Raw genomic sequence first — 72,089 nt, 5'->3', positions numbered from 1 at the left:
TTGAGCTGCACAACTCATAGTGAAGATGTCGGTGTTGTTCTCAGATCAGGGAAGCCAGGAGTACAAAAAATCCACAAGAAGACAGTGGAGGTGGCCAAAAGAAGACAGGGGCATTACTGCAACAACAGTGATACTAAAAACCTGCCACCACTGAGAACTGGAGATATAATGAGGATAAATTCCACATTTGACTGACACTAGATGTGGTAGATGCCGTGGGGACTCAACACATACCATGCCTGTTCCTGTGAGGCTCATCTAATTCTCTCTAAGGAATTTCAATGTTCATTTCATATTGGGTCAAGGTGGAAGAGGGCTGGAGACCTGCCTGCATTCCATCCAAACCTGACACAAACTTAACACATTTGGTCAGGTGTTTGATCCGGGTGAGCTGCCTCAGTAACTATCGCCTGGTAGCACTCACATCTGCTGTGATGAAGTGCTTTGAAACGTTGGTCATGGCTAGAATTAACTCCTGCCTGAGCAAGGACCTGAACCAGCTGCAATTTGCCTACCACCATAACAGGTCTATAATGGATGCAATCTGAACTCTCCACTCAGTTTTGGAGCACCTAGACAACAGCAAAACATACGTCAGGCTGCTGTTTATCAATTACAGCTCGGCATTCAACACCATCATCCCCTCAGTACCAATCAACGAGCTTCAAAACCTGGGCCTTTGTACCTCCCTCTACAACTGGATCCTCGACTTCCATGTTGGGAGACCACAGTCAATGCCCATCGGTCGTAACATCACCTCCTCAAAGAAGGCGGCATCCATCATTAAGAACTCTCACCTCCCGGTACTTGCCCTCTTAACGTTACTACCATCAGGGAGGAGGTGCAGGAGCCTGAAGACCCACACTCAACCTTTCAGGAATAGCTTCTTCCCCTCCACCATCAGATTTCGGAATAGTCCATGAACCCATGATGTTATTCCTCTTTTGCACTATTTATTCATTTTTGTAACTTATAGTAATTTTTATGTCTTTATGACCTGCACTGTACTGCTGCCACAAAACAATAAATTTCATGACATATGTCAGTGATAATAAACCTGATTCTGATTCTGATTCTGGTGCTGTCAGGTTCTAAGGAGGTTGTCCTATGTTGGAGGAACAGACGTAGGATCAGACCTGGTGTAGGAGAGCTGCTGCCTGACAGATTCAGTAACCCAGGTTCAATTCTGACCACTGGTGCGGTTTGTGTGGAGTTTGTACATTGAAGGTTGGGTTTCCTCCAGAAGCTTCATTTTCCTCCTACATACTGAAAATGTGAGACTTGGTAGGGTAACTGGCCACTGTACGTTGCTCCTAATGTATGTAGATAAATGGTATAATCTGGGGAGATGATGGGAATGTGGGGGAGAATAAGATGGTGTTAGTGTCGGATTGGTGTGAAAATGAGTGCTTGATAATCGGCGTGGACTTAGTGAGCTGAAGAGCCTATTTCTGTGGTGTATCTCCATTACCATGATGATGGCACTCCATCAACCCAAGTATGTGGCGAACTTTGTTCAAAAGTAAAACACTCAGAGATAGGATAGTTATTCTGAATGTACTTTTTTTCTTATTAAAGGAGGGATGTATCATATATGATATTGATTTGTAAAATCTAGGAATTGTAGCTTATGTTGCTATAAATGTTTTGGTGTTGGAATGGGCAGAACCAGCCTGTATGTGTGGAAGTAGGCCACAGCAAGGATGTTGTCCCTCACTCTTAGTTTTCTTTTGTTTAATAACATACCCTTGTTGTTTGTGTAAATCACTAACTACTTTTCATGATCTTACTGAGAGATTCTGAGATACTGGTTGTTTGGGGTGTATGTTTGGGGCCAGGCTTTACACTCTAATCACTCTCCAGGCAACAGCGTTGACGATTACCCCAATCAGTTGGGGCAAGATTTGGTCAGTGTAAAGTATTCTTGCCCCTGTTTGTGATGTAACTAAGTAATGCCTCATGGAGACCCATACTGTTGCTGCTTCAAAGCTTATAGAAACATAATCTAACCCTGAAATGGATACCAGAGGAGGAGTATTGAGGATCCAGATTCCGGGTGGGCTGCCAGAGTTTGTCAAGACACATTAAAAGACAGAAAATTTGCAGAACTGCTCTGTCTGTATTTGCATAACTGTGGAAACATCTTAGGGATTAATGGAGTCTGTGTGCTTTCTGTGAATTTTGTGCTGCTTAGCGTAAACTGCGGAACTCCTTTGCATTCAGTGAAATCAAATAGTTTTCAGGGGGTTTTATCAGGAATTCTCTGCTTTGGAAAGAATCATGTCCTGGGGCTACAGAAAGTCCTGTCAGGCTTGCTTATCTTCTTGAAAGAGTGGGCCATTGTTCTGAGGCTCTGATAGCACAATGTAATGTCAATTACATCTGCAGTTAAATGCCTGCCTGTTCATACCTGTGCAGCTGGGAGGTCTGTACATTTTATTTCAGGTGACCCTTCTGTTAAACATGTGGAAAAATTAGAAACTTAAATAAGGAAATAATCTTGTAAAAATATGCCAGAAAGAAAATATCTTAATCTGAAAAAGTTAAAAGTATTGGATTAAATCAAAAAATGATTATAAACAAAGCAGTACCAAGGTGTTAATGCCCTTTGTTCAGAAGAGTATCTTTGTTCTAAACAGGCTATCACACATATTACTCCAGCAAAATGAATCATGGTGTCAATTAGAATTACTGTTGGCCATAACACCAGTGCTAGCAAAAGCAATTACACAATAAATCAGATTTTAAGCAAAATCTCATAATTTTAAATTCTATTTCTATTAAAGAGCTGGTTATAAAATAAAGACCACAACTTGCTGGAGGAATTCAGCAGGTCAGGCAGCATCTCTGGAGGGAAATAGTGGGCATTTCAGGTCGAGATCTTTCATCTGGACCCATTTTCCATGAAATAAACACTAATTTGATGATGCTGCCTTTTCACCCACTAAATAAAAAAAAATTAAAAACATTTCTAATATAATAAAAAATTATAAAGATTGACAGTTCCAATAGATAAATACAAAACTTTCCATCATAACAAGCCACAGCATTTAATAGATTTACCTAATTTTTCACCGTATATAAACATATAAGAAATAAGCAGAGTACTCTTATGGCACTTTGTTGATCATCAATTCCATTTTCCTGCCTGACCCCCATAACCTTTGATTCCTTTGGAATCCAAAAATATATCACTCTCAATGACTGAGCATCCATAGCTTGTGGGATAGACAATTCTAAATGCTTACAACATTCTGAGTAAAGAAATTTCTCATCTCAGTTCTCTACGATTGTTCCTTTACTCTATGTCCCAATGTTTTCACAACCATCGGCCTCCTTTTCTTTCCATCATTGTTCTTGTCTTCTGTTCCTTTCCCAAATTGTTATTCCTATTATTTTTAATAATGTTAACTCTTTGCCTTTCATTATTTCCCATCTTTTGCAGTTCTAATTTTCCCCTTCCAGCCTCCTTAGTCCTTGCATGTGATGGTTGTACTCCATTTCTCCCCTACTGTCTTCCCCACCTCTATTCCAGCAGAGAAGGTGATCACTTCTCATCAACTACGCAACCAACTTGGCACCATCCTAAATTTAATGTATTGTCACTGCTACACACAGGTAAGGCATGCACTGTTGTTTTGGGAAATTCCAGAGACAGTGATGAGACGTTGCAAAAAACAAACTTTTCAAGGAACTCATTGGGTCAAGCAGCATCTGTGGATGCTGTAATTGGTGAATGTCTCATTTGATGTCAGATCTGATGCAGGGTGTTGACCCGAATGTCGACCCTTCCTTTGCCTCCACAGATACCGCTTGACCCACTGAGTCCCTCCAGCAGTTTTTTTTTGTTCCAGAATCCAGCATCTGCAGTCTCTTGTGATGAGGGATTTCTTGGACTGGACAGAACTGTATAATGGAGTTCCCTAGTGTCAATACTAGGACCATGGTTATTCTTCATTTATAAATGACTTGGGTGTACAAGGCACAATTTCCAAAATGACACAAAACTTGAAGGTGTATTGAACTGTGAGGAGGATAGTAATAGATTTTAAGGGGAAGTATGCATGGATAAGTGGCACATGCAATTTAATGCTGAGAAATGTGATGCTTTATATGTTTGCAGGAAGAATAAGAAAAAGCATTATAAGCAAGAGGGCACAATTCTAAAATGTGTAGAAGAGATGTGGGGGAATATGAATGTGGCAGGGCAGGTTGAGAAAGTGGCTAAAAATGATACGGAATCCTGGCCTTTATAAAAAGAAGCATGGAGTAAAGGAGCAAGGAAATCATAATAAACCTTTATAAAACACTGGTTTATAAAACACTGGCTTGTAAAACACTGGTTTTATAAAACCTTTATAAAACACTGTTTCTGGGTGCCACAGTTTAGGAAAGATGCAAAGGCTTTACACATGATGCAGAAGAGATTTACTAAATTGATTTGGGGATGAGGGACTTTAGTTGTGTGGATTGACTGAAGAAATTGGGATTTGTTCTACTTTGACCAGCTGAGCTTACAGGAAGATCTGATAGAGGTGCTTAAAATCTTGAAAGATCCAGAGCTGAAAGAGAGAAACTGTTTCCAATGACAGAAATGTGAAGAACCAGGTGTTTGACGAAAGAAAGAAAAGTGACACAAGGAAAAACTTTTTTTTGCAAACTAAAGGGTCAAGGCTGGAATGGCTATCAGGTGTGGTAGTGGAGGGAGATTCAAAAGGCAACTGGATATGTATCTGAAAGGAAGGGTTTTGGGAATGGGGGGGTGGTGGAGGGGAGTGTGGTTGTGGGTGCAAGGGTTTCACTGGATTGCTCTTACATAGAGCTGGTACGGATTTGACTGGCAGGATGCCTTTCTTCCCTGCTTTCACCACGATTTTGTTATTCCACAGTGGCTGCAATATTTTTGTATCAGTATATTTGGCCAGAAATAAACTGGAAATGACTCAAAATGCATACTGTTAAACTCGCCTTTCAAAAATTCTAATTCCTTTTGAGATCTTTGAAATGTGGTGGTTTAGGATTGAAGACTGGAATACACTGCCCCAACTGTATTCAAATCAGTTCCTGGCAACTGTATATATTGGGTGCTGTCAGATACTTCAATTGCGGAAGGCATTACAACTTCATCTGATGTTCAGACCTACTGACATTTCTCTACTGGTGAGATGTCCACATTCAGGAGGAAGAAATCTTGCCGATTCTTCCTCTCAGGAAGTTGTGGGTTCAAGCCCCGCTCTAGATGTTCGTGCACAAGAATGCAAATTGACATTCCAGTACAATCTTGAGGGAGCACTGACATAAAACATAAATTTCATACGCTTTGTCAGGTGAATATAAAAGGTCCCGTGGCACTGCTTTGAAGAAGAGCAGGGGAGTTAACCTGGCCAATATTTGTCTCTCAATTGACATCACAAGAACACATTTTCTGATTTTCTATTGCACTGGTGTGGGAGCTTGCTGTGTACAAATTGGCTGCTGCACTTCTTAGATTATAATCAAGGCTATAATTCATAAGGGACTTCATTTGCTCTAACTCAGTTTGACATGTCCAAAGATCAGGAGAGGCACAATATAAATATAGAAATACAAGTTGTTCTCTTTTTCTCTCCCCAGCCCAAGAGCACTGAGGTTATTTACTGCCAGCCTGCCCTAGCTCCATGCTAAAATCACTTAACCCGGCACAAATTAGGAATTAAAACTGAAATAGCTGCTTCTTTGTTTCAATTGTATGGTACCATTCTGAGCAGACTATTCACTCACAGATTAATTTTATGACCCAGTTACACAAAATTTATCTTTTCATTTTCTTTGCAAATCCTGCCATTTCTGTTGATGTGCAGTGCGTATTGCTTTTGGACTTTAATCAAAAAGTTTGGCATTTAGGGTAATTTGGCACAATGGTGGCAGAGGAATAATTACTGCTTGGAAAATTTTGTTTTTAATGCCTAAGAAGGAGGAAGCAGGAAGAAGAATTGCTGAAGCCTATAAATTAATTATTGAAATTAAAACACAATTGATTAGTTTGTATTTTTAAGGCAAGTTACTAAAAACAAAGTGACTGCAGACATGTATAAAGCTTGTGTTTTTCCACTCTCTGACCACCCACAAAGCAGGAATAAAGCCTTGCCGACCCAATCTGTTTAGCAGGGAGGCTGGAAACACAAAGAAAGCACTTAATTAGGAGTTATATTGTGGATTACTGCAACCTTTAGGTTGAAGCTTTCCCCCCACTGCCTCCCCCCTACCTCTGCCCCTATCTAACTAGCTTTGCAAACCTTTTATTTTCCTATTATGCATGTTTCAAGGTTCACTCTTGCTTGCACACTCGTAGCTTGGAGCACATCTGTCAGAATGGATGAATCAGGAATCGGTCTTTTTGCTCTCCGTTCTCTGAGACTCCTTTTCCTTGTTCGCATTGTCAGTCTGTTGATTTTGGTCTGGGCTTGCTGATTGCTGCCCTCTACCCATTACTGAGCAATTCTGTTAACTCTTGAACAAAAAACGAACTAAAACAATAGCTGGCATATTTGGGTGTGGTCAATCTGGCAAATTGTCCTGTCTCATTGTGTTTTCTTGTTGAGATTCCAGATTCTAGCTGTTCCGTGGCTATATTTTGTTTGTATGTTGCAGCATACTTAGCATGTATTGCTGTGTGAACTGTAGCTTGCATAACATTTTAGAGTGCCATTTAGTGTTAACAGTGTGACTATTGGTATGGAGTCACGCATTGGCCAGAATAGGTAAGGACAGTAATTTCCTTTCCTCAAGGACTTCCTCACCTGCCACATTTTTATGATGACACAAGATGCTGCAGATGCTGGAATCTGGAGCAACACACAAAAAGCGGGAGGAACTCAGTGGGTCAGGCAGCATCAATGGAGGGAAATGGACAGTCGACATTTTGGGTTGAGACCCTTCATCCGGACTGATGAAGGATCTTGACCCGAAACATCGACTGTCCATTTCCCTCCATTGATGTTGCTTGACCTGCTGAGTTCCTCCATCTTTTTGTGTGTTGCTACATTTTTGTGACAATCTAATAGTTATTGATATCATCTTATTATTCCATATTTTTAAATTAAGTAACAGAATTTAAATTATTCAATTATCATATTGTGATCTGAACACATTTCTCTTCATCATTAATCCAGAACTCTGAAGTGATAATGCACTACATATAACCATTATTCTCTGCACCCCATTACTACAGCACTCAGCTCCCATTGCTACTGTTAGAGAATTGTTTTTGCATCAATGGGGAGAATTTGCCCAGTGAAATATCTGTGTGTGGGCCATAATTTTTTTTAATTTTTGTTCTTGCACATTCTTTAAGGTCACTTTAGGAAAAGTATCAAGGCAGTGGTAAGTATGCGATAGGGAATTGATTAAGCCTTGACAGAAGGTACTTCAGGTTAAGAATCTGGAAGGAAATGGGATTTCTTACACTGGAAAAACGAAAGTCAAGAGGAGATTTCATTAGACTTTGCAAAATCATGAGACTTCTTTCAGTAGACATTGTGAAGCATTTTCCATAAAATGGAGAGAAATGGGAGATATTCTTTGTGTAGAGTTTCTTTTGGAACATGAATATGCATGACTAAAAACGATGATGGAATCAGAGCCCATATTGCTTTTTAAAAGGAATGTGGTCAAATATTTTGCTAAAATAATCTTTTAAAGGTCTGGGGAAAGGGCAGTGGAATGGGACAAAATGGATCATTCTTTCAGAGACTCATAGGACTGATGGGCTTACTAGCTTGCTTATGAGCTATAAAAGTCCATGATTCTCCATAAATATCATAATCTGACATTGGTATTACAAATACAATTTTCTGTATTATCCATGTTTCCATGGCCTTGATAGATAAGGTTCTGCCCGCAGTTGTTTGTTTCCCACATGATTGTAGATAACTATTTATTAAAATCAATCTCACAGATTGTTTGGCTTTGATGTTCCCATTGGTTATACCTGGTCAAAGCATTCATCTGCCACATTTAGATGTATACATTCCTCAAAATTCACCCCAATTCTCTTGTCTCGCTAAGAATACTACACCGAACAAAATTGTATGCAATCAGATTCATCCAGATCTATTTAAGTTTGGATCGAGATGATAATAAAGCATGCCATTAAGGCCATTCGGCCCTAAGTACCCATGCTGGCTTTTGAAAAAGCCATCCAATTAGTTCCACTCTCCTGCTTTTCATTCACATACCTAAATCCATTTTGAAACTTATTCTGAATCTGCTTCCACCACCCTTTCAAGGAACAGGTTGCAGATCATAACTGCTGCCTGTTACAAAAAAAAACTCTTTTCCTTTCTGGATCTCAAACAAATTCCTTTCTTATTATTTGTCAATTCTCTTAAATGCATGTCCTTTGACTTTTGATCCTCCCACCAGTGGAAACTATTTCTCCCTAAACGCTCTCTCAAAGTCTTCATAATTTTGAAAAGCTCTGTTACCTCTCCCTTTATCTTTCTAGACTCCGACAAAAACTTGCTCCAGATCCTAAACCTTCAGGAATGAACTTGAATGGAAAATCTACCTCAGGGTTTGACATCTCCATTCTGAACTTGCCAGTCATGCAGTATGTTGTTTCCAGTAGGTGCAGAGCTGTTATTGTTGCCATTCGTGATATTCAGGAAATGAAAATACTTCCAACAAAACATTATCCGGTGACATAATTATGGAATTTAACCTCAATAGATTGAGGAAACATTTTATGAAACTGCACTCTCCAGGGTTATTTATTATGCCTCTGTTATAACATTGATGCTTGCAGCATTATTCATGGTAATGCCCTAAAGAATGCAAGATACATAATAATGTTCTGATTATTCTTAATAATCTATCACTGACTACTACTTTTGTACAGCTTTATTCCTACTGATGTCCTATTTGTACTGTAACACTAGTCTGTGCTGTATTTCTGATTCTGCTCTCTATTTTAGAATAAAAATGCATTGTGCAGTATGATACTGCCCCAGATAATATGCACCAGTTCAGTATTTTATTTTGTATTTTGGCTCACATTCTGGTAAATTGACCATTAAGTGGCAGCAGTTACAGAGATTTACAGATTGTTCTTTGCAGTATGTGGAGTCCTAATCCCAGTACAATCTTCATGCAAGCATAAGATTTCATGGCAAACTGGTTATGCTTTAATCAGGACTCCACTGTAATTAAGACCATTTTGGCCTGCTCTCTCATCCACTAATCCAGCAATCGGGCAAAGGGCTTAAAATTGCTGCCAGTATCTAGTTACTTCTGTCTTAGCTCATGTTATTTCCCTTAATAAGTGGACTGCCTTGCATTTACCTCAGTAAATTGGGCTACTTTGTCTCTGGGCATTGGAGATGATGTTTGTGAAGCTTTTTGCAGTGTTTAGCTGCAATTACCTGTCGCAGTGAGGTCTTCAGTTTCCTATTATCCATTAATAACCTCCAGTGGGAGCTGTGACTGCAATTTACCTCCATTTGGCTGCCTTACTGCATCCACTAATGAAGGGTTGAGGTGTATTTTTCTCATTTCCATATGGCTGAGTGCTCACTGAGTTTGTCTCACTCTGTGAATATCTGTGGTGCAAAGAATGTTATGAGTTCTGTGCTGAATTTTTTGAGGATAAATGCAGAAACTACAGGGTTGTTTCTTGCAGAATATTCACAGTTTGTGCATCTGCTGGAAAACAATAGTAGCAATTACATTAGTGTGTAACATTAAAGGAATACATTTCAGAGCATCTTGATAAGGCTGAAAGTTGGGACGTGAGCTGGAAATAACATGAGCATTGTCAGAGGTAAATCTGCCCACAGGTGGCAACTAATGTGGCTTCATGGAAGGAAGAGGGGAAGATGCAAAGACATGCAGTTTTGGGTACTTTTTTAAATATCCAGAAAAATAACTGCTTCGGTGGTTTGAAGAACTAACAGCAAATCAGTATGAAAACCTCGACTATCTACATCAGACATATCAAAGCACAGGAAAATTACCACCAACTCTATCTCTGCAAAATCCTCCAATTTCATTGGAAGGACATGCAAACCAAAATCATGATGAGTTCAATTCATCTAAGCAGAGGAAAGGAAAGAGCGGGAACCCTTTGGGAAGGAGCATACAACAACCAGAATTTCTCTGACAAAGAGATTAGCATGCATCTCCACATACATCTGGCTGTTGTAAGCTTCTTCCAAAGGGGTCCTGCTCTTTCCCTTCCTCCGCTTAGATGAATTGAACTCATCCCCCTAGCTAGTCCGAGGTATTTCAATGCTGGCTTTAGCCAAAGCCACAGTTTGGGACCACTGGCCTATGGTATCTGCATCTTGCCTATCTCCATCATCTTGCAGTCCAGTGCCTTCTTCCAGGCTAACATCGCAGTATTGAGTAAACAAGTCCCTTGTTATTGAGGTAAACTTGCTTTCACTCAAGGTTTATGGGTCCTGAGATGGCTTATGAGGCCAATGTGGAAACTCATACACAGATGAGATGAGTGGTGGCTACTGACGGGGCAGGTAGTTGGGTAGTTTGTGAGGTGGTCTGCTCCTTCTACTGCTTACCAGGATTTCTAAATGCCACCAATGAATAGCCTTGAGGTTCTCAACATCATCCTGGAATGATATTCCTTCATTTTTGGCAATTTTGGGCCTGAGATTCCAAAGAGTTAGTGGGGATGCTGTGTTTTTTTCAGGGACGTTTTGAGCACATCCTGGTGTTGGGCATACAAACAATAAGGCCTGCCCAATATTGACTGTGATGTTGGCCTGGAAGAAGGCACTGATTTTGGATTGCATGTCCTTCCAGTGAATTTGGAGGATTTTGCAGAGATAGAGTTGGTGGCATTTTTCTTGTGCCTTGATATGTCTGATGTAGATAGTCTGGAGTCCACAGCTTCATCACCAACATATAGGAAGAGGAGAATATTCCAGAGGACTTTAGAGATGCTGTCTTCAAGAAACGAGATATCTAACTGTGGTAATTATATAGGGGTCTCCCTGCTATCTGCCACAGGGAAAGTCTTTGCCAGGGTGCTCTTTCCAGTAATCAAAGAGGTGCTCCCTGAATTAGAGTCTGTATCTTTTCATCCAGAGGCAGATTGGACATGATCTTCATTGTATGACAACATCAAGAAAAATGAAGGGAGCAGCACTAGCCCCAAATACAGAGAATTGTTCTCAATCTTATCAAAGCATTTGACTCCACTAATCGGGAGGGACTGTAGAGGACCCTCCTCCAGTTCAGTTGCCCACAGAAATTCTTCTCTATTTTATAATGAAAATTGGAGAGGTATAGGATTGGGACAGGGGTGGTGGGTCATTGAAGTTACAGGACCAAAATGGAACAAGAAGGTCCTTCTGAACAGACACATCGATTGTGTGACTAGACCAATTCTCAATGTCACAAAAAGCTTCAGAAATGAGGGGTCACATTCTCATATAATCAGATAATCTGATTTTTTTTTCAATCTTTTTATTAGTTTTCAAATTAATACAGATTAATATATCAATGTTTATACATGTAATACAAAGAGATCAGGAGAGCAATCATGACATGTATAATCATAAAGAACAATAGAGTATTAAAAAAAACTGTAGATCCAATGATCTGTTAGTGAATGAATATAATATAAAAGAAAAAGATTTATTATAAAATATAAAAAAAAACCCAAAACAAAAAGAAAAATTATAAACAATATATCAAACCAAACTAAGCTAAAGAAAAAAAAATTCAAAAAAAAACTGGACTAAAATTTCTCAATAGAAACAGAGCAATATTATGTTATCAACTCCGTTCCTCTAAATTGAAAGGTTGAGATAATCTGATTTTGTCTTCCTTTAATTTCCCCTTTCAATTTCCAAAAGGCATAGACTCAAACTGAGGTACCCTTGCATGGTAGCCCATTCTGTGTCTCCCAATAACCTGCTTTTTCTCCCTGTGAGCTTGGAAATGGAGTACATGGGCTGATAACATTTGTAGCATCATATTAACTTCATCCCACTTGAATTAATTTGGCACTGGACAATAATTTAGTGAAACGTACCTTCAAAATATCATTCACTTGAATCGATGCAGTCTTCCTGGTTGCAAAATCTTACTTCCTTTTGTCACAGTTTCCTATATGCACATTTAAAAATAAAATTGTCTGTTCAAATTTGTAACACTGTAATTTACTCTATGCAGTAGCACTCTATCCCCTAGCTTGACATTTATCAGCTCTTTAACTAAATCTACAACACCACCTCCCAGATCGTTTCAATATTGCTATTTGACCATAATTGATTATGTTAAGTAATAGGATTTAAATAATAGGATAATAACATATAAAATATATATTAACATGGAAACTAAATTCAAAAGAGCCAATTTATATTACTCTAATATTTGATTACACTATTTTTCCCATGTGAATTGCCCAGAGGATTAACTAATATGCAACAAAAAATATGGCAGACCGCTCTACTTATAAAGCTTATAATGCACTTGAACCTTAACACATGTAGTGCATTGCTCTTGGTTCTAATTATAGATGAACATGGTTTGTCCCAAACATAGAGACTAAAGTATTGTAAAGTAGATTATAACAGCTTGTACAGTTTCTCTTCTCCACTGTATAGTCTCTATTTATTTTGTGATTAATGTTCCTACGTGTGGTATAAACAGAAACCATCCTGTGAAAGACATTTTGGTATTACTCATCCTCCTAAAATAGCCCAACAAGTTTTGAAGTCCAAATAGTTGCTTATGCCAATCCAGTTTACATTACTACCATCCAGGTCAGTTGCCAAATACTTCCTTGTCAACTGTTGCCTGTAACCTCCATGAACTCAATCGGGAGAGTTGGTTTACTTGTCGAAACTGCAATGGTTATTAGAGAAAACTCATTTTATTTCAAAACAATTGTTTTATAATATTTTTTAAATTCTCATCCTTGTATTCAATTCCATTCATGGTTGTCCCCACCCACATCTCTGCAACCTCTTCTCTGCCATCCTCCAGGTCCATCCCCTTGCGCTTGTTTGATTTTACTTGGTCCTCCATTAGCAACCGTATCTCAGCTGCTCATGTGCATGCACCTTCCTCAGTTGAGCAAACATTACCGGGTTCTTCAAGGTGTTTGTAAAATTTTACTTCTGACTTAGTTTTGGTTCCTTGCCCTAATATCTAACAATCTGAACCGCTTTCAATTTGTTTGATAATCCTCCTGTGAAATTCTTTGTCATAGTTTACTATATTAAAGATGCCGTATAAATTGTTAGATATTCAACACTAGATATACAGTGGATTATATACAGTGATATAAGTGGGTTATAGACTTGGACTTCATTGCAATATAAATTGGGAGTGAATTAGACAACTTATTATGGGTACGTTGTGTACTGGGATAAGTGTGGGTTGTGTGCAAGGATTTGGATGGATCAATTACTCATATTTGATCATTTTTAAGGATTAGCATCTACAGTTATGCATTGGAATTTGCGTTGGAATATGTAGGGATATCAGCAAGTTAAGCACAAGGATTGGGGTATTACTAAATACATGAGGGGGATTAATATTGAGTTGTAGAAACATTGCACGGAAGGAGATCATTTGGGCCTTCCTGTCCATGGGACAACCAAAAGTGAACTACTTCAATTAATCTCAATTCTCATTTCTTGATTTATAGCCTTGTAGGTTATAACTCCTCATGCACGCAATCTGGTGCTATTTAAATGTGGTTAATATTGTGTATTTCCATGCCTGTTTGCCCTCCTCGAATACATTATCCAATACTTCTCCAGACTGAATTCCATTGGCCACTTTTGCTTTCACTAACCGGTCCATAGATAGCTTCCTGCAGCCTAAACTTTCTTTGTCAGTGTCAACCACACTGCCAGTTTTGGCATCATCAACAAACTTCTTAATACATGCCACAACTGTGAGATCTAGTACCGTGCCTTGTGAAATCCCACTGCATACAGCCTACCAATTGTTTAAACCTGTGACCACCATACCCTTTTCTTTCTCCCACTGAGCCAATTTTTAATCCAGGTTACCACTTTCTCTAGGATCCCACAGGTTTCCAAGTGGGACTTTGTTGGTGCCTTGCTGAAATCCATCTGTATTGCTGAAATCTAACTATACTGCATCAAATGCACATACACTGTCATCAATATTCCTTGGATCTGGGTGAACTACACTGATGTTTAATGGATTATTCTTGGATTCAACAGAATTATACACTAGAATTTTGGGTGATTTATGTATGGGAATAAGTGCCTTTTATATTTTCATTCAGGTGAATTGTGCATGAACATTCAAATGAACCAGAATTTCTGTAGATGCAGGCCTCTAGGGATTGCCACTTGTTTGTTTGTTAACCTTACAATTTCCCATGAGGATCCCCACTGAGAAATTCTTTGCAAGGAGCATCCTGATTCTTGTTGGAGAGGCACCGCAGAACAGAGGGTCTTCCAGATGTAAATCCCATCATTTGCTGTGACCAGGATAAAGAAACATTGAATAAAACTTTCTAAAGCATGTTCACTGGCTTAACTATCTGTCCAAACTGTGAGCAAATTATTGCTTAGAAATTGGACCTTAGTTTTCTTTGGTATGCCAATTTGCCAGTTGAATATTGCGGCAAATCAGAAGCCCCAAAGAAAATCATGAAATTGGGATACCCTCCCTTTAAGAAATTGTTATGGTTATCTGCTTCTCTAACAGTGTTAAAATCCTACCTACTGCTGCGTTGTTCACACAGTAGGTGGATCAGTGCTTTGAAAGAGTTTGGTCCATGCTCTCTGGGTCTCCTGGGGAGACCCCACCCTTCCAGTCCATGATGTGGTCTGATGGCTTCCTGTGGAAGTGGGTGGCTGCAAGCCCCTGCGATTAATGGGAGTCACTAAGTCCACAGATCGAGGGGTCTGTGAGTTACATTTACCAATTCACAGATGCCTTGATCTTTACAGAGGGCTGCTAGCATTGATATTTTTTCTAATAAAAATTTTATGGGATGATTTTTTGAATATAAACATGATATCACAAGAGGAGAAACTTTAAATCATGCATAGTTTGCTACTTTCATTGTGATATACTCCTCATTTTATTGTGAGTTATTATAGGTCATGCCCTTTCAATCCAAATTCTGTCATTAAATAATTAACATGTGCCATGCATCATAATGACATCAACACATAAGAGAAAATCAAAGGTCAAATGAAGTCTGCATGCGGCTGAGGATGTACTGCCATGAAGTGCCTATTCCAATTTCCTGATGGGTGAGCCTTCTGCCTGAAATGGGCACAATGCTTTAAGATTTTGCCTCTTCTGCATAAAAAAATACATAAAAAGCTGACACATTGTGTCCTATTTCCAGACTTATGAATGATTCTGCATCCCTGACTTTTAAAAAGATTAAAAATTATTCAAAAACTATTAAAAGTTAACCAAATGCTTAACTTTTAATATGTTCTTAAAAATAAAACTAAATATTAAAATATTTGAAAAAAAAAGGCAGTTGAAAACATGGAAGTAAACTCAATTAATTGTAAATTACTGGTTCTTTGTAATCATTTCCTCCACTGAAATGAATGGTGTTGTTCTTATGACACAAGGTCAGTGAGCTGATTCCCTCATGTAAGTTCTGCCTGACCCTCCCAATTATTGTTATTAATACGCTAACATCTGGCCAATCATCTTGCCACCCAATTTCCAGTCCTTTCTTAAACCACCACATCCCAACTCATTTCTCTCATGATCTTCACTCTACACTCAGAAGAAAGTCCTATTCTATTGCAACAGGGTGCCATGGGTCTCATGTACAATAGTCTATCTGACCCTCCCCAGTGGAGTATTCATCTTTAGTGAACCAAGCCAAGTGTTGCCACAGCTCAAAATTGGTTCATGAACCACAATTTGAGCGACCCTCTGGTGGGTCATGTTAAGAGGTTCAAGTAATTGATTTTCTTGGCTGCATTGAAGTGTTGAGGTCAGGTTGCACAATGGTGGTAAGAAATCATCTCTCTCTCTGTGTACAGTCCTTTTCTGTACTCTAAGCCTTAGTTAAGAACAATAATGTCAAATGTGACAGCCGATATGCTTTACTTTGGAATCATGAAGCCAGCTGCCTCCTCTGTTGCTGGCAACCTACAGATGCTTCACTCAATGTACTGCTAAAGCAGGTGGCCCATTTAAGTCTTAGAGTTCAAATTTAATTTTGGTTGCCAGAACTAAACCTATGCGTGATTTGGTTATACTCACCTCCACTGAAGGTTTCAATATTACTTACAGTCTATGTATACAAATCCCACCAATGCCTAATACTCTTGCACGTGGTGAACAAAGATCAGCTCCCTTTACCTGTGGTGACATCACCCATCTAGATTTCTGCATTTAGCTACAGTAGGATAGTTTCAGGGATATCAAGGGCTGGAGTTAGTGGAGGGGTTTGCAAGGGGTTGGTTGGCAAAGAATTAGCCTGGATTCCTGTTCCTGGTGGCTGTGTGGAATGTTTGCTGATGCACATTTAATGAAGGGAAGATCTGGTTGGGCTTCCATCTATCCCCAAGGCAGAATAAACTGCCAATCTGTGTCCCCAGTTGATGAGTGGTCACCCATTTGTGGTGGTGTGAGATTGGAGTGAGCTGCCAGATCCATCGAAGCAGACTCCATCAAAAGACTGTGACTTCAAGTCAGCTGAAAATTAAACAAACACAACATAAAATGAAGAGGAAAAATGAGATTAATGACAGATGTAGAACATTCAGTACTCTGAAAACATTGAGGTGGGATTTGAAGGCTGACATGCTGTTGCCAACAAGACTTGGAAAAAAGTTCTTCAGCAGTCATCCTTTGGCCTATGCAAACTGGTCTAGATATCCTCTGTGAGTAAGATGTCATGCTAGAAAACTGTGTTTGTGTTCCATCCTGAATTAATGAGTGATAATTAGGTTTTGCCGCCCTTATTAAATCTGACAAGGAGGGAGATTTCATTGAGCTGGGCTGTGTGTGACTTCCCAGTGCTTTCAGACTGCATCCAGCTGCTTTAATAACTTCACTTTAATCCTCAGTAAACAAATGTTTGAGGGAGGTCCACTTGTTAACGTCTCTGGGTAATATTGCTCGCTGCAAATGACACCTGCGTTATATGGTTTTTGTTTAACACGGTTACTGAGGGACATTGCTATTTACTTTGGCAGACAACACACAGCTGCTCTTATATACAGGAAAATGAAGCCAACAACTACTGAAGAATTTATACATGCAGCATTAACCAAGCCAAAAAATGTGCATGCTTTTTCTTTCCTGCATACCTTCCCGCGCTGCCTTCCCACCACCCCCTCCACCTCCCCCACCCCCCCCCCCCCCCCCCCCCCCCATTTCCAGGCAGTGAAATTTAGAAAGCTGATATTCCTTCCAAGGCACTGTCACAAATAATTTGTTCTAGCTTCTCAATTTCAAATTTTCTCCGTACTGGGGCAACAAACTGGGAGTGCACACCATATTAATTGTGTTTGAATTACATATGTAATATTTCAGTGCGTTCCAAGCAGCTGCTGGAATTTAAATTGGAAGCAAGGTAGTGACACAAAAGGCAGCATTTGGAGCATGAAACTGCAGCTTATGTTTTTCTTCATTTAAGGCTGTGAATACTCAGTCACTGAATGTATTCAAGGGTAAGATTGGACATAAAACTGGACCCAGCAGTGAATTTAAGTGGAAGGATAACTCGGTGTATAATGTGCCGATAAATTTTGGACAACGTACCATTGTTTGTTGAAAATCATTGTCTTCAATGAAGGATATTCTGTTTAAAGCTCCAACTCTGATTATTTGCAAATGCCGGCAACTAAAGACACTAAACACTGAGGCAATCAAGGAATATGTAGGCCGTGTGGAGAAGTGAGCCTTGAGGTTAAAAAAAGATCAGCCCTGTACATTGAATGCCAGGGCAGGCTTGAGGGGCCTTATAGCCTACTGCATCCTTCCTTCCTTCCCTTCTCTCTTTCTCTCTCTCTCTTCCTATCTCTCTCTCCCTCCTTTTCTCTCTTTCTTTCTCTCTCAATCTTTCTCTTTCTCTCTTTCTCTCTTTTCCACTTTTTCCCTCTCTCTTTCTGCTTCACTTACCCTCATTCTTACTTTCTTTCACTGTTTTCCCTCTTTGACTCCTTGTTTGTTTGTTCCTTCCTTTCTTTCTTATGTGTCCTTTTTTTTTTATTTTCTTGGTATCTCTCTCCACCTCCCAAAAGATTGGGATTTTTTTTTTACAAACATTAACATGTTGGCTACCAATGCTGCAAAACAAAGACGTGTTTAAATAGTGTTTTTTGCATTCCTTTCATAATGATGCAAAATACTTTACAGCCAATAACGTGCTTCTGAAATATAGTCACTGATGCAATGCTGGAAATGCGCCAATTTGTACACAACAAACTCCCAGACAAAATAACGAGATAATAACGAAATAATTAGATTTGGTGATGCCGTTTGAGGGATAGGAGAAATAAATATTGGCCAGGACATTGGAAAGAACAGCACCAGGATGCTCATTGTTCATTTGGGAGAGCAGATGGGGTATCGGTTTGGTGAACCATCTGAAAGATGGCACTGTCAGTAATGTAGCAGTCTCTTTGTACTGCACTGGCACGTGAGCCAAGATCTTTGCATTCAAGTCTCTGGAGTGGGCAAGACCTCTATCAACTGATAATAACAGTCTGAACATTGCATTGTAAAGAAGTCCAATATCTTGGATTTGACCTATTTTAGTGGTTTGAAGAATAACACATTTTAGACTGTAGATAGTCACTGAGATTATTCACAATAATCACTTGCATTTATGCAGAATTTTAATAGCAAAGTATACCTCAGTGATTATAAAAGAAAATTTGGCATAAGGGCACATTAGGCAATATTAGGACAATGTTAAGAAATATCTTATGGAAGAGTGAACAGCAGAAACTGTGAAAGTTAGTGTCCATACAGGCCTGGTAGCTGAAGATACGACATAATGGTTGAGTGAGAGATAAGATTGGAAGGTTACAGAGATCTGGAAAGACATGCTGTGGAGGATTTGAAAATGCAGTATATATGAATGTGAATGTACCTTTAAGAATTGTGATGTGAATACCTAACTTTTGATATATTGTTCTTGCTGTTAGTTGAGTGTTGACTATTTTAAATAAACACACAAAATGCTGGAGGAACTCAGCAGGTCAGGCAGCATCTATGGAGGGAAATCAACAGTTGACGTTTCGGGTCAAGACCCTTCATCAGGGCTGGAAAGGAAGAGGGCAGAAGCCAGCATCTGCAGAATCTCTTGTGTCTCTATTTTCAATAAAGCATATTTTGTTAGTAGTTTTATCCTGGTTATGTGTCAGAATGTAGAAGTACAAAAGAACCGACAAACACCACATCGTCGATGAGCTTGGGACGTTGCTGCTTGAGGGAGTAGCAGGGAAATAATTAAGTGTGAAGTAATAGAGAACAGGTTTCTCTGTTTAAAGCAGTTATGGTGGCAGGTGGTGGTTATGGCAAATATGCTGGTGAGAAAAATGAGAATACATGCCCTTTATGTGGAACAAGTGGAGGTGTTCCTGAGCGAGTGGAATCATCAAGGTTCTGGGAAAGGACATAGAGAAATTAAGCCATATATGGAAGGAGGAGGACTGGCAGCAGGACTAGAGACATATTAGGCATTGATGAGTTCACTAGCACTGTGAATCACATGTGAGATCTCTAATGAGAACATTGTAAAGAAATATTGACGGGACACTTCAATCCAATGTCTTTTCAGAGATTTTCAAGTTTGGAATGTATCACCAGGAACCAGAAGAAATAGCTGGTCAATACACAGTCAGGATAAAGGTATTGGCGAAGAGGTGTAATTTCAAAATCATTTTTAGACCAGGTGTTGTTTGATCATTAAGTACGTGAAATGAGAGAATTCAGGCCTTAACATGGGGCATGTGGGATGGCCTCCTGTTTGCAGGTTATGTCCAAGAATGCGAGGGAGCTTTGCTTGGGGTGGAATTCTGGAGTGTGAGCATCAGCCATGTGAGAGAAACGCAGAAATGGCAACACCATTTTTCCTTGGCCACGGTGCTGTGTCGGGTGGACACAGAGAATGAATTTTGTGGGGAATCCTTGGGTTACAAGAGCTCGGAAAGCAGAAAAAACAGTTGCCTTTGTTGTTAAATAACCACGGAAGGGCACTCCACAGACTAGGATGCTGCAGACACACTGGGCAGCCCCAGCAATTAATGGCATATTCACGTCCTTGTATCTGCAGCATGTTAGTGATTAGAAGATCACTTTTAATGTAAATAATTCCTCACTGGAGGTGGTGATTGGCATGGGGACGAAACACTCATTGATGGATTGCGACATGCATGAGCTGTTACTTGGTCTGACTCCATTGTAGAGTGCGGCACCATTCTGTGGGTGTGCTGAGGTTCTCAGAGAAATATTGCACAGTCAGTGTAAGGACATGTTGAGGAAACTGCATATTTGTGGGCATTTATAAGTAACAGCCAATACTGATAGGGTAGGATTAGCGACTGGCACTGCATGTTATCTGCGGAGAAATCAATAGCATTAGAATGTACCTCTGGATTTGCAGAAGCTTTTTGGAGCTCAGTGACCATCTTTTCATTGACTCATACTTCACCATTATTGGATACAAGGTGCATATTCATATATATTCAGGAGCAAAGCCCTTATGCAATAAATGGAGGAGGAACTGTAAAGAGGATTTGGCCATCAATTTTGGAGTTTCTTGTTCTCAGAAGTTTCTTGTTGGCAGATATTTCACTCCAGTCACAGACCATAAAATGCTAATGGTAATTTTTAAGTTAAAAGTAACTGTTCTGTTTTAATGGACTATCTTGTCTGGGTTACTCCGTAGAATACTTTGCATTGAAGCTGAGTGCTACTGTGGACATACCGTCTCAGGTGTCTTGTGAGGAGGCAACCTATAATTTATAACAAGGCATTCTTCATTTGCAGATCATTAACAATGATTTGTTGGTCACAGTTGAACAGATTGTAAAGCCTTCTATACGATATTCTTTTGAGGCCAATACATAAATACACCCTATTGAGGTGGGGGTGAGTGAGGAGATCAAAAGCTTCTGGAGAAGTCAGCAAGAGCAGTCAGTGAGTCAAGGTTGCATGAAGTAGTGCGTTAGCAATATTACAAGCCTGTCATTGCCCAGCACATGGGAATTATTTACATGAGAGTGGCAGCCTTGTTGGATGTGTTGGCTGCCACTCTCATGTAAATAATTCCCATGTGCTGGGCAATGAAGATATAGTAAACTCCTGCTCCTTGTATCAGACCCCTGCTGCCCACCTTTCTGGAGCAAATGTGGAGGTGGCTGGCTTGTCCCTCCCAACACGGTAGATGTTCCCCTCTTTCAACGAGGAATGGACTACTTTCTTGTGCTGGTTGGTGTCCACTTGAAGTGGTTAGAAGTATTGCTGTTTGATTCATGCACCTCTACAAAGTGTACCATAGAGGCTTTAAGGTCGACTCTTTGAACACACAGCATCCTTGAGAAAATAATTTCGAATGGGCAGCACGGTAGTGCAGCAATTAGTGCTGCAGTCACACAGCTCCAGTGATCTGGGTTCGATCCTGACCTTAGGTGCTGTCTGTGTGGAGTTTGCACATTCTCCCTATGACCACATGGGTTTCCCCTGGGTGTTCTGGTTTCCTCCCACATCCAAAGACATGCCTGGTTGCGACAATAATTGGCTACTGCAAATTACCCTCAGGGTAGATGGGTGGTAGGAGAGTAGTTGCAAAGGGATAAGTGGGGGAATGGAACTGGTTGAAAAACTAGTCTAATCAATGGGCTGGATGGCCTCCTTCTGTCTCATAAGGAAATATGAAAAATAATGGTCTACAGTTCAGGTTGGCACAGTTTGCCATTTTCTTTTGCTTCAACACAATGCAACATACATTAACATCCCTGTAGTATCCAGCTTCCAATGAGGAGGATCAATATTCTGTTCACATGTTGAAGGAAACAATGAGGCAGCAGTTATTGGTCAAGCACCTCAAGTGATTCATGACTCTTACATCGTTTCTGCTTGTGTGCAGGAACACCTCAGGCTCCACCACAGGATGTTCCCCAGCAAGATACTGATACCTCACCAGTTGGAGTTTGGTGCAGCCCAACCTGGAAGACAAGGCAGAGGAGAAAAGAAGAGCCAAAAGGGGCGGCTAAAGTCACGAGGTCAGATGAGGAGACAGAAAATTGCCAAGAAGAAGCCATGGAGAGATTGTGGAAGTCCTGGGAGCTGGGAACTATATGGTAAAGATGGGTAGCAGGTCAATGGTTCCTGTTGATCATGCAGATCCTAAGTGGATGATGATTGAGAACATGTTTCGCAAGGTGAGCCTGGCATTGAGTTACAGGATTGGTTCTGCAGTGTACCCATTGCTGGACAAGACATGGGCCAGGAGGCACCGGAGATCCAAAACCAAGTTGATGACACATGACTTTGTGGAGGTAATCCATCGGAATTGAGAGCATCTGATATGGGCAGTCAGTGTTTGTAAAAACACCCTTGCAAATGAGGAATTTACAGAGGTTAAGAAACATGTAGATCAAATGAATTTATAATTGATTGTATATTCATATGTAAATATTTAAGTTAGTGTATAATTACTTCTATGTAAACAGTCATTGAGGATATAATGTAATATTTGTGGATAGTGGTGATTTGCAAGAACTTGTTACTAATTCAAAAGCGTATGTCTACACCTTTAGGACTTTGCATACTAGATGGCGTGACTTTTGATACATTGTTGTATCAGTCATTGCTGTTAGTTGATTGTTGATTATCTTCACGGCACGGTAGTGTAGCGGTTAGCGTGACGCTATTACAGCGCCAGCGAGCCAGGTTCAATTCTGGCCACTGTCTGTAAGGAGTTTGTACATTCTCCCCATGTCTGAGTGGGTTTCCTCCGGGTGATCCGGTTTCCTCCCACATTCCAAAGACATATGGGTTAGGAAGTTGTGGGCATGCTATGTTGGTGCCGGAAGCATGGCGACACTTGCGGGCTGCCCCCAGAAGACTCTATGCATTTCACTGTATGTTTCGATGTACATGTGACTAATAAAAGATATCTGATCTTATCTTATCTAAAGGTTGGTAGATCTATCTTTGATACTTATCTTAGTGAACTACAACACAAAGAGTTGGACACTACAGAAAACAAGGGTGCCAATTTTAAAGTTAAGTCATTGCTCAGTGACGACCATAGTGGGCCAGTGAACACAAACGTGATGGATAAGCAGGACTTGGTAGGAGCTAGGAACAAAAAAAAACAATTTGCCGGAGAAACTCAGCAGGTTGAGCAGCATCTGTGGGGGGAAAGGAACTGTGGATGTTTCAAGACCCTGCATCAGAGGATGAGTCAGGATGGTGTGAGTTAGGAAGTGGATAGCTGAATTTTGGCATTTGGAAGGTAGAAGATGGATGCTAAACAGAAAAGCGTTGGAATAGTTGTCTAGACATTACAAAGGCATGACTGAGAGTTTCAAAGGCAGACAGGCTAAAGCAGGAGCAGAACCAGGTGATACAGAAGTGGAAATGGCAGATGCCGATGGAGTGGATTCAAAACTTACCTTCAGGGCAAATATAACCCCAAAGTTGCAAACAACATCTGAAGCAGATGCAAACTTTCTAATTGCAGGGAAGTGTAATTCATTCTTCCCATTTTCATTGTACTGGAAAATCTGGTGATTCAGTTGCCAGAAATTGAATAGGTGGATATTGATTCCCAGTGTGTTCGCTCTGATACTTAGGATTTATTTAACTGGTTGTCTCCCACTAGGTGCACAGGTTATTCTGAAGTTACCTGTGATCTTGTTAAATCAGGAGCTGTTATTCCTTATGACAGAAGCTATAAGTCAAGTCAATAGCAAGTTCCTCAGAGTATTCAAGGGCTGGTGTTTGAGCGAAAGAGTTGCATATGCTGCCCTCTGCTGTTGTCAGAATAAACATTCACCTTATAAATAAATTCTGACACACAAGAGATTCAGCAGAAGCTGGAATCTGGAGCAACACACACAAAATGTTGGAGGAACTCAGCAGGTAAGGCAGCATCTATGGAGGGAAATAAACAGTCGAAGTTTCGGGACAAGACCCTTCATCAGGACTGGAAAGGAAGAGGACATAATAAAAAGATTATATATTCTGCTGTATCTTCCAGAAAACCATGGATTAATACCAGATTCTCTTACACAGTTTATTTTTCAATGATTAGGGCAATATCAATCTTGCATGAACATCATAAATATAATACTGAAGTAACCGTTTCACAGGCATGATGTGAGGTATGAGTCTGATTTTCCCCAGCTTCTCTGAAGCAGCTCTCAGTCTTGGCTGCGGTACCCTATATAGGTGCCCGTGGTAATTAAGTGTCTGCTTCAGTGGAGAACCTAACAGGGAGCTTATACAAGGTTAGTCTGACATTTCCCCTAAGAAAATAGGCTGGATTGATATTAGCTGTTACATGTGAGCCCAGACTCAGCCTTGCTTCCTGTCTGCATGAGATCTATAGTCGATAAAGGGACCAGCAAGTAGAAAAGATGAAAGAAGTTTTGGTCAGCATTATTTAGTTGCCATTTATTTTGAAGGACAGCCTGGGATATTTCTAAAGGTTGCACGCACATATTTTCCACCAGGCAATTCCAAAAGCTGTTATTGAAAAGCAGTGATTGAGCAGTTGACATTTAGAAAAACTGTACGGCAAAATATTCTGCATTCATGTCAATTACTAAAGTACATCAGATGAAGGTCTCCGGCAATCACCTTCATAACAAGGAGAAGTTCTTGGGGAATTTGAACCATTGAACTAATCTCGAGTAGCCGGGTAGCAAAGTGACAGAAATTAGATGGAAATGTATTCATTTTAAATGGGAACTGTGATGGTGTGCAGAATGTACATTGCTACACATGAATTTTTTCTCAGAATTCCAGGTTCTCAGCTGAATTGTCATCTATATAAAAATGAGAGAATATTTTACGGAGATGTTGCATGGTATGATGTGATGGTCTCAGCCAATTGGATTCTGAATAAAATATAGTTTTGGCAACAAACCAAATGTATAGTAATCTGAACTCCCAAGAATTTATAATAAATATTTGAAGATTGGTGACTCGTTTTATTCTCCACCACCAATTTTCTTTCAATGTGTCCTGAGGCTACGACTCATGTTAGGACTGGTGGTGAGAGGCAAGACAACATTGCAAGTATTCTGAATGGTCATGAAGGTCAGTGTGAGGATTGGTGGAAAATTTTTGTTGCATATCACATTGATTTGTAAGCTTCCTTGAGGTAAGGTAAACATTTGATCGACCAGATCTTTTAGCAGGTTAGCAAGTAGAGTTTTAATGTAGCAGCCTGAGCAGGTGTAGAGATAGGGATTTAAGGCAGAAGTAGCTTTCCACTGACGTCATTTTTTTTATCTGGAGAAATGCTCACAAACTCAGGGTCAATTAGTAATCTATCCTTTTCCAAGCAAGATGAAATTATATAAGAATGAGAACATTGGAGGAACAGGAATTGGTTATTTGACCTTTTAAATCTATTTTGCCATTCAGTAAGATCTTGACTGATCCTCAGACACGACCCCATCTTCCCATGCCATGGACATTGATTGCGTATTTGAAACCTTTTGCCAGTGAAAAGTTAACCATGTGTACACTCTTGAAGGATTTCAGGGGTAGTTGAATAAGGGGAGGCAGAGTCGCTGTTGATGAAGATGAAGTGGCTTCAATTGGAAAGCAGAATGGATTCAGGAGAAAGGAGATTCACCAAGCTGAGCAACACTGTTTGCTATTTAATAAAACATTTTGCCCTGGAACATTAATTTTTATCTCTGCTTAAAAAGAAAATATTTCCAGAACTATGGAGAAAGAACAGAAGAGTGTGAGCTTCTTTAGAGCTTTTCAATTGAACGGGCTCCTTCTCTCTGTATGATTCTATAGTTAAAGAAATAGCTTTGAGACACTAAGACCACATGCCCTTTTCTGGATTGTCTGCGACCATCACACTGTCATCTCCACTTCAAAAAAAGGTTTGCTTCTGATCCACTGTCACAAGTGCAGGGGGCCCCTGTAAACTGGAAAAATTAGTTACGGGTTTCATTATTAACGTTGGTGATGATGTTTCTGGCAGAAGTTGTCACAGAGTTTAGTTGGAGAGATATTACAAGAATTTAAATTTCAATCCCAGAGAAGACTGACATTTTTAGTTTCCTTGTTACTAGCTTAGAGGTTTGACAAGATTTTCCACTACATTGCTTTTTTGGTATCTTGCTGATAAACTAGTGTTTGGCAGTTGGTGTTTGAGAGATGAAATTACCCAAAGAGTCAGAAGCAACTTCAATCGGAATGCATGGTGTTAAAATATCCAGGTCTGTAGTCAGTAACTAATCTTAACTTAGTGCATTGAATTTATTGTTTGAGTTTTTCCTTTCTCTGGAGGCCACTGACAAATTGGAAGCTCATCTAATGATCCAAAAAAAAAAATCAGAGATTGGTGATAAAATCATACCAATGGCCACATCTTTGTTATTTGATTCTTTGCAAGTTACTCTGAAGCCATGTTTGTGGCCAAAACAAAACAATTTCCTTCATGTAGCCACTTTAAGGTGGTAAAGTATCCTAAGGCACTGGAGACACAAGAGACTGCAGATGCTGCAATCTGGAGCAACAAGCAATTTGCTGGAAGAACTCAGCAGGTCGAGCAGCATCTGTGGGAGGAAAGGAATTGTTGATGATTGTCAGTCCTGATGCAGGGTTTCGAACCGAAATGTCAACAATTCCTTTCCTCCCACAGATGCTGCTCGACCTGCTGAGGTCTTCCAGCAGATTGTTTGCTTATCCTAAAGCATTTCATTGGTGTATAATCAGATGTAAGTGAACACTGTGCCAAAGATGGAGATGTGAGGATACATGACAAAAAGATTGATCAAAGAGACAGGTTTTAATCAGAGAAAAAGATGGTGAGGTGGAGAATTCTTTGTGATACAGTGGGATCTATCTAATCAAGCTTAAGTTGTCAATCAAATAAACGTTACCAAGTGATACAGGACAATTATTTTCACAAAGTACTTTACAACAAGTACCATAGAACCATAGAACCATAGAACCATACAGCACAAAACAGGCCCTTCGGCCCACCGTGTCGTGCCGTCCATCAGACCACCCTCACACTACCTAACCCCTTCCTCCCGCATATCCCTCCATATGCCTATCCAACAAGCTCTTGAACCTGTTCAATGTATCTGCCTCCACCATCACCCCAGGCAGTGCATTCCATGCACCAACCACTCTCTGGGTGAAAAACCTCCCTCTGACATCTCCCCTGAACCTCCCACCCATAACCTTAAAGCCATGACCTCTCGTCTTGAGCATTGGTGCCCTGGGAAGGAGGCGCTGACTGTCTATCTATTCCTCTCAATATTTTATATACCTCTATCATGTCTCCTCTCATCCTCCTCCTTTCCAGTGAATAAAGCCCTAGCACCTTAAGCCTCTCCTCATATTCAATACTCTCCAATCCAGGCAGCATCCTGGTAAATCTCCTCTGCACCCTCTCCAATGCCTCCACATCCTTCCTATAATGAGGCGACCAGAACTGAACACAGTACTCTAAGTGTGGCCTAACTAGAGTTTTGTAAAGCTGCATCATAACCTCGCGGCTCTTAAACTCAATCCCGCGATTTATGAAAGCCAACATCCCATTGGCCTTCTTAACTGCTCTTTCCACCTGTGAGGCAACTTTCAATGAACTGTGAATATGAACCCCCAGATCCCTCTGCTCCTCCACACTGCCAAGTACCTTGCCGTTTACCCTGTACTCTGCCCTGGGGTTTGTCCTTCCAAAGTGTACCACCTCACACTTCTCCGGATTGAACTCCATCTGCCACTTGTCAGCCCAGCTCTGCATCCTATCAATATCCCTCTGTAAGCTCCGACAGCCCTCCACACTATCCACAACACCGCCTATCTTAGTGTCGTCTGCAAACTTACTAACCCAGCCCTCCACCCCCTCATCTAAGTCATCTATAAATATCACAAAAAGTAGAGGTCCCAGAACCGATCCCTGCGGGACACCACTAGTCACTGCCTTCCAATCCGAGGGCACTCCTTCCACCACAACCCTCTGCTTTCTACATGCAAGCCAATTCCTAATCCACACAGCCAAGCTTCCTTGGATCCCTTGGCCTCTGACCTTCTGAAGAAGCCTACCATGAGGAACCTTATCAAACGCCTTACTAAAATCCATATAAACCACATCCACCACACTGCCCTCATCAATCTTCCCGGTCACCTGGTCACCATCTTCCTGGTTTCATTGTTTTATTTTAGTTAGTGGCAGTTGAATGGAACGTATCCAGTCTGCATTGCAAACACCTAATTGGCCTGTTTGAAGCATTTCAGATTATTTGTGACATAGAGGGCTTTAGCTAACCAGAGTTAAATTGTACAATCAGATAAACATTATCAAGTGATTCAGAACCATTCTTTGCATAATGTACCTCACAAGATGTTACTTCATTGTTTATTTTAGTTAATGGCAGTTGAATGAAACACTTCCAGTTCTCAATGCAAACTCTTGTTTGAAGCATTTAGGAACCTTTGTGATACTGTGGGCTCTAACTAATCAGGATTAAGTTGTACAATCAAATAATCATTACAAAGTTACTCAGAACCATTCTTTACATAAAGTAAAGTACTTTACAACAAGTTACTTCATTGATTTATTTTAATTAATGGCAGTTGAATGAACTGAATATCTGGACGGTTGAAGGCACTGTTGTTGGTGGTGGGCTAAAGGACACATGAGATGAACAAGAGGACAAAGTGAGAGGAATGCAGAGCCTTCAAGTAGTTGAAGATCTGAAGGTTGTCATAGAGATTGAAAAGACCAGGGTGACAATTGTAAAATGGAGATGCTTAGGCTCTGGGAGCCAGTGTAGGATAGTGAGCACAGTTAGGATGTGGGGCATCAGGGTATTGGGTGTGGAAGATGGAACACCGGCTAGAATAGTCAAATATGGAGCTATCAAAAGTATGTATGAGATTTCAGCAGGAGCTGAGACATGAAGGGGACAAACATTTAGACATTGATAGAAACTAGTGGTGGAGTGGGGTGGACATGGGTCCAAACTCAGTTAGGTCAGTCAGGGAATCAAGGCTATGAACAATTTTGTTCAGACTGTCGGGGAGGGATCTGGAATTAGTGGCATAAGATTGGACTTTCTGTTGGGGTCTGAAGACTTGCCCTTCCCAATAGCTAAATAGTAGAATTTTGGGTCATTGTGCCAAACAAACAGTATGGAGGGTTGGAGCATGGAGCTGTAACTTATGACCTCCTTCTAAAGCAGGTAGTGGTTGTTGAGTATTGAAAAGAATCTCTTAAGTGAATGCTTCAGGAAAATAAGACAAAGTAAAGATTATGTTAATATTTCGGTAAATTCAGATCACTGCCATTCTTATGTTGACTTTATCATCACAATGAAAATATCCAACTTTCAAAAGTTAGAACACAGATACTTCGCTTGATCCATCCAGAAATAAAGGGCTGCTGAGAATTACCTTTATTAGTTGAGCCATTGAGCTCAAGAGTCAGGAAGTTACGTTGCAGCTTTATAAAACTCTGGTTAAGCTGCATCTGGAGTATTGCATTCAGCTCTGGTCACCCCATTATAGGAAGGACATGGGAGGCTATGGAGAGGGTGAGGATGCTGCCTGGATTAGAGGGCATGTGCTGTCAGGTGAGGTTGGACAAACTTAAGTTGTTTTCTCTGGAGCGACGGAGGCTGAGGGAAGACCCAATGGAAGCTTATAAAATTATGAGAGGCATAGATAGAGCAGACAGCCAGTATCTTTCTCCCTGGGTCAAAATACCTCCTACTAGAGGGCATGCGTTTAAGGTGAGAGAAGGTAGCTTCAAAGGAGATGTGTGGGGCAAGTTTTTTACACAGAAAGTGGTGGGTGTCTGGAATGTGCTGCCAGGGTTGGTGGTGGAGGCAGATTTGATAGAGGCATTTAAGAGGCTCTTAGATAGGCACATGAATGTGCAAAGACCAGAGGGATACGGACCATGTGCAGGCAGAAGGGACTAGTGTAATTAGGCATCATTAGCTTAATTAGTTCGGCACAACATCGTGGGCCGAAGGGCCTGTTCCTGTGCTATACTGTTCCATGTTCGAGTTATTTTGTTTACATTATCATTATATGTGTATTGCTTAGTGCGCTTATAATCAAATACTTTTTCCACAAAATTTGGAATTTGCTCCCCAAAGGCTGTGCAACTTAGGCTTAACGAAATTTTTAAGATTGGAGTGAATAGGTTTTTATTAGCTGAGCATAACTGTCAATACAGACAAACTCAGGTGCATCTGGTCTAGGGTCAGGGCTACCTGAATAGATTGTTTGGTAAGGCTTCCTGTCGCTAGGTTTTCAATCCATAATGCAGGTTAGTTGAATTACAAATGGTGTATATAAAAGTTCAAGAAGTTGATCAAGAAATGGGTAGATTTAGTGGCCCCACTTCTTTGGTCAGCAAAATCAATTATGAGTTTAGCTAAATTTAGTTTTCAATATGTTTACTCATTGGTGAAATTCACTGAAAACATTGTAATTCTTTTTTGGTAGGCATTTAAAATATAGCAGTTAACAGCTGCTAAAAACAATACATTTCAATTATTGATTGTAAGTTTTACCATTCAGAACACTGGTAACTTGCTGCTATAACCAACTGATTTCTCCACAGCTCCAGAATTGTTCCTCCATTGTGGAGACTGGGAATTGAAGATGCCATTAAACTGTACAGAATAGGGTTATCCATTCTAAGTGATTAACAAAAGACTACTCTTTTTTTAACTATCAGAATCCTAGTACAGACATCCAAATCTTAATTTGTCAAAGCCACAGATGCATGACTACTTCAGATATGCACCCCATCTGATTGTGTGATTTACTGTCACAGGATTATTATGCTCAACACAAAAATCCACGTGCTTGAACTTCTCTTCCAGAGGATTAGGTTACTAAAGAACACAGTTTAGATGATCTCAAATGTACAAGCCACAGAGTTCCTTGCATTCCTTTTGATATTGTACCCAGATTATCTGCTTCATGTATGTTCCTTTTGATAAAAGGTTAATTTTATTTTTTTTCACCAATTGACTTTTTGCTTTAATTCCTGGGAGACACAGAGCTACTTCTTAGAACAGAAGTGTGACAATATTGCTTCATTCAGCAGCCAGATGTTGAAACTGGATCATGGTTTTACTGCTGATAGTATATAAACCCTGCGTTAAATCACTCCCCCTCCCCCGTAGCCTTAACTTGTTATCCAGAAGCCTATGTATGTTTGATCTGTGGCTCAGTGGTAACATCCTCACAACCAAGTCAAAAGGTTTTGGGTTCAGGACCCACACTAGTGACTTTTGTGCAAAAATCAAGGCTGATGCTGTGAGTGCAATATTAAGGGTAGTTGGAGGTGTTATCCTTTGGATTGACATTAAACTTAGCCACCCCAGGTCACTAAGGTAGGTGCAAAAAATTCCCCTGGCAATATTTCAAAGATCAGTAGGGTAATCATCTCCAGTGCCCTGGCCAATATTTATCTCTGAATTAGTGTCACTGAAAAGCTAATTATCTGGTCTTTATCATATTGCTGTTTGCAGGATCTAGATGGAACTGGAATTGGAAATGGTTTATTGTCGTCACGTGTACCAAGATGCTACCATATTTCTGGCACTTCAACACTTCCGAAGTACCTCAGTGAATGTAAGGTGCTTGAGTACAACACAAAAGGTGCTGTAGAAAGCTAAGTTTTTGATTTATTCCGAACTAAGATGACGAAATAAGTGATGCCATGGGAGTAAAACATTCCATTCTACCTATGAGGAAATTGCTGCTTCATTCTTTCTCTATTTGTTCATGCGACGTGGATGTCGCTGGCAATGCTTGCATTTATTGCTCCTGAACTTAGGAGACAACTGTTGTTGAGGTTAGAGTCATATGAAGGCAGGTTTCCTTCCCTGAAGGAGATAAGTGATGAGTTTTTTTGATGATCCTATAGCTTCATGGTAAGATATTGAGACAAGCTTTCTCTTTAAAACATTCCAGAATTATTTAATTATGTGAATTTAAATTCGACAGGTGCTTTGGTGAGATTCGGATTTAGATCACAGGATTAGATTTCTGGCTGCTCATCTAGTGACTTAGCCACCATACTACCGGACATAAATCAACAAACCTATTTACTCCTTGAATCATGCCACAGGGTGTCCATCAGTACTTTCAGTCTCATTTTTAGTTCCTATGAATATATTGATCTCAGGCACCATTTGGATTAAAGCTAAGGCATGGACTCAATAGCCTGAGACTTCACCTCATGCCTTCAGTCCTTAACGACATTTAATGCTGTATATAATAGCCCAGGGCCCTAACCCAGCATCGGAGGAATGGAAAATATTTTGGCGTAGATTAGCTCTGTTTTTATTGTGTCTGTTCATCCATATGTTTCTTCCCATTTTCCCTATATTTCCATGTATTTCCTTACGGCATAGAATGTATTTCCTTTTGGCCCATCAAATCTGTGCTGGCTAACAGAGCAATTCCATTCCCTCATTAATTTCTCCTGTAATCTATTTCCCCACATTCCCATCAATTCTATCATTCACCTACACACATTGGCAGTGGCTAAGTAACCTACCAACCTGCACATCTTTAGGATATGGGAGGAAACTGGAGCATCAAGAAGAAACTCACACAGTCAGAGAGTGAAAGTGCAACTCCACAGAGACAGCACCGGAGATCAGGATTGAGCCCAGATCATTGGTGCTGTGAGACAGCAGCGCTATTGCCTGCACCCCAGTACACTGTCAGGTCTTTACAAAATTCTAAAGCCTCAATCAAATTACCTGTTAACTTTCTGAATTCCAGTGAATACAAGTATAGTTTAAGCTATCTCAAAGTCCACAACTTTCTCGTAAATCTGTGTTAGAAACAAGGTCAATATATATTTCTTAAATATAGTGTTCAGAAACTTACAGAGCATTTCAGATTTGATCTCAACAGTGTTTTGTTATAGCTGTCGAAAAACTTTCTCCTCTTTATACTCTAGCCCCTCAGTAGTAAAGACTGACTTTCCTTCAGTCTTTTTGATTCATGCAACATTACTGGAAAGAGAAGGAAAAATCAACCACATTTCTTTCATACAAAAAAAAGCTCCTTTAATGTTTTTGCAGTTATGCATATTTTCATAGATGTCTAAAACTGTTAGTTCTTGGGAATCTGAGGGCCTTGATGCTTAGTTTTGCAGTTTGCAAAGGAAGAAAGTGGGAAGTAATTTTGCAGTTGGTCGAACTCTTGCAACACAGAATCACCAAGCCCTTCATCACTCCAGGATCTTTCACATTTTGACAGTTTTGACATTTGCACTACTCTGCATACTTTTCTTTGCAAAAGGCAAACCAATGAAATTAATTTTTATTTCATAATTTAATTTTCATTGTCAGTTAGAACTCCAGACATCATGTTTAGAACTACAATCCCAAAAATCTGTGGACTTTTTCACTGGAAGATGCTGCAAGGATTACAGATAACAAACCTGATCGCACAGCTCCTGGGAAGCTAAAAGGCACACAACGCCATAAGAGGAGGCATTGTTTGAGGTTGTGATGTGGTTCTGTCAATAAACGAGCAATGCAATAATCAGGATTCTGGCCAAGCTCATACTCAGAGTGGATTAGGGGGAACTGCAGCATGAAAGTCTATAGAAAAGGCAGACCTCTCCCATGAATGGGTTATGACTTCACAGTTAATAACTTTGGACTTTCCTAATTAGAGTCAATTCTTCTGAGTGGAAATCCTTGCTGCTGCGGCTGCTACCCGTGCATAAGTAGACCTTGCTGCGTATTTGTGATGGTTTGCCAATTTACTGACAATACCACCTAACAGTTGTGTGAGGAAGGTTGGAACATGTCAAAACTTGTACAAGTGTAGAAGCCAATTACAAAGCCAAATTGTATGTTTGCCTTTATTGCAAGGGATTTGGATTGTTAGGGTAATGAAGTCTTGTTGCAATTACATAGGGGTTTAATAAGATTGCACCTTGAGCATAAAGAACAGTTTTGATCTCCTTACCTAAGGATTGATATACTTTCCAGGGAAAATACAATGAAGGTTCATTTGATTGATTCTTGGAATAAGAGGGCTGTCATAGGAGGAGTGATTAAGCAGATTGTGCTGGTATTCCTTGAAGTTTAGAGGAGTGTGATCTCATTGAGTCATATAAAACTTTTAGAAGACTTGACAGGATAAATTTTGACAGATTGTTTCCCCTAAATCATTGTCGTGGGTTAAATTTTCAGCCATTTAAAATCAAAAGAAGAAATGTATTCACTCAAAGTGTTGTGAATCTTTGGAATTCTCTATTCATTGGTTACATTCATTGGGCAGGCACGGTAGTGTAGCGGTTAGCGTAACGCTATCACAGTGCCAGAGACCCGGGTTCGATTCTGGCCACTGTCTGTAAAGAGTTTGTACGTTCTCCCCGTGTCTGCTTGGGTTTCCTCTGGGTGCTCAGGTTTCCTCCCACATTCCAAAGACATAAGGGTTAGGAAGTTGCGGGCACGCTACACTGGCGCCAGAAGCGTGGCGACACTTGCGGGCTTCCCCCAGAACACTCTACGCAAAAGAGATGCATTTCACTGTGTGTTTCGATGTACATGTGACTAATAAAGAAATATTACCTTACATACAAGGCTAGTATCAAGGATATGGGAATAGTTTGGGAAAGTGGAATTGACCTAGCGGATCAATAATAATGTTAGTGCAAAGTGCAGCAGACTCAAGTGCCATATGCCCACCTCTGCTCCTATTTCTTAAGTATTTAAAACTGCAAAATAGACATCAAAGCAGGGAAAGGCTGTGTAATTTGTCTTTAGTACATCAACAGACACTCCATTTTGAATCTACGTCATGGGAAGAGAATACCAGGTGGACACAGAAAAAACTTCAAGCATGTGGGCAAAGCCTCGTTGAGATAATGCAGCATGCTCACCAACTCCTGTGAAAGCCTGGCCCATGCCTGCTTAAGATGAAGGATGAGCATTGGGAATGGTATTGGGAACCTCGAGTCTCTGTATCAGGAGCACACAAGAAACTCCACGTAAATGCAGAAAGAGTGCACTAGCTCATAAACTATTTATCTGCCCACCCCATCAGGCACCTCCTGCCCCAGTTTGTGGTTCTCACATTGAACTCATCATTAACCATGGAACCCACAGAACTGGAGTGGAAACAAATCATCCTCCAACCCAAGTGACTGCCAAAGAAGAAGATGTGACTGCATGCAAGGTGACTTTCGGCTCATAATTTCCAGTTCCAAATAAAATCTATGATCCAAATGAAAGATGTTCCATCAATCAGCAGGTTTACCTCAACATAATTATAAATGAGAATTAGTTATACAAGGGACATTAATTCAAAGGTTTAGGTGAACTCAGAAAAGTATCATGCACTTTGTATGGATTCATTTGCATTGTAGCCTTTGCATCGTATTTGTATTAAAGTTTGGATGTTATCTAATTGTGGAACAGACCTTTCTGAAGGAAGTTGTCTCCCAGTGCTTTGACTGGGCAACACAATGAATAAACAGTACCATGTATGACTGAGATTTGGGACAATCAGCCAGCTGTCTGGGTTCCTGAAGCAACTATAAAGCTCTGCACATTCAGGTTGGATAAACAAATGCGTCCCATCTAATTCAATTTGACCACTCCATTAGAACTGAAGACCAGTCACCTAATTCCACTTGAATTGTCATCTGAGAAACATAGAAAACAGGAGGAGGTGAAGGCAATTTGGACCTTTGGGTCTCCTCCACCGGTCAACACAATTGTGACTGATCATCCGCTTAACCTGCCTGTTCCTGCCTTCTCCTCATATCCCTTCATTCATTTCACTGTTAGGGACAGTTATATATCCAAGTTATAGGTTATTGTAGCTGATCTCCTCAAAATTCCACAACCTTACATATTTCCAGCTATTTGTGGTTTTCAGTGTTTGTGGAGCTCCCAAGGAATTGCTTATAGAGCAAGAGGAAGCAGAGTATGTTCAGGATTAGTGTGTCATGTTGTGCACTCCAATCTATGAACTATATTTTTCCACAACTATACAACTCTTTTCAGTCTAGCCAGGCTTGCGAAAGGTTAGCAGGTCTAATTCCATAAACAAATGTCCTGAGGTGAGTTTCCATTCGGTCATCCTGAAACCATATCCTTCCTCATTTTGGACACTTTATTTTGAAAAGTCCCTTCATCTTTTCTTTTGATTTTTTTTTGCTGTGTGGCACTTAAAGGGTGGAAGTCTCTATGCTTATAATATAATGACAGATTATAAAATATCTTCTATACAACAAAAAAATAAGCAAATGCTGGAAATACTCAGCAAGTCAGGCAGCATCTGTGGAGAGGGAAACAAAATACTTCAAAATTTTGGTGCACCGCATAAGACTTCAGTTGTAATTGAGTCCCAAGGCATTTCAGTTGTTGCTTCTTGTTTGCGAGTGTGTGCTTTGTCAAAGTTTCAATGCTGATGAGTGTGAACTGGGGCTTATTGTCCAGCATTAGTGCTATTTGCCAAGTAACTGAGGTCAGGTCAGTGCACTTTGCTGAGTGATAAAGTGGGGCATTGCATGTTACCTGGTGTCAATACTAACCTCCTAATGTCAATGTGCTTTGCAGATGATGGCATTTATTTCTGAGTGGCAATACTTATTGCTGAATAGCAATAGAAATTGATCTTTGGCCACTAACACTAAATGACCAATAGAATCATGTATTGGGAGGGAACCCTCAAAGCTTTAGGCTACTGCAGTCACATATTCTGATGCATCGGATTTCTTGTTTCATTTGCTGCTGTGGGAATAAAGGCAGGAGAAAGCAAAGATGAGTATAGAATAGCATCTCCAAGACATTCTGTGAACAGTTCAATACACAAGGAGTATTTGTCATTGTGATTGAAACAGCCGAAATGGTGACAGTACTTCACTTTTACATGGCATAGAGTAATACAGCAGGGAAACAGGCCCTTCGGCCCAACTTGTCCGTGCTGACCAAGATGCCAATCTAAATTACTTCCATTTGTCTGCAATTAGCCCATGTCCTCTAAACCTTTCCTATCCATGTACCTGTCCAAGTGTCTTATAAATCTTGTAATTGCACCTGCCTCAGCCAGTTCCTCTGGCAGCTCGTTCCATATGTGCACCTCCTTCTGTGTGAAGAAGTTGCCCCTCAGGTCTCTTCTAAATCCTTCCCCTCTTACCTTAAACGTATGCCCTCTAGTTCCTCTGGGAAAAATACTTTCTCTGGGAAAAATACTGTGTTCATTGACCCTATCTATGCCCCTCATGATTTTATACACCTCTATGATGTCACCCCTCAGTCTCCTACGTTCCAAGGAATAAAGTCTTAGCCTGCCCAAACTCTCTCGGTAATTCAGGCCTTGAGTTCTGGCAACATTCTCGTAAATATTCTTTGCACTCTTTGCAGCTTAATGATGTCTTTTCTATAAGAGGGTAACCAAAACTGTACACAATACTCCTCCTAATCTCCTTAGGCTTTGCTGCCTCAGTCACAAGCCACAGTTGAAGGACCAAGGTTGCAAGGTGACCTTAGTCTGATCTGAGCTTAACTGGAATGAAAAACAAAAGTCAAAAAGGCCTTTTCTGTTCCCTCGACTGGGTGAATGTTGATTGCCTGGAATGATGTGAAAGAGGGTTTGGCAGTTTTTCAAAGCAACGAAGCCAACAAAGGTACTTTATTTTTCCTGGAATTGACAAGCAGTTAAACATGGATCTTAAATTGCTGATGCTAAGTACAAGAGATTAGTGAATGCTGGTGAATTTTGCACTAAAATCCACAGAGAGAGAACTTCCACATTTTGAAAGCAAAGTTAAAAGCAAAACCTGAAAACAAAAATAAACAATAGTTTGTGAATTAAGTTCATTTTTAAAAACTACTCAACTTTGCTTCCATGAGTGTAAAATCTGCAACAACTGCAGAGTTGATTCAAGTAATCATGTGATTTACTCATATGCCAACAGTCAGAAACAGCCGCAGGCCTCCATCTTGTTTTATATTGGGGTGTATGGTAGCAAAGTAATTACATTACTTGTAATCCATAGACCTTGTCTTGTGATCCAGAAAGGTGCATTCAATTCCCATTATGGTAGCTGGGGAATTAAACTCAGTTAATTATATAAATCTGAAATAAATACTATTATTAAAAACCATGACCATGAAGCTGGTGGATTGTCGGAAAATTAGCAGAGAAGTATTGGATTTGCCAAAGGCACACTCACTCCATTCAACCTTACGAGACCTGACTCTCCAATATTGGGGGACATGTCAGAATTGGGAGACCTACCCGACAAAGAAGTCGACCTGACCCTGTCACAGTTGCAGAATACATACATTTCAGACCCACAAGGTGTAGTGGCACCATGGAATACAGATGGGAGTGATTGGCCATGGAGAGTTCAATATTCATTTCATTAAATCTCAAGCCATCAAGTCAAACAAGAAGTCCGACTGATTATCACCAACCATCTCCCTCAGTTGATGAATTAGTATTCTTCCCTTTTGAACATCACTTCGATAGTAAAGGCACCACTAATAGTAAGGGCACAGAAGGCACTTGAGATGACGGAAAAAGTAAGAGCATTTGTTATCAGGGTGTTGACAAGGCAGAAAAGCCAACATTTTATACTTTGTACTTTATTATCTTGAGAGCAGTACCAGTTGTCCCCATACTGAAATGACATTTAACCCCAGCAGATGATGGTGGCAAGTTCCTTTCACTGAAGGCGTGAAGCTGTTGGATTTTTTAGACATACCAATGAATCATTTGAGTTTTTACAATACATTAATGAACCAGTTGGATTTTTACAGCATGTTAATAAACTACTTTGATGTTTACAACATGTTAATGAACCATATGGGTTTTACAAGACCTTAATGAACTAGTTGGGTTTTTACAATGCATAAATGGACCATTTTGGGATTTTACAGCACATTACGGGGTTTCTGTAATGATCTATTGCATTACATGTTATTTTTGCCTGTTGCTAATCCATATAGATCCAATCTATTTCACAGCTTGCCATTATTTGTATTTGTAACAATTGAAAAAGCATCATTTTGGTTTGAAAGGAAGAACCATAGTAGACTTTAGAAGCTATAAAATATGTTAAGTATTATGTGAGAGGTTATAAGGTAGTCATCATTTAGCTTGTTCATACTTTCTCTCTTTACACAGGAGTTAGATTTTTGGAAATACTGCCTAACTGCAGATCACATAGCCCAGAATTTCCCAGACTGAGGACAATTTGGCCATCAGAAATAGGGTAGTGGGCCATCTGAGAGGATGAGCTACCGTGGAACGTAGTCACTGATACAACATTGCAGTTATATGATGATCCAAATTTGAGATGAAGAAGTTGAACCACTTATTTGGGTGTAGTTGCAATTTGCTTAACCTTAACGTCTTTGTGGCAAGTGCATTTTTCTTAGTTCAGTTGCCTCAGTAACAATCTACTTGAAGGTATAGACTGACTTTTGGTTGAAAATCTGATATTAAATTGAGATTCCACAAGGTTTATGCATTCCATTGAGATGGGGTGAGCTCATCAAGTGTTCTTCAATGTTCAATATCTTGCTAGAGCTGTGTTATTTATACTGCCTCCTATCTCAACTGGAACATACAGGGAATGCCATCAAGTTTGGATGTTCACAAGATCACAAGACAAGGGAGCAGAAGCAGGCCATTCGGCCCATCGATTCTGCTCCTAGGAAAAGGGAAAAAAAGAAATGAGAAATGGGGAATGGGGGGGGTGGGGAATAAACCTATTCTAATCCCAATTTCCGGCCTTATCCCCATATCTCTTGACACCCTGACTATTTAGATATCTATCTATCTCCTCCTTGAACACCCCCACTGATCTGGCCTCCACTGCTGTACGTGGCAAGGAGTTCCACAAGTTCACCACCCTCTGGCTAAAGAAATTTCTCCTCATCTCTGTTTTGAAACTGTACCCTCTAATTCTAAGATTGTGCCCTCTGGTCCTGGACTCACCCACCAAGGGAAACAGCCTAGCCACATCTACTCTGTCCTTTCCTATCAACATTTTAAATGTCGCTATGAGGTCCCCTCTCATTCTTCTGTACTCCAGTGAGTACAGTTCAAGAGCCGACAAACGCTCATCATACATAAGCCCTTTCATTCCTGGAATCATCCTCGTAAATCTCCTCTGAACCCTCTCCAACGTCAGCACATCCTTCCTAAGATGTGGGGCCCAAAACTGCGCACAGTATTCCAAATGAGGCCTCACTAGTGCCCCGTAGAGCCTCATCAACACTTCCTTACTTTTATACGCTATGCCTCTCGAAATGAATGCCAACATAGCATTCGCTTTCTTTACCACCGATCCGACCTGGTGGTTAGCCTTTAAGGTATCCTGCACGAGTACCCCCAAGTCCCTTTGTACTTCCGTACTTTGAATTTTCTCTCCTTCTAGATAATAATCTGCCCGCTTATTTCTGCTTCCAAAGTGTACAACTGCACATTTCTCAACATTGAATCTCATCTGCCATTTCCTTGCCCATTCTCCTCAACTGTCTAGGTCTCTCTGCAACCTTCCTATCTCCTCAATACTCCCTACTCCTCCACCTATCTTGGTGTCATCCGCAAACTTAGCCAGGAAACCATTTATTCCATCATCCAAATCGTTGATGTACAAGGTAAAAAGGAGCGGCCCCAACACCGACCCCTGCGGCACACCACTAGTAACCGGTAGCCAACCAGAACTAGATCCTTTTATTCCCACTCTTTGCTTCCTGCCAACCAGCCAATGCTCCACCCATTCTGTTATCCTACCCGTAATTCCATGACCTCTTATTAATCAGTCTCTTATGAGGCACCTTATCGAAGGCCTTTTGAAAGTCTAAATACACAACATCTACCGCCTCTCCTTTATCCACCCTACCTGTGATTTCTTCAAAAAACTCCAATAGGTTGGTCAGGCAGGATCTTCCCTTCACAAAACCATGTTGGCTAGGACCTATCTTGCATTGCGCCTCTAGGTATTCCGTAACCCCATCTTTGAGGATAGATTCCAATAACTTGTTTGGTGCATGTGCATGAGAATATGGAAGCTCTAGTCTTCCTGACAGATTCTAACAGGATTTATCATAGTTCTCCACTGCTGAAGTCCACATAGAATCCAGTGATGGATTAATTTGCTGTTATTTCATAGCATTTGCGTTGAGGATTCTGCTATCAGACTCTGCATCCTCACAGGATCTGCAAGCCCATTCATTTGAAGGGAGATTTTATGGCCTTGCAGAAGAAACTTAAGAATCAGTTGTTATATTTTAATTATTTATGTATACTGTAATGTTTTTAATTGTTTTCTTTTAAATTTTAACTTTTTCTTGCATTGTTTGTTTTCTGATAATTTTGAATGATTTGTAATATCCAAGGCTTCCATGAACATTGAAAAAAGACAATAGTTTTGACATGTGGGATCAAACAAGAAGCACAGTTGCAATGTGAAGGCCTTTACTCCAGTACCAGGTACGCCACTAGCCCAAGTGTTCCAATACATAAACAATACTGGCTGGGACTGATGCAGGGTTTCGACCCCAAACGTGGACAACTCCTCTCCCTCCACAGATGCTGCTCAGCCCGCTGAGTTGCTCCAGCAGTTTGTTTGTTGCTCCAGGTTCCAGCATCTGCAGACTCTTGTGTCTCTCAGCATTAAGCAAGCTCAGCTTACGAAGATGCGCATCACTTAACACACACTTCAGCAGTGAGTGGGAATGTTGAGTCACATTCAGCAAAATTCAAGTCCATGTTGGCTGAGAAAATAAAACTCTCTTGTGTTAGGCAAAATTACTGAGAAAGAGGATGGTGCCTGAACTGGAATCTAGGACAAAGGATTTCAGAGAACAAAAACTTGGTCACAGTACATAGCCTCTGCTGTGTACTATGGTCAAGTCTTTGAACTCAGACTTTTGGGCAAGGGTATTTTTATTTCATTTTCAGGGCCTGGATGGTGTTGGCAATGCCAGCAGTTGTCACCCATCCCAAGTTGCTCTTAAGAATGTGGTGGTGAGCTGCCTTCTTGAACCACTGAATACTTTCTTGCAAAAGTAATCCCAAAGTGTCATTGGGCATTGAATTCCAGGATTTAGATCCAGCAACATTGAAGGGACAATGATATATTTCCAAGTCAAGATGGTGTGCAAGTTGGAGGGGCAGCTGCAAATGGTGGAGTTGTCATGCACCTGCTAACCTTGACATTCTTGGTGGTGGAGACTGTGGGGTTGGGAACTGCTGTTGGAATAGCCCAGGGGAGTGCATTTTGCAGATGGCACACGCAGCCACTGTGCACAGGTAGGGGAGAGAATGAAAGGTTTTTCTAGGGTTCTTGATAGGGTGCCAGTCAAGCAGCCTGCCTTGTCCTGAATGGTGTTGAACATTCAAGTTATTCTTCTCCTGGTAATCTGACAGAAACAACAAGCCTACCCTTTCATGAACAGAAATATTGAAGACAACAAACTTGCACATGGAATAATTTTATATGTGCAGTTCCCCTTATGGTGAAATATTATGTTGATCCCCATCCTCATACACAGAGAGAACTACCCAGCCTTCAAATTTTTCATTTTGCTGGGACATGCTTTTATAGGAACGTGTCCGTTAGTAACTTATTTAATTTCCTATTTACCCAGTGTAAATGTAGACTGCAATGCTTGGCAGTTCATTCAATCTCGAGGTGACCTTGCAGTTAAATCTCACACTAATCCGATAAATGAATTTTCTATCATTGATAAACATCAACGGGAAGGATCCAGCTGATTTTCCTTCATGCCTAGCGCAAGGAATCTGAGTTATAATTTCCTGACGCATGTCCCTCACTTACTTGGCCTGAGGGACAAGTAAATAAGAACATGGGCCAGGATATTACTATATTATTAAGCATTTTGCATTTGAGCATAATTCCGCTTCACAAGCTCCACTTACTGTTGTCACAAACATTTTGTAGCTTTATATATTGTTTAACATGCAAATAAAATATTTCAGCAATTGTCTCTCAGTTTACAGATCAACTAATAACCAAAAGTTCTTTCTAAACATGAAGACATTTTACCACCTTAATTTGGTGACAGAGATATTAAAAACAAGGTTTTGGATGAGATCAAAATTATTGATTTAATAATTAAATTTATCCATTGAATTATATGTCATTTCTTTTAATGTATGGAGCACAAAAGTCATGAGTTTAAACCACATAAAGTACTATTTCCGCTTCCCTCATTTAGTGGGTGGTGCAGTGTTACAGCAGGTAGTGCTGCTACTGCAGTATCGTCTGGGTTTGATTGCAAACTTGGGTGCTGTGTGGAGTTTGCACATTCTCCCTGTGACTGCATGGGTTCCTCCCTGGTGGTCTGGTTTCCTCCCACATTGCAAAGATGTGCCAGTTGGTAGGTTAATTGGCCGCTGCAGATGATCCCAGGTGTAGGTGGGTGGCAAGAGAATCAGCAGGGAGTTGGTAGCAAGTGAGAGGGAAAAGGGTTCAGTGAAATGTGGGGTAATGGGACTGACGGGACTGCTCTGAGAATGAGCATGGACTCAATGGGCTGAATGGCCTCCTTCAATGTACAGGTGACGAACACCTGACTTATGCACATACGACCGAGCGTTTGGGAGACTGGCAGGATGGATTCAGCCATGCGGGAACTCGGTTCATGGTAATATCTGAATGGGCAACTGGTTTAACTTCACGTTGTCCTTGGTTGGCCTGTGCTTCTATTTAAATATATTGCCAGGGCGCCATATTTCTGAAGTGTTTGGGTTGTAAACAGTTCTCGAGAATGGACTCCTGTCATAAACTGGGGAGGACTTGCAGTGAAGGAAACTGAGACATTGTATCTAATTCTTATAGATAATGAGGTGAAGGCTTTCAAGTAGGTGCAGAAAAGAGGGATTATGGTCATGTGGACAAAGTGGAGAAGTTGGGTAATTTTGTTTAGAAAAGAGAAGACTAAAGGGGCAACAATCAAAGTCACAGATTTAAGATCATTGGCAAAATAACTAGAGGCCTTGCAGTGTTTTGGATTTGGAATGTTAATGTGCTGTCTGATGGGATGATCACTACAGATTCAATTGTTTTCTTCAGAAGGAAATTTTATAAACATTAGAAGGAGAAGCAAATTGCAGAGAATGCACAGTGGAGTGAGAGTAACTGGATTGCTCTCGGAAAGAACCCAATAGACCAAACACCCTTCTTCACTGCTGTTCTTTGATTCGACAATTTTATAAATCTTTGATCTTTATTACTTGAGGAGTTCCTTGACAAAAAGATATTTTACGACTTTGATTTGAAAACAGAAATATTTAAAATAAAGTTTTGGATAAAATCAAAATCATACATTTCATAATTATATGTATCCATTAAATTATATGTTGTTTCTTTTAAGGTGATTCTGGGCTTTAAGTGTATGAAGCACAAGAACATATCTTTTACTTGAGTACTTGAGCCTCAGTTGTTCCCAAAACCCTGGGCCTGAACTTGATTTTTTTTTGCCTGAGCAGACACTCCATTTGGTGCAGCCAAAGAGTACAGACTGAGCATATTACACAGCTTCCCTCCTAGTCTCGCATAACATCTGTGGTTTTTCAAAACTATTTGAAGAAAAGCTAAACTCTTTCAAAAATCTTGATTCGGGTAAAGTTCATATTGGGACACGAGAGACTGTAGACGCTGGAATCTGGAGCAACACACATAGCATTGGAGGAACTCAGCGGGTCAGGAAGCATCTGTGGAGGGAAATGGACAGTCGATATTTCGAGTCAAGGCTCTTGATTGTCCAGTTCCCTCCACAGATGCTGCCTGACCCTCTGAGTTTCTCCAAAATTGATTTTGAGTTCTTCTTAAAGGAAAGATAGTGGAAAGAGAGAAAACATATTGTCACTTGTTGCTTCAACTGTGAATTGAATTATAAGTAGGAAATTTGGAACAGCAGACCAATCAATCCCTTGAGCTTTCCTCCATTCACTTTAATCATAATTTGCTTCTATGTCAACTCCACCTACCTGCCTTGGTTTCATACCTTTTGGTGCAGAGAAAATTTACAAGGATGTTGCCAGGACTTGAGGACCCGAGTTATAGAGAAAGGTTGGAGCGCAGGAGATGGAACACTTGAGAATGAAGGGAGATCTTATAGAGGTGTACAAAATTATGAGGGGTATAGATAGGGTGAATGCATGCAGGCTTTTTCCCCTAAGGTTGGATGAGACTAGAATTAGAGGACATAGGTTTAGTGTGAAAGATGAAATATTTAAGGGGAATCTGAGGGGAAACTTCTTCACTCAGAGGGTGGTGCGAGTGTGGAACAAGCTGCCAGAGGAAGTGGTAGATGCGGGTTCAATTGTAACATTTAAGAGAAGTTTGGATAGGTACATGGATGGGAGGGGTCTGGAGGGATATGGTCCAGGTGCAGGGAGATGGGACTAGGCAGAAGATCAGGTCGGCATGGACTAGATGGGCAGAAGGGCCTGTTTCTATGCTGTAGTGCTCTATGACTCTGTAATTCTTAACATCCAATAAAATACCTCAACCTGAATTTGAAATATTCAGTTTATCTCCTCCCTCACTGACAACCCTTCAACTGCATCCTTCTAAAACTCATCTGAAATCCTCAGCAGCTTAGTTCCTTTGTGAAACAGCACTTTCACGGTAGCGTAGCAGTTAGCGCGACGCTATTACAGCGCCACCGATTGGGGTTCGATTCCCGTCGCTGTCTGTAAGGAGTTTGTACATTCTCCCCTGTCTGCGTGGGTTTCTTCCGGGTGCTCCGGTTTCCTCCCACATTCTAAAGATGTACGGATAGGTTAATTTGGGGTTTTAAATGGGCGGCGCAGACTTGTTGGGCCGAAAGGGCCTGTTACCACGCTGTAAATAAAATTTTTTAAAAAATTAAAAAAAAAATTTTTAATTTCTGACAGCACTGTGGAAGTGCTTTGCTTTACTTTTAAGGTTATACCACCTAATTTTCGACTCCCATGGCAGAGGAAATTCTTCTCCAATCAATAGGCAAGTTTTTTTTCCAGAGAGTGGTAGGTGCCTGGAGCATGCTGCCAAGGGAGGTAGTAAGAGCAGATATGATAGCAACATCTAAGAGGCATTTTGGACCACACATACTCAGGCAGCGAATAGAGGAATATGGACCATGTGCTGGCAGATAGGATTAGTGAAGGTTGGCATCATGGCCAGTACAGACAGGAGCCTGTTCCTAAGCTTTACTGTTCCATGTCCTCTGTTCCACGTTCTATGTACTAGCACCAAATGTGCTGCTTAGTGTAGGCTGCATTATGCTCAGCCAGCAACAATGGAAGCCAATGGAATTGAATTTCAGAGTACAACATGCTGACACTAATTTATGAATGCATTTAGCGTTACAATTTCTCTGCAACTACCCCACTGAATCCTGTGTCCACCGACATCAACTCAATTGGCAGCTCAGTAGTGCAGCATTTAGTGACGCTCCCTCACAGCTCCAGAACCTGGGTTCAGTCCCAATCTCGGAAGCTGTGCGGAGAGTTTGCACATTCTCCCTATGAGCTCATGGTTTTCTGTTGGATGCTCCGGTTTTCTTCCTTATCCCAGACATGTGCTGGGAGGTTAATTTGCCTCTGTAAGTTATCCCTTGGATATAGATAAAGGATCAAAGTGGAATTGATGAACATGTGAGAGAGAGAATAAGTTGCTGGGCTACAGGAAAATAAGAGAAAGGAAATAGAACTGATGGGATTTCTTTGCTGGATATAATGGGTCAAATGGGATCCTACTGCCTGAGAAAAATTAAGTAAATTGGATTATCTCTCAAGTAACTGCACTCAAGGGAATGTCTATTCTCCATAAACTTTAAAAAATGTAATCTGGCACATACAAATGCCTAATTCTTCTCAATTTTATGTTAAAAATACTCAGTTAAGTTGATATTTTTAATTTTTTCCACATCTGCTGAGAAATATTTGAAATAAATAGATATTGAAGTACTTATCCAGGAATCTTCCTTAAAACATCGAACTTAGTGTTCCCAGCAATTGCTTAAAAAATTTACAGGCAAGTTCTGGCACACCCTTTTGTGGCCCGGTTGATTCTCCCCAAGGCATATCACCTTATTCAACAAACAGTCTGCTGGAGGAACTCAGCAGTTCAAGCAGCATCTGTGGGAGGAAAGGAATTGCATCAGGGTTTCGACCTGAAATGTCGACAATTCCTTTCCTCCCACAAATGCTGTTCGATCCTCTGAGTTCCTCCAGCAGATTGTGTGTCGCTCCAGGTTCCAGCATCTGTAGTCTCTTGTGTCTCCAGATCACTTTATTGACTGTCCCAGGTGCAATAGGAAAGGGGAAAAGACAGACTTTTAGGATGTCCCAAAGCAATTCTCAGACAGTAAAATACTTTTGAAATGTGGTCACGATTGCAATTTAGGAAATGTGGTAGTCAAGATGTACACAAGAAGCAAATAGTAATGACCCGATAATCTGATTGAGGCTAATTGATTGTGAAATGAATGTTGGTAAGGATACCTGGGACAGTTCCCATGTTCTTCTTCAAAATAATACCATATGTCTTTTTCATCTAACTATGAGAGCAGATGGAGCTTAGTTGTTTAATACAAAAGACTGCACCCCTACTAGTGGAACACTCCTTCAATATTGCAGAGTCTGCAGAACTCACTGATTTACTGCTCGACCATTGTCGGTCCATTTATCCAATAAAGACTTGCCAAGAAATGTTAGTCCTTGACAAAAATCTAACTTACAACAATGAATGTCAGCTAAAAGAAGTAGGAGCCTCTTGAGCCATCAGAAACTCTTTTTTAACAGGGGACACATGGCCGGACAGGGGTTATCGGCAGTTCAAGGGTAGGAGCTTTTTCATGCAGCATGTAACATGATTCCATCCTACTATCCCTGGACCTTAGACTGAACCTTGAACTGGCTTAGACCAGAAATAATAGTGAGCTTGTCTTGAAATTAAAGTTCTCCTTTGAAACACAAGTCGAAAAAGATTGGTCTTTCTCCGTACCTTGGCAGGGATATGAGGAAGTTGATGTTAGCCAGAAAATCATTCATAAATAACTAATGAAGAGATGTGTCCCTGAAAACTAGAGCAAAAACAGAAAACGATAGAGATGCACATTAGATCAATAAATCCAAAAAAATCAACCGGTTAGCACTTTTGTTGGGGTTTCATTAAAAGTAGTACAATTAAGATGTGGTGATGCTTGACGAGGAGATGTGATCCAGATGTGAACCTGGTCTGCTTATTCCAAAGCTGCTGAGGACTTACCACATTTAAAAGTGTCTTGTTTCAAAAATACCTTATCCATTCATAGTTGCCGTAATCCACGAGAGTATACAGTACATTCTCTGAAAAAGAAAGGAACAACCTGATAAGGTCTTTAAGTTTGCAAAAAGAAAGTGTGGAAAAAAATGTTCCTACTTGCTGCTGAGACAAAACTTGGGGTCATAAACACAAGAAGCACTCAGAAACCAAAAGCGAATAAAGGGGAAACCTCTTTATCCAGACAGCAATGGATATGTGGATCTTGCTGTTGCATAAATTGACTAAGGAAATTAGCGTAGATGTGTTTGAGATGGAGCTAAATAAATGCATTAGAGAGAAAGGAATAGAAAAATTTGTTGACGAGGTTGGATGTGGAAGGATGAGTGGTGAGTTTTGTGGGACATAAACACCAGAAAGAACCAGAGGGGTTGAGTGAAATGCTTATATGCTGCATATACTTTAGTTAATACTTTGCAACAGTCAGCACGGAGGCACAATATAATCATACATGTATCATAAATGTTGGAAGCTTTCTTGATCTAGATTCAGATTTGGCAACGAAATCTTCCTTGAAATATGTTCTTTTTGATTACTGTAGATTTTTTTCATAGTAAGTTGACTGAATTCTGTTGTTTTATATTTATAAAACGGCTCTATTATCATAGCCATTGAAGTGATTCCCCTTTATTTTCCCAAATCATCAATCTTCTTCAGCACTTCCTGTCGTGCCTTGGTATTTCTATTCTGCAAAGTGCTATGGGATGTTTATATTCCATTTAGGTTTTAAACTCTGACTTTCTCGGAGGAAAACTAGTGCACGTTTTCAAAAAAGTGATTCCAAGTCCTAAAAAATTCCTTAATCTTAAGGGTGATCTTTTCCTGATAATATTATTTGGGAGGTGACTAATGTACTCTATCAGCATTGGAGATAGCCGTGATACTTTGGCCAAAGTTTATCCCTTAACGAACATCACTGAAGCAGATTATCTGGTTTGTTGTGGAGCTACAGTGCATGCAATTTGTCTGCAATTAAGTGTGGCAGATTATTTTTACTTTTTAATAGTATTGACATAAAATTTTTAGGTACTTACCTCAGTTTTTATTCATTTGAATTTTTCAGGATTGTACAAAATTCAGAGTGTGGAGGTTGCTATTTTATCAATGACCATATATCATTAAAAGCTTCCTATAATTCACAAAATAAACAGAAGATAGGCATAAATCAATAATATGATTGTTATGGTTTAAATCATTGCATTCACATAGAAATTAATGTTAGAATTATGAGGAAAATAATGAAAAAAAATAGTCCTTTTCAGGCTGTCTGCACCACTTTAAAAGTTTTGTCCGATAGCCAGTTAATAATGCATCCTAATCATTAATGATGGAAAGTCTTTTATTGACCTGCGATTGTGCGGTGGTAGCAACATTTACAGATGAAAGTTATATCCTGGTAAATCTAACTAGAAAATTTTAATTGCTTGTGATGCCTGAAATGTGTCAATACAAATTCTTTCTGTCTTTGAAGCATTTTCTAAACTTTTCAGATAGTATGCTACATGGAACATTATACTCACCAAAGAGGCCTAGCAAGTCTTAAATCGTAACTGCTAATGCATCATTAATGACTCCTGGTGTTCTTCTGCAACAGGTCTCATTAACATCTCCAATTAGTGACTCCTGGTGTTCTTCTGAAGCAGGTCTCATTAACATCTCTAATTAGTGACACAGTGCCCAATGGTGTGGAAGTTTGCTGAATGCTAACTAAATACCAGCTGTCTTGCAACTTCTACTTCGGTTTTACATTCTCAGTACATCAGGCATATGATTATATTAAAGAGGCAACTGCTGTTTTGGTGGAAAAGAAACTTCTGGCAAGCATTTTATCTTTTGAGGGAGCAGGTCATGCTATTCATGGCAATGATATAAAGTGACAATGTACTTTGATGTTAGTTTAGCTTGTTGGATGTCTATAAACAAATGAAAAAGTATTGAAATCATGCTGTGTGATGCTGGTCTTCAGATTTCAAATCCCTTTGTTTATGATGAATTGGAGGGAGGAATTTCAGACAAGTGTGTTAATTAATTCATAAATAATACATAGAAAAAGTGACATCAATTCTTAAAAATTGCAGGTCGTTTTTTTTCCCCTGGAATGTCGTTTCCCTTTAAGTGAATGTTGAAAAACATTGGGTAATTGCCGCTTGCTCACATATTACATACCCTCTGAGGTCATGGCGTAATCTAATTTGGCTTGAATGAAATGCTTTCCACATTGCTGCACATGGGAAAAGCTGCTCCACCTATTTGCGTTTCAGGAGCAAATTGTTTTGCTAGCCCAGTCAATTATGGGTCATGGGACAATTTTTCACATTCTCATATCACCTTGGTTTAAGCTAATGTTATGATAGGGCTGGTTCTTCTGGAGTTCATAGTTCACTGCTATGAGGAACCGCTTTGTGCAGGAATTTGAACTGTACTGGCTGTGCAATTTTGTTTTCCGTTTGTTACACATCACAAAGTATTTTCCAGTTTAGCACCATTTGTAGGAATTTCAGATTGAAACATAAAATGCCTTGAAATACGTATCAGATTGGTCTGAAAGAAAAAAGGATTATAATATTTCAGGCATAAACTCTTCAATTACACCCTGTCTTTTCTCTTTCAGATGCAGACTGACCTATGCATTTCTAATATTTCCTGTTTTTATTCCATGCATTTGGTTATTGCAATATTTATTTTAATCTCTCTAAACCTCAGGGGTGATGTGGGATGAGTTGGAAAGTGAATTCCCTGGTTAATGTGGATAAAAACATCATAACTGCATCCATGAAAGACTCGTGGTTAGTGTATCCAGTGAAATTGTAAATGTGTTTCTTGTGAACACATTTGTCATGTTCTTGCACATAGTAACGAGAACAATTTGTCTCCTATTACTGGAAAGAGTTAGGTATCAGGTACTCCAGTGTGAAAGATTGGCAGGAATCTGAATGAGCTGGAGAGAATTCAAAGTGCAATAATCATCAGTGAAAGATCAACTCTAGATATCAGTTTAACTGGTAGTTTTTTGTTTCTTTGGGATATTCAGCAGCAGGAACAAAAACAAGGCACTATATATCTCATTTTTAATTAATTCATATTTAATAATTTCAATCCAGTCAAATATTTGTATCCCCAAAAATAAATTCTTTCTATGTTACAGTAGATGTATAATATGTTCACATTCATTTTGAGTTATAGAGTCATACAGGTCTTTGTGCCCAGCGAGTCTGTGCAAACCATCAAGCACCTACCAACACTAAACCTATACTAAAGCAATTTATTTTCTCCACAATTCCATCTACTCCTCCCAAGTTCTACCACTCACCTACACATTGGAGGCAGTATACAGTGGTCAATTAGCCTATCATCCCACACATCTTTGGACTATGGGAGGAAACCAGAGCACCTGAAGGAAGCTCACACAGCTGTAGGGAGAACATGCAAACTCCACACAAGCAGCACCCAAGATCAGGACTGAACCCGAGTCTCAGGTGTTGCAAGGCAATGGCTCTACTACCTGTACCACTGTGCCACCCTTTCTCATTCTCCTTCCTTCTCCTCCTGCTCCCCTTCCAGTTTTGCAGATCCCAGCATACTGTGGCAAGGACTGAATGTAGGTGTCAGAATGGTACCCATTTGTTTGCATCTTATCCAGGTGTCTTGTGTCAAGGGCTCTATCTGTACATCGCCTACTGTGCAGTGCATAGCAGAGCATAGCACAATGCCAGTTACCTCCACACGGACAGCACCGGGGAAGAGGCTTAAACTCAAGTCACTGGAGCTGTGAGGCAGCAGTTCCACCATCTTGGCCACTATGCCATCCCATTGTAGCTTTTTATTAGGGTCTTTTCTCAATTATTTTATATATGTTCATTATTTGATTGAAATAGAGATGTCATACGATTAAAAGAAAGGTCATGCGATCTAATCTGAAGGTTTAAATCTTTGTTAATTAATCTTTGTTTTAAAATGTACAGTTGCTCAAATGCTGAATAGCTGCCTTCCTGAACTCATGTTACAGCTAAAAAACATAGAGTTTTCTTTCTGACAATGATACCATAATATCGTTAAGGACAGTTTTCAAGATAATCAAAATAAAGCTACTGAATCAGAAATGACCTAAAAGACAATTAACAACCAATAAAGTCTGGAAAATAACATAAACCTCTCTTTGCTCCTCATCTCATGAGTATCTTTAAATCCAAAGGATTTGAGAGGTAATGCTTCATTACGTATACAGTATATGTCATATATCCCTGGAATTCTATTGATATTGTTGTCTGGATGTGAGAAATAAAGTCAAACAGATATTTGTTGTCCATTCTTGGTTGCCATGACAACAAAGAGATTGTCATTGTGAGAGAGGGAGGATTGGAATTATGTAGGTCAAATATGACTCCAATCCCAGTAGCAGGTACTTCTATGAAAGATATCAATGAACTAGACAGGCTTTTGTGGAAATCCATTTTCTTTCAGGCCAACTTAGAAATGATCAAATTTTTGGATTTATTTTTACAATTTGCCGTGGTGGAAATTGAACATATGACCACATAACCAGCGAGCCAATAAGGTACCAAGCCCTTTTAATACTTTTTGAGATAGACTTTTAGGATAGTATAACTCACAAGGTCCAACATCATTTTATTTGCAAACTATACACTAATACTATTGCATTTAATGAGTTTCTAACTTGAAAATAAGATAGTGAAAAAACTTGTAGTGGTTGTATATGGTTTATATTCAGGAGAGCATTCTGCTGTCAGTGAACTTCAACAATATCACATGAAGGAAATTTAATACTGCACCAAAATGAAATCTTGAATTGCATATTTCTTTGAAGAATTAACTGTCCATTGCTATACTTGGGCTGTTAATTATTAAAAATGTGACTGTTTATCTTTCTGAATAACCAGTGATTCTCTTCATATTTTTTTTAAAAAGGTGAGATAATGAAAACAAAATTACATGATAAGAAACGACAGGCTATGTTTCCCTCTCTATATATTTTTTTTAAAAATATGGATCGTTTATGAGACAAAACCTCTGAGTAAATTCAAAGTAACTCAGAACTTGGGTTTTCTGATATCTGTTGGCCCCTGGCAGTTTGATGTTGTTCTAACCTCTTCGGCAATTTCCTCTCTTGAAACACTGCACCGTTTGCCTGTTATTTCATGTCAATTTATTTCATTCTGCTGTAACTGTCAAAGGTTTGCTGAGAAAACCCAATTGGCTATTGCCACCTATTACCCATCGACAAATGGAATGTTCAAACATATGGAAACTTGTTACATCAGTTTTCACAGAGACTGTGAGAATTCCTCTCATTGCTCCCTTGCAACACTGTGGATGCCTTAACAAGTTTTTTTCCCTTGAATACTTCCCGAGAAATTTTAAACACTTCCCCTCAGATCTCACTGGAAACAGGAATCAGAGGAAAGTTCACAAATGTATTTACATGACTGCCGTAGACACCAATGGAATTCTTGCTCAAAGTAAGATCAGAAAATACTGGGAAGACTCAGCATCTGTGGAGAGAAAAAGTGATGTAACATTTCAGGTCAATTTCCTTTCCTCAGAACTGGGAAAAGTCGGAAATGAAACAAGTATTAGGTTATGGAGGCAGGGAAGAGGTGGGAGGGACAGGGAGAACAAAAAGGAAGGTCTGTGGTAGAGAGGGTGACCAGGGGAAATTGTATGATGCAATTGACGTTGGTACCAGGTGAAAGAAGGCCTTCCAGATAATCAGAAATGAAGTACTAGAAGAAAGTATGAAATTACTTGCTTGAAGTGTAAGGTTGGAATATATGAATATTTGAAATTGTTGAATTCAATATTGAGTCCAGAAGGCTCTATTGTGCCAATATGGAAAGTGAGCAGCTGTTCCTTAAGCTTTTCTTGAGCTCAGGACAGTCCAGCAGGCCAAAGTCAGTGGAATTAGAATGGGAGTGGAATGGAAACTAAATGGATGTGTTCTACAAAGTGGACATCCGCTCTGTGTTTGGTTTCTCCAGTGTAGGGAAGGTAACATTGTGAATACTGAATGTAGTCTACCAAATTGGAAAAAAGTGCAAGTAAATCAGTTCTTCACCTGGAAGGAGAGTTGGGTGACAAGACAGAATGAGGTAAAAGGCAGGTGTGGAATGAGAAGGCACCAGGACTAGGGGAGTGGAAGCAGAGGTTTACCACTGCCCCACTCCAATCTGATCTCTCCGTCCTTGGTCTCCTGCACTCTTCCGATGAAGCTTAAGAAACAGCACCTCATATCTTGACTTATATCCTTCAGCGCTCAACACTAATTTCAACAATTTCAGATAATCGGTCAGTGTAGTCATTTGTCTCAGATTACCAGTATTTAGAACATATTCTCTCTCTTCTTCAGGTATTTCAGATTTAATTCATCTCTTATGTTTACGTCTCTTCCAGACACACCTTTACCATCTTTTTTCCAGGACTACTGCTACACTTATCATTCAATTGGTCACCACTAATCACAGACCATCCTTCTGTATCCGCAACTAAGGTCATTGAAAATATTTATTTGTTTTTTGTTCTTTATTTTATGCAGGGTAGGTATACTAAAGAGTTGCATATTAAGTAGACTCTTAGAATAATATTTTGTTAATTGGTTACAAAAATGAAGTAACAAAATTGCACTATTTCTGTGTTCTTGCAAGAAGTACCACATCTAGTGTTTTATTCCAATACCTCTCCTGGATTGGTTGATTAATGTCTGCTTGAGTTAACCAGGTGATTTTCTTATAAATAAAGTGGAATGGTATGGTTAATTATTTCATGGACCTTCAACCCTCATTCCATCACACTGTGTGCTACAATCCTTGATGTAGCAAGGAGTTAGTCCCATAGATAGCCTTTCACCCCAGAATAATTGGGAATTTCACTGTTCCAGGAATGCACTTCTTGGGAAATGAAATGTCAACTTCACAATGAAAAGATGGGCTCTTCAGGAGCTCTTAAGGTGAATTAATAGCATCATGCTCCTTTCATTTATATAGTGCTTTTCATGGCTTCAGGACATCTGAAAATGCTTTGTAACTTTTGGAGCATGGTCACTATTAAGCAGCACTGGTTTTGGGCAAGCAGCTTTAATCTGACATCCCCACAACATTGTTCCCTGTTCACCTTCCCTACTGTCTCATATCCCCACTGTCATTCTCTACCATAAAGTGTAGAGAAGCAGAACTAATGAATCCAGTAGCAGCCCATAAGACCCATACTAAAGGATTTTAATGTCTACTGTCGACATCTGCTAAAGTTTTTTTCCAGCATGAAATCACCTTTAAATATCATTCCAGTCTCAATTTTTTCCTTCCTGTCTATGCCCATACCCCCTCAAAAAATAATGTGAGCATTTACAAAATTAAATGAATCTCGTGTTGAAGTGATTTTCCTCATTTGACTTGTTCTCTTTGGATACTTTTTTCACTCAAAGATGATTTTCCATCCAGTTTCTGACCAACTACTGCTGCAGTAACAGCAAATCCTTTTCAGCATCTGTTTCATGTAAGATTCATAAAACCTATTTGTCCAGTCCCATGAACTGACATGTGGTGGGGAAATTAGGCATCTTACACAATGGACAGGCCCTCCCAAAAAATTTAGTGGCTTTCTGTGCGGAAGACATCAAGAGCCTTTAGTGTTGCAAAGCATCAAAGCCTCCCAAGTCAATTCAATTTTGCCTTTCAAAAAAAGAAGTTTATCTAAAGGGGGAAATGATATTATCAAACTTGAAGCTACGAGGCTAATCTTGGGGGAGGAGGGAGGATTTACCCACAAGTCTTCTTAAGAGGGTTTCACTGTATTCCTGACTAAAACTAGCTTTAATACGAGTCCTAATTCTCATTTGGTAAACAATTTAAATGCTATTTTTTTAATGGTTGCTTACAGCCCAGTCTGGAGCTGAAACTTGTCATTCTGGAATCAATTACACTGAACAGGGTCAGATGGGTATAGCTCACCCTTAGGCTATGAGTTCAATTCATAATGGATTAATTTTCAATATTAAATTATATGATCAAAAGATAAAAGAGACTTAAATAATGAGTCGGTTTCCATTTTGATATCTTTTTTCGAACAAGGTCAGTTTACTTTGGTTAATAATAATTAAATTGAGCGATTTGGCTGTGCTGACGATTAAAGCCAAATGTAAGACCATATAAGATGAGAGGTGAAATTAAGTGCCACAGTCTGCCACTGAAGCCCTTTCTTTTTGCCTGTTGCCTTTGTGATCTATCTCCTGTACAAAAAAACTGCAATATGATGAAGGGAAGAAAGACCAATAAGCATTTCTGCATGATACTAATTCAGATCTTTCAGTAATGTATCAAGGACATCACATGCAATTATTGCTGTGAATGTTAAGCAGGCAAATGCAGCAGCAACTATCTGTGAAGCAAGACCCCACAGTCCTGAAATGATAATGATATTATTTTTGGATAATGGCTGGCCAGTTCAATAGGAGACATCACCTTGCCCTTCTTTGAGACATTTCATAGGATCTGAGTCAAAGAATTAACATTGTAATGAGACAGCACCTCGAGCAGTGTAGCATTCCCTCAGTAGAGCAATGCAGCAGTATAGACAATGTTGTGCTCCAGACCTAGAGCTGGGTTTGAACCCACAACCAGCTCACTGCATAACTCTTGTATCAGAGATATGTGAGTTCAAATTTCACTTATTTATTTATTATGGGGCAGAAGGCGGCCATTCAGGGCACTGGGTCCATAACATGCAAAATACCCACCAATTGTGTCTACCTGCCCCCAATCTGTGAGAAAAATACATCCTTGATCACATTTGAGAACGGCACAATATACATGCGGTTGTCCATTGTGCTCTACTTTTGAAAATCAATTCCATTAGCTTAAATGGAACTGAATTTCAGAAACTGAGTGCAGTATATGGTCTCTGCTTTGCAAAGTGACTGAGGATGAACGTATTATAATCCATACTCTGAACATTTTTATATTCATTCATATTAATCATAAATTAATGATGATACCATCATCAAACATCCGAGCACACTCCCTCATAGTGTTATCTGAATTTTTGGTATTTTGCATTGTATTACAACAAGGCTGCAACAGAGATCCAATATAGTTCAGTTTCAGCTCGCTGCATAACTCTCGTATCAGAGATCTGTGAGTTCAAGTTTCACTTATTTATTTATTGTGGGACAGAAGAAGGCCATTCAGGGCACTGGGTCCATGATACCTCCCAGCAGAACTATTCCAGCAGTCTTATTCATAAAATGGGAAATGCTGGAAACAATCAGCAGGTCAGGCAGCATCTGTGGAGGAAGAAACAGTTAACATTTCAGGTTGAAAATCCTTTGTCAGAACTGGGGGATTTCCACCAGTCCTATTTCCCTTCTCTCCTGCACTCTGCAACTCACAAAGACCTAGCTTGATACTCCAGTGCAGCACTAAGGTGTGTGACACTTTTGGCAGTGCTGGCCTTTCAGATGAGATGCTTAACCAAAGTCCTGTTTAGTGTCTTGGGTAGATGTCAATGTTCCTGAGGCTTGAGGAAGAGGTGAGTTAGCTCTTGTATTTGGCCATTGTTTTAACCTCAATCAATTTTATTAAACCATAACTAAAACTTTGGGTGGCACAGTGGCACAGCTAGTGGAGCCACTGTGGTTCAATCCTGACCTTGGGAGGTGCCTGTGTGGAGTTGCACATTCTCCATGTGACTGCATGTAGGTTTCCTCCATGTGCTATGGTATCCTCAATTATCCCAAAGACATGCGTTTTGGTAAGTTAATTGGCTCCCAGAATCTGGGGGGAGTTGGTGAAAATGAGGGGTGAATAAAAAATGATATTAAAGTAGAATTAGTGTAAATGGGTATTTGATGGTTGGGAAGAACTTGATGGGTCCTGTTTCTGTGCTGTATGACAATGTGATTCCAGACCATCTGGTTGTTATCACATTGCTCCCTATAGTAGCTTTGTGTTCACAAAGTGGTTGCTGTCTTTCCCACATCATGTCAGTGCTGACATTTCATAAATACTTCATTAGTTGTGAAGCAAGTTGGGATGTTGTGAATAGAGATATTGGTATTGGTATTGGTTTTTTATTGTCACTTGTACAGAGGTACAATGAAAAACTTCTCTTGTATACCGTTCGTACTGGTCAATTCATTACACAGTGCATTGAGATAGTACAGGGTAAAAACAATAACAGAATACAGAGTAAAGTGTCACAGCTACAGTGCATTGCAGGTAGACAATAAGGTGCAAGGTCAAACAAGCTAGGTTGTGAGGTCAAGAGTCTATCTCATCGTACAAGGGAACCGTTCAATAGTCTTATCACTGTGGAATAGAAGCTGTCCTTGAGCCTGGTGGTATGTGCCCTCAAGCTCCTGTATCTTCTGCCTGATGGGAGAGGAGAGAAGAGAGAATGACCCGGGTGGGTGGGGTCTTTGATTATGTTGGCTGCTTCACCAGGGCAGCGAGAAGTATAGACAGAGTCCATGGAGTGGAGGCTGGTTTCCGTGATGCACTGGGCTGTGTCCACAACTCTCATATATAAATGTAAGTCTTCCTTTGAACTGTCCTGCTGAGATTTATGCTCCACATGAGCTTCTTCCTACCCCTCTTCATCTTACCCCCTTTGGTTGACAATTCTTTCTGTATTAAAATCTTTTCTTTGGTTTTAAAGACCTCTATTAACTTACACCCCAGCCTTCTCACTTCAACAGAGGACACCTAATCTACTATTGAAGATTCTTCTGAATCAACTATTGGATTTAACAGTAACAGTAACTATCTAATATTTAAGACCTGTACTTCTGGTCTCCCTACTTCAAAACATCTCTATTTGAAGCTAAACAAAAACAGATGCTGGAAATCTGAAAAGTAAAACAGAAAATGCCAGAAACATTCAGCAGATCAGGTAGCATCCATGCAAAAAGAAATGAGGAATGAAGCCCATGTTTCAGGTCAGTGACCCTTCATCAGAACTTTTTAGGTCAATGATGACCATGAAATGTCTTTAATCAGTATCATTTGGTTGTTTCTCTCTCCACAGATTCAGCTTCACCTCCTGAGTGTTTCCAGTATTTTCTATTAACATTTCCTCTCTGTCAACCTTATCATATCTATGGAAGAACTGCCCGAGGAAGTGGTTGAGGCAGGTACATTAACAATGTTTAAAAGGCACTTGGACATGTACATGGATAGGAAAGGTTTAGAGGGATATGGGCCAAATATGGGCAAATGGGACTAGCTTAGATGGGCTCTTGGTTGGCAGGGACCGATTGGGCCAAAGGGCCTGTTTCTGTGCTGTATGACTCTGTGACTCTATATCCTTTACTATTCTTAAGTACCTTTATAATCCTCAGTCTTCTGTATTTGAGAATGATGTAGTTGCACCCTATTCAGAGATACAAGAGAGACTGCAGATGCTGGAAATCTGGAGCAACACACACAAAATTCTGGAGGGACTCAGCAAGTCAGACAGCATCTATGCAGGGATATAAGATTCTTTCTTCTTCAGCCCTTTGCCTCTTCCACCTATCACCTCCCAGCTTCTCACATCATTCCCTTTTACCCCTCTCCCCCACCTACCTACCTTCCCCCTCTCACCTGGACTCACCTATCACCCGCCAGCTCGTGCTTCTCCCCCTTCCCATACCCTTTTATTCTGGCTTGATGCCCTTTTCCTTTCCAGTCCTGATGAAGGGTCTCAACCCAAAACATCAACTGGTTATTTCCCTCCATAGATGCTGCCTGACCTGCTGAGTTCCTCCAGCGTTTTGTGTGCGTTGCACCCTATTCAGCCCTTCCGATGGGTATAATTCCTTAGTTCTGGTATGATCCTTATGATTCTTTTTACATTTCCACCTGTTAGTTACTGATGTGTAAGGCTGCCAATAGGCTGCCAAGGAGTTGAGAAGAATCAATGAAAAGCCAGCACCTTTTCCCCAGGGCGGCAATGGCCAATGCCAGAGGACATCAGTTTAAGGTCGGAGGAGGAAAGTTTAGGGGAGATGTCAGATGTAGGTTTTTTACACAGAGAGCGGTGGGTGCTTGGAACGCACTGCAGTGGGTGGTGATGGAGGCTGATACAACAGGGACATTTAAAAGACTCTTGGATGGGCACATGGAAGTAAGTAAAATGGAGAGTTATGGGATGTGTAGGAGGGAAGGGTTAGATTGATCAGGGAGTGGGTGTTTATATAGGCCGGCACAACATCGTGGGCCAAAGGGCCTGTACTATTCTATGTTACCAATGAGGAAGGCAGAGATCCAGGTTGTTATCCAGCAGGATCCAAGAGTTCTCGTGATGTTAGTTCTGTAAGGGTTTTTACCCTCAGTGCTGGAGGTGCTGTTTCCCAGCTCCAGTGACCCAAGTTGAATCCTAACCTCTGGTGCTGTCTGCTTGGAGTTTGCATTATCTCCCTGTGACTGCATGGGTTTCTACTGGGTGTCCATAGTCGTCCCACATCCCAAAGACATGCTGGATGTTGGGTTAATTGGTTACCATATATTATCCCTACTGTTGATTACTAGTAGGAGAAACAAGGAGGTGTCAATAGGAGAGGGTTAAAAGGAAATAATTGGGGGAATGGGATTTATGGGATTGGTCTGAGACTGGGCTGAATGGTCTCCTATGTCACACAGAAATATGAGAAATATAAATAATATGAGAAATATGGGTCTCTTTTAGTATGTAACCTGATTTAGTATGTAACCAATCTGAAGCCTTGCCAATCGCATCAACACCTGTTCTGACCCAGGTGATGTGAACATGTTTGTAATCTTGCTCATAAGTTAATGGGTGCCTGGATGGATGCTGTTGCCATGAGATCTTGTACTCTCTAACCAAATGGTGTTGGTTATGGCATGGTAATTCTAACCACAGTTTATATTATGATATATTATCACCATATGTCATAACTGATTTGTTCTTTATTCCCAACTGATTGCACAGATCATGGAGACAGATTTGATGCACTTTATACCAAGTTATTTTCAACAGTATTATATTGCATTTATGTGTAATAAAAACTAAAGGCATATCACACATGGAAATATAGTGGAAGGAAGCTGAGCCATAGAAAGCAAAATCAGATGTAAACAAAATTGATAAAAGATAAGGAGCCTGAAAAAATAAAAATTCATGTGGTTAAGGGGAAAAATATCCATAAGGCAGGATGAAAGGTGCCGAAGAGCCTACCACGGAAAATGGAGAGGAATAAGAGTCAAATGACTGACAGTGCAGGAGGAAACCAAGTTAAGGGAGAGTGCAGAAATAGCATAGGCCAAAGCTTTTTCTATAAACAAGGCTTTTATTTTAATGTGCTGGGCAACCAAATGTACGTAAGTGAAATAATGGAGATGAGCAAGTAGAACTTGGTGCAAAATAGAATATGGACAATAGTAATCACGTTAAAGGTTTATGGAGGGTAGGGGTGGAAGACCTTAGGCATAGAGAGAATGCATTATGAGGAGAGTCTAAGGGAGCTAGGGCTTTACTCTTTGGAGAGAATGAGGATGAGAGGAGACATGATTGAGGTATACAAAATATTAAGAGGAATAGATAGAGTGGAGAGCCAGCGCCTCTTTCCCAGGGCACTAATGCTCAATACAAGGGTGCATGGCTTTAAAGTAATGGGTGGGAAGTTCAAGGGAGATATCAGAGGGAGGTTTTTTTACCCAGAGAGTGGTTGGGGCATGGAATGCACTGCCTGGGGTGATGGTGCAGGCAGGTACATTGGTCAAATTCAAGAGATTGCTAGATAAGCATATGGAGGAATTTAAATTAGAGGGATATGTGGGAGGAAGGCCTTAAGCGAGGTTTAAAGGTTGGCATAACATTGTGGGCTGAAGGGCCTGTATTGTGCTATACTGTTCTATGATTCTATGATATCAGTTAGACCTTTAGGCCAGATCTTCTGCAGCCCACAATCTCTGGTTTCCTGCCTTGGGATCATGTTGTTTCTTCCTGCATCTCCTGGACAGTCTCCAGTGAGAGACACACTTTCAAAAACATTCAGGTTTAACAAATAAAAATAATATTAAAAATAAATTATTTAAAAATTTAAAACATGACTGAAACACACATACTTCAAAAAATTTAAAACATTTCAGTTAACAATTGAATTGCCATTTTGTGGAGAGACATTTCTTCTCATCAGTTTCACTGGGATCACTGTACTTGTGCTAAATTCACCTGGAGCAGAAGTCTGGATTGATCTTCTCTCAGGAGTGCCAAACTTCAGCCCGATTAGTTGTATAAAAGTTGACAGATTCAATTGTATCCATGGGGCTTCATCAGAAAGTCTGGGCCATTATTTCACTTACTAAATTTATTTTCAGGATGTGGTTGTTGATGGCAAGAACAGGATTGATTGCTGATCCTTTGGTCCAGTGGAAGGGTTGGTGGAAGATTTCTTGAACCATTTGGAGAAGATGGTGGTGAACTGCCTTCTTGAACCATTATAATCCATGAGATGTAGTTTCTGTGATGTATGTGATTCATGCAATAATGGGTTGTACTTCTTTAAGAATGGTATCATGTGACCAACCACTCTCCATGTTGTTTATTTATTGCTTCAGTGCAGAACTGCATAGAACTCATTTGCTTGTAGGGAGCAGACATGCAGGAGAAATGCTGCTTTGATCAATGTAAGTACCTTTGTTTGTTAGTTAGAAAGTTATCTATCCCCCAATATCTCAGGAAATAAGATAAAATTACTGTGGCTTGGTGACAGAAGTGCTGATTAATGAAACTATGAACTATAGACTCTGTGGTTGAATTGAAATACTGACCACCAGCAGAATCCTTCTCAGTTAAGATGTGGTTGTGCACTGAGACACAATGAGCACTGATTCAATTGAGACAGGATATAATGGAAGAAATGATGATGCCTAAGCCATTGGCACTCCATGTAAGTAATCTGTCTAAAGAATAGAGGCAATAAGGGGAAGAGATTACATATTTTATTGATCTGGCAATGGAAAATGGACCAGACCAGATGAAAGTTAAGACACTATTGTACCTCACTGGTAACCTTATACAACTCTTAAAAGATTTCTCACTTAATATTACATAAGTCAGACATGTTACAGTAACAGTGCTGATAGGTGAGGGAGTTCCAACATTTTGCTCTAAAATGGTGAAGAGCCTTCAGTGGTCTCAGACCAGAGGGATGTGTGTTGGAGAGGAACACAGAAGTGATTTTCCTGCATGCCTCTTGCTCTCGTCCTTGGAAGTGGCAGATGATCGCAGGCTTGGGATGAAATTGTGAGGAACCCTTTGATTTTTTTTTCTTTGGATCAATCCTGGGCAAATGTGACAAGTGATTTACTTCCAATGGGCCAATGGGATATTTATTGATGGGCACAGATAAATAGATACAGGTCCTGCCTAGATTGCAACAGGATACTCTTCCTGAGAACTATTTGTAATCTGGAAAAGTGGCTGCCCGGCAATGTATTTAAATAAAAACATTGTCCAACTGAGGCCAACGTTTTGTCAAACCAAGTTGTTTAACTCATCCATTCAAATATTGCTGCACTGCAGAAGCTGCCTGAAGCCCCTCAGCAGCCAGCAAATCCATCCCACTGGTCTCCCAAATGCTCATTCAGGCTGTACGTAAGTTGGGTGTTTGTAACTTGGGAAGATATTACTGGAGACACATTGCACAGGCTTATACTGTACATTGAGTAGCAGAAGAAATTTAAGCAAGCATCAATTGAAAGCATGACCTGAGGATGTTGTTGATACATTCATGGTTAAATATCCTGCTGTAACCCTTTGTCTAGAGTCACATCTAGAATACTCTATTTGTGTGAAGCATGATTGAGTTGTCCCATGGCCATTGTGATCTATCATGGAAAGGGGCAGCAGCTTATGAAGAGGCGATGAGAAAGTTTGGGGGGAAAAATTAAAAATACAAATGCAAGGGATAAAAATGATAACACGCATGAAAAATACATTGAAGTTACTCTGCACAGTGATCCTTGCCTGTTTCTTGCCAGTCTACATGAAGCATGATGTGCAAAGTCACACAGCTGAGTGGCTTGATACTGAAGCTTCAGTGTGGTTATGCAAAGGTTTCATTCATGGTTCCAAGAATTGTGAACACTGCAAACTTGTATGGGCATTGGCCAACCATGCTGGGGTCCTCAGTGATATTGGATGTTTCATATACCAAGGATAAAATGGAGTGGCTGAACCAGGTGTATTATGTCAGAGATGGGAACATGCCTTTGATGGATAATCAAGCTTTGTGCCTTCGGAGGTCATGGAGCTAAAGAGAGAGACAGCAACGAAAAAGGCCCTCTGGCCCATTGAGCCTGTGCTGACAATCAATCACCCATTTACACCAAGGCTCTAGTCTTGTACTAATCCTATTTTATTCTCCTTGCATTCCCATCAACTACCACAACCCTCCAATCCCAATTCTACCATTCACCTATATGCCAGGGGCAATTAACAGTGGGCAATTAACCAACCAACTAATGTGTCTTTGAAATGTGGGAGGAAATCAGAGCACCTTGAGGAAACCCATGAGGTCAGGGAGAAGACACAACCGGCACACACAGTTCCAGAGACCAGGATTGAACCAGGGTCTCTGCAATTGGAACTGGTTTATTATTGTCACATGTACCGAGGTACAGTGAAAAACTTGTCTTGTGTACCGTTCATATGGATCAATCACACAGTGCATTGAGGTAGTACAACGTAAAACAATAACAGAATGCTGAAGAAAATGTTACAGCTACAGAGAAAGTGCAGTGCAGGTAGACAATAAGGTGCAAGGTCACAATGAGGTAGATTGTGAGGTCAAGAGTCCATCTTATCGTACCAGGGAACTGTTCAGTCATCTTATAACAGCGGAATAGAAGTTGTCCTTGAGCCTGGTGGTATGTGCTTTCAGACGTTTGTATCTTCTGCCCGATGGGAGATGAGAGAGATTGACCAAGGTGGGGGTCTTTGATTATGCTGGCTGCTTTACTGAGGCAGTGAGAAGTCTAAGCAGAGTCTATGGAGGGGAGGCTGGTTTCCATGATGTGCTGAGCTGTGTCCACAACTCTCTGCAGATTCTTGTGGTCACGGGCAGAGCAGTTGCCATACCAAGCCGTGATGCATCCAGTTAGGATGCGTTCTGTGGTGCATCAATAAAAATTGGCGAGAGTCGACGGACTCTTACCAAACTTCTTCAGCTTCCTGAGGAAGTAGAGGTGCTGGTGAGCTTTCTTGGCTGTGGCATCTACATGGTTGGACTAGGACAGGCTATTGGTGACGTTCACTACTCGGAAGTTGAAGCTCTCAACCCTCTTGACCTCAGCACTGTTGATGTAGACAGGAGCATGTCCACCGCCCCCCCCCCTTCTTCCCTGGCACTAACTACAAGGCAGTGGCTCTACTAGCAACGTCGTTGTGCTGCCTGGTGAGCACCTGGAGGGAGCTTCTCAGAAGCTGTACTCCATATCCTCTACAAAGAAAGAAGGCAACCTAACCTTAACCAGAGAGAGAGACAATTGAACTATTGGTTAGGAGTACATGGCCAGCTTCAGTAGTGGGCTTTCCAACAGCAGTTCAGGTAAGCGCAGGCTCTTTAACTTGCACTCAAGTAACCCTTCACTCTACAGTGAAGAATTAGTTCTCCAGCTGAGGCCCAGTTAGTTTCATCAACATGTATTTACAGTTCATTTTCATAGCAGTAGTGTCAAATGCGTTGTGCGCCAATTTATTTCAGCGTCGTGTCAGGTGCTTTGTGTGTACATGCGCAAGAGGACATGAAAAATAAGAGCAGGAATCGGCTACCTGGCTCCAAGCCACCCTACCAATCAATGCGAGCATGGCTAATCTACCCCAGGCCTCAACACCTCTTCAGTGCCAGCTCTACATGGCCCTCAATTCCCTGATCTTTCACCACATTTTCATTTCCCACTGTGCTTGCAGGAAAGAACCAGTCAATTTCACAATCAGTTTGTTCTTCAAATCAATTGTGTGCATGTGATTTGAATTTCGAAGCCAACATGTTTTTCTGTGTCACAATCATTATCAACAAAAGGGTTTTCATAACAAGTGATCGTTTGATCAGTGGTTTCCAATTTATGGAGGTGAATTGCACTTTGCTGCTTTGTTTCTAGGGTCCTGTGTATTTGCTGCTTTGTCATTGTAACCAATGTAAGAGGCTATATTCTCCTGAGGGAACCCTGTCCTTTTCTGGAGCTTGGATCCTTTGGTAATTTGATATGGTAGACAGCTGAGAGATGATGAAGTGGGAAGTCATTGGAGAAGTCTTGCATCTTGCAGATCCCTTGTCATGAAAGCATTTCCGAGTACGACGATTTCAGTAGAGTTGGTCTTGATTGTGTGATGTGAGACAATTGCCAATGGACTAGAATGTGAATGAGTGAGACTATTTCACCCTTTTACAGGCATTCCCTTTTTTCGACCCATTGGTCTCCCCACCATCTTGTCTACTTGCTTTCCCCCTTTCTCAGTTCTGAAGAAGGATCTTTGACCTGAAATGTTCGCTGTTTCCCTTTCCATGGATGCTGCCTGGCTTGCTGAGTGTTTCCAGTATTTTCTGTTTTTGTATGAAAGTATGATGTTCCAGGAGATTTGAGGGAACGGTCTTAACAGAGAATTTGAGAACTGCTTAGAGAGTGTTGGGGAGGTGTGCATAGAGGAATTGTGGGAGCTGTTCAGAGCCTTTTGAGGAAACAAGGATGAAAGGATTCTGGGCATCGGGGAGATGTGAGGGATTGGATTGGAGCAGCAAGGTGAAGTTGTACACATTGATGTGGCAAAGCCGGTCTAGAGGTATCTGCTCTTGTGCTCCCCCTCCCCAATGAATACCACTGTCTCCCTCCCGAGCCTTGTCCACAACTCTAAGAGAGAATTGAATTATTTCCACTTGTTTCTTCTCTCTGGCATAACAACACATTTCAAGAGGTCCGCAAGTTGAGTCGGTTGATGGGATGGGAGGTGCGCAATGGTTGGGGAGGGGAGTGGAGATGTGTTGTTGATGAATCTAAACCCATCATTCTGATACACAAATATTTATGTTGTAAAGTCATCTTTGCTGCTCCACTGAATCACCAGGCCATTCCTTCTACTCCATACTGTGATGGATGGATTTTGAAAGTAGTCAAGAAAATTTAAGACTGAATCAGCAAATTCTCAGACAAGAAAATGATCAAGACACAATGGTCTTCTAGGCAGGCCAGTGGAGCCTAACACTTTGTTCTTGTTTTAGAACTAGTTGGTGGTGTGACGTGGGATTTTCTCTCTAGACTGAATGTCTTAGCACATCCATGTGAATCACATGATGTTGTGTCATATTCTTGAAAGAAACCTTACCTAGGATGAGCAATATTCGTTTCACTGGAGTTAATAGATGCACACAAGGCTTGTTTATCCATTTTCTTCCATGTCATCTGCCTGATGAGAGTAAATTTGAAGTTAAAAATTGCTGGCACATTGAGAGATGGCCGAGGCACGAATGATGCATATGTAGACCTCCTGTGAAGTGAATGTGAGCATATGCAGCCCTTCTTGTTTGAGGGAACATTCTGGGGCACAGCCACACTGTACTGAGCACAAATCCAATTTTGGTTTCAGACAACTTTTTTGTGAAGTTCTTTCAAGGATCTTGAGCCGGAAATATTTTCGATTGCATTCTCAGTTCAGTCGCTGGTGTTGAGATCAAGTGAATACTGAACCTGTTCTTGATGGCACAGGCCCAACGTTAAAAGCTGAGAAGTGATGATCTTGTGTAAGGTGAGGCTTTTATTCAGTTGGTTCATGAAAAAAATGAAATGAAATCATACCTTACAGGTCATGTGCATCATACTGACACATAGGAGATGCAGTGAGCTATTTAGGCGTGGTTTACGGTACCATGTTTTTGACTTGCTTGGACCTGAATATTAAGCTGTGTAAATCTTGGAAGCAGGATAGGTAACAAACTAAGGGAAATCTACTTTCTGTTATTTTCAAGAAAGTATTAACCTATTTATTTTAAACTGGTTATCATCTCCACTGTAGTGGAGTAAAAATAGTATTCCCACATGAGTGATGGCTAATATTCTCACTGCATTATTTCAGGGCCCTGCTGATTAATACATGAGATTTCAGCAACATTGTGGTTTTTAATCATTAACCGTTGCAATCTAGTATGTTCCCACATATTTTGGTGATTCATTTAGTTGCAGAGATACAGCATTTCGGAATGAATTTTTCTGCCATTTTCTATTTGTTCAGGATATATTTTCCCCTGACAATGCACAAAATTGTCATTGATCTCCTTACAAACTCATTATATATGCCTGCACTGTTAGTTGGTTCATGTATCTTCTTTCAGACTTTGTTGAAAATGTTTAAAGTACATTGCAAAAGCATAATGGTTTCTGAGCATTCCCAGAGTGTTATACATTACTGTGCAAATTTTATTTAGTTGAAATTGACATGATATGTTATAATTTGGGACTGATTTCTCTGTTAAGTACTAAACTTCAAATTCTTTCATTCATTTTCATAGAGTTGTCTGGGCAATTGTTCCCTTGGAAGCCCAGTACCTCAATGATCATTGTGGCTTCCACTGATGTTTGATGCTGGTGGTCAGCAGGGAAGCAGGATCCCGAAGTTTATGACATTATTCCAAATGTGCTGTGCACTGGGAGCTGTGCTGTGAACCAAAGAGGTTAACTGGAGTTACTTTGTTCAATATATGCAATGATACAACCAAGAGTGCCACAAATCGCTGAGCAAGTGTAATGGGCCAATTGAAATCAGAATCAAGTTTATTATCGCTGACATATGTCGTGAAATTTGTTGTTTTGCGGCAGCAGTACAGTGCAAGACTTAAAAAGTTACTATGTTACAAAAATAAATAGTGCAAAAGAGGAATAACAAGGTCGTGTTAATGGGTTCATGGACCATTCAGAAATCTGATGGCAGAGGGGAAGAAGCTGTTCTTGAAACACTGAGTGTGGGTCTTCAGGCTCCTGTACCTCCTCCCCGATGGTAGTAATGTGAAGAGGATATGTCCCAGATGTTGATGGTCCTTATTGATGGATGCAGCCTTCTTGAGACACTTCTTCTTGAAGATGCTCTTGATGGTGAGCAGCGTTGTGCCCATGATGGAGCTGGCTGAGTCTACAACCCTCTGCAGCCTCTTTCGATCCTGCGCATTGGACCTTCCATACCAGGCGGTGATGCAACCAGTCGGAATGCTCTCCACTGTATATCTGTAGAAATTTGCAAGAGTGTTTGGTGACATACCAAATCTCCTCAAACTCCTAATGAAGTAGAGCCACTGGCGTGCTCTCTTCATGATTGCATTAATGTGTTGGGCCCAGGATAGATCATTTGAGATGTTGATGCCCAGGAACTTGAAGCTGCTCACCCTTTCCACCATTGACCCCTCAATGAGGACTGGTGTGTGTTCTCCCAACCTCCCCTTCCTGAAGTCCACAATCAATTCCTTGCTCTTGCTGATGTTGAGTGTGAGTTTGTTGTCGCAACACAACTCAACCAGCCAATGTAATCTCACTCCTGATGTGTATTGGTATCCACATCCTTGAATAAAAGCTACTTCTCTTTGTTTTTGGCGAAGGCTCCTGACTACTCAGCATTCCTAGCATTTTTTTTTTATTAATGTTTTCACAAGATCACAAGACAAAGGAGCAGAAGTAGGTCATTCGGCCCATCGAGTCTGCTCCACTGCCTCACCATGAGATAAGGAAGAAGATATTTGGTATGCTTTCCTTCATAGGCCAAGGCATTGAGAATAAAAGTTGGGATGTTATCTTGCAGCTGTACAGAACACTGGTTTGACCACATTTGGAGTCTGGTGTACAGTTTGAGTCACCACACCTGTGGATGGGTAAAGTAACAATGGAGAGGGTGCAGGAAAGACTCAACAGGATGTTGCCTGAAATGAAGGGCTGTGGTTATAAGGAGAAATTGGATAGGCTAGGTTTATTCGAACTGAAATGTAGGAGGCTAAGGGATGATCCTCGCGAGGTTTGTAAAATTATGAGGAGAACAGCCAGGATAGATGGTCAGAGCCTTTTCTCCAGGGCAGGGAAGTGTAGAACTAGAGGGCACAGGTTTAACATGAGAGGGAAGAAATTTAAGATATCTGAGGGGAATATTTTTCACACAGAGGGTGGTGGTTATCTGGAATGAGCTGCCAGTGGAGGAGTTAGAGGCAGATGCAATTACTTAGATAGGAAAGGCATCGAGGGTGATGGGTCTAATGCAGGCAAATGGGATTAACGTTTATTTATGGTAAATAGCTTTGCCTTGGTATTTCTCATGAGTAATCTGGAACATGGATGTGATGTGATGTTTCCAGTATTTCCAGTTGTGGGATTGTTCGTGATTGTAGCATCTTATTTTCTCCTTAATTGTTTGGTGGGGGGGGGGGGGGGGGGTGGTGGGTGGTGAATGAAAACTAAGTAAAAATTCCAGGATCCAGTTAAAAGGAACCAGCACAAAATGGCCTACTTTTGGGGAAAAAAAGTTTGCATCTATGATATCAATGATGGAATTGCAACAGAGGCAGGGATTTCATATGCAGATAATCAACAGGATCTTGGTCCATTCCACTCCAGTATCTGTGCTGTGTGTGCCACTTCAGAACTTTCTGCCTAATATTTATTCTATTTCATTAGCTGAGCTGATACAATTGTGCTGAGATATGCACTAAAACGTTTGTATTCAGGAACTAAAGAGTGACGTTGCCAGACCTCGTATTATCTGGCCTACAATTATCACTTCAGATTCCTTTCTCTGAACACTATAGTCTAGCATTAGGTCTGGCTAGTCCATAACCAAGAGGAAGATTGTGAAACCAAGTGTGTATTGCTGAGGAGGCAATGGTTGGTTATTAACTGTATTAATGATAGGAGAGTTAAAGGATAATTGAAGATCACCAGAAATTTTTGCAAGCTTGGTAATGTAATCAGCCAGAATTGTTGTCTCCTTGTCAGAAGGTATTTTTGCTGTGCGTTCTAACTTTGCACTTGGTAGCAGAGCTGTTAAATTACTAGATGAGTAGTCCAGAGCATCGATGTAAGATCTAGAAACACAAGCAAAGAAACTGCTTGAGGAACTCAGTGGGTCAGGCAGCATCTGTGTGGAGAGAAATGGACAGTCAATGATTCAGGTCAGGACCCTTCCTCAGTCCTGTTCAAATCCCATATGCGAGCTGTGGAATTTAAATTTAGGTTTTTCAAGTCACAGATTTAGCTAACTAATATCAGAAATAGTGACTGTGAGACTATTGGATATTGTAAAAATCCATCTGGTGAGATGGAAGTCCTTTTGGAGGAAGGAAGCCTGTCACCCTATCCCAGACTGGTTTTAATGTGACAGGAGACTAACCGTAACTATGTTTATTCTTAACTATCCTCTGAAATGGCCTATCAAGTTACACAGTCCAAGGGCGATTAGGGATGGGTAATGAATGCTGCCTTGCCAGTGACACCTATGTACTAGGGGTGGCACAGTGGTGCAGCTAATGGAACCGCTGCCTCTCAACTCTGGTTCAATCTTGACCTCTGCTGCTGAGTGTGCAGTTTGTAGGTTCTTCCTGTGTCTTCGT

The sequence above is a fragment of the Pristis pectinata genome, chromosome 29, assembly GCF_009764475.1.
Source record: "Pristis pectinata isolate sPriPec2 chromosome 29, sPriPec2.1.pri, whole genome shotgun sequence".
In the NCBI taxonomy this organism is placed as follows: Eukaryota; Metazoa; Chordata; class Chondrichthyes; order Rhinopristiformes; family Pristidae; genus Pristis; species Pristis pectinata.
The sequence above is the reverse complement of the archived record's forward strand: the minus strand, read 5'-3'. Positions refer to the sequence as shown.